The 72,089-nt window shown below is 49.2% G+C and overlaps 1 protein-coding gene across 1 annotated transcript; it reads right to left on the minus strand.

The window, feature by feature from the left end:
• Nucleotides 1-15,588: 15,588 nt before the first annotated feature.
• UTP23 (UTP23 small subunit processome component) lies at nt 15,589-45,640 on the minus strand. The gene is made up of 3 exons (XM_075316213.1): nt 45,335-45,640; nt 39,271-39,445; nt 15,589-16,101 (listed from the first exon to the last, which is right to left on the minus strand). Exons 1-3 carry the CDS (start codon nt 45,520-45,522, stop codon nt 15,733-15,735), a joined length of 732 nt encoding a protein of 243 aa, XP_075172328.1. The 5' UTR covers nt 45,523-45,640; the 3' UTR covers nt 15,589-15,732.
• Between the last annotated feature and the right edge of the window lie 26,449 nt (nt 45,641-72,089).

Raw genomic sequence — 72,089 nt, forward strand, 5'->3', positions numbered from 1 at the left:
CAAGGTCCTGCAAATCTCTTTGCTCAACCCTAGTAAAAGGGTTTCCATTATTTATTTTACAATTTGGAATAATATCAAAGAAAGAACAATGCATGCATACCGGCGTCCCCACACTTTACTGTCTCCCTCCCCCGGCGGGGATGTCGGTTTCCTCACCTGCCCAGGCATCCTGCAACAGCTATTCTGTCCCTGTCCCTCCCGGAGCTTCTGTGCACCTTGTAGGCTTCCAGCATCTAAGAGAAAGGGTGCGCGCACAGCAAAACCCTTTTTCTTAAAGGGCCAGTGTCTCTTCACCCGGAAGTGCCTCACAAGTCGTCTGGGAGGCTGCAGGTATTTAAGGCACTTTCTCCCTTTAGGAAGTGCCTGGGCAATGTGTTAGTGATATTGTGCTGTTGCTGACCTGTACCTCTGTTACAGTGTGCCCCTATCTTCTGCTGCTGTGACCATCTACGTCGACTATCTACTACCATACAAGCTGTCACAAGTATCCATGCCGGTCGCTGCTGCCACATCCATCCATCCAGGACGGATTCACTACCCTGCCTGCTGATGCTGCCATTTCTACCAGAGACAGTCTCTCCTGAACCCCTTAAGCAAGACATCACAGTATCAGTCTTCCCGAGTGGCACCCGGACTCACACCTGCAGCGTAACACCCTCACCATTAGAGGCTCTGGTGAAAACAAAGTGTGGGCCTGTAGTCAAGCCCCTCTGGGTTTTCTCTGTGCTGTGGCCGAGTGGGTCAGCTATATCCCCTGCTCGCCCAGCGAGCATAACAGCATGACTTACTGCCACTCAAATGCTAGCACTGCCACTCTCCCCAATACTGACAATCACATACATTAGTCATCTGATGACTACGGCCGATCGCCGGCCTCAGCGCTGATGTCCTTATGTATGCATCTAACTGGAGAAGCCAGTAATTGACTATTGTCATCACTTCTTTTACCATCAAGGACCACGGGAGAGATGATGCTTGTAATGTGGGCCATTCGCTGAGTAAGGCCAAACTAATACGGACGTATTTCACATTCCTTATATCTAGTTATATAGGTTGAAAAAAGACCTAGGTCCATCTAGTTCAACCTTCCTCCACACATACAAAACGCAATGCTTGGATGACACTGGGGTCTTTCGATTCGAAGTTACAGCCTCATACTCTCTATGCCTATGAGGCGTCAAATTTGGATCACAAGCTGTGCATCAGACCTGAGACTGTGAAAAATATCCATCTGAGCCCGGCATAAGTAATGCCTCTTCTTTATTTTCGATCACTCCCGACTTCCAAAGAATAGGTGGTAACATTGGGATTGGTGGGAGTCCTCCATAGATTCCAAAAATGGGACTCTGAAATGCCTCATCAGACTGGAGACTGACGCAGCTTATTTTTGCTCCATGGCACTCCCAGAGCTCACGGAATGCTGATATTAAGCACCCTTAGGCTGGAAACAAAGGCGACTTTGGTGGTGACCCAGGTAGTGTAGCCAAAAATGGCTTTATGAAGCAGGGGTTGCATTGCAAACCACACAGTACGCCCGTGACAAGTCACGATAAGTCAGAATCAGTTTTTGTGACATGCTTGTCTCAAGTTGCAATATGACCCCGTTCATGTACATTAGGCTTTGATGTAGTAGTGGCACAAGCACAGTGAAAGAAGACCATGCATCTGTCTCAAGTACAACCACAGTGAAAGATGACCATACATCTGCCTCATGTACAACCACAGTGAAAGAAGACCATACATCTGCCTCATGTACAACCACAGTGAAAGAAGACCATACATCTGCCTCATGTACTACCACAGTGAAAGAAGACCAGACATCTGCCTCATGTACAACCACAGTGAAAGAAGACCATACATCTGCCTCATGTACAACCACAGTGAAAGAAGGCCATACATCTGCCTCATGTACTACCACAGTGAAAGAAGACCATACATTGGCCTCATGTACAACCACAGTGAAAGAAGACCATACATCTGCCTCATGTACAACCACAGTGAAAGAAGGCCATGCATCTGCTTCACCATCGTTCAATGAATCTTTGAAGAGTGGATCTTTCATGATTCCTCTGATTTGAGGACTGTCAAAAATACCCGCCTTTAGCTTTTCCATAGTCAGGAACTAAACATTTTCTGCATATTTAGCCGAAGCATCTTCCTTCTTTGTCTAGAGTCTTTACAAACTGGTGGCAGAGTACGATCTTTGGCTGTGTAACCTGTGTGACTGATCAAGTCACCATGGAGCACCACCCTTAAATGAGTATTCTCAAATTTCATTGTTATATCCTATTCATGGGATAGGGTATAACTTGCTTATCGCTAGGGGTCCAACCTTCGGTACCCCAACCAACTCGATGATGAAACAAGGGCCCGTGTGAATGGAGCAATGGTCGACTATACTCTCTACAGCTCCATTGATTCTTCGTGGGATTGCCGGAGAATGCCAAAACTCTGCGCTCAACTCCAATTAAGAATGAATGGACCGGATGTACACACAATCGACCATTGCTCCTTTCATACCAGTTCTCTGGATCAGTGAGTCCGACACCCCACGACCAGAAAGTTATTCACTATCCCATGAATATGAGATAATTTCCAAACTTGAGAATACCCCTTTTAATGTTCGGAATAACCCTTTTAAAAGTAAAAAAACAAATCAAAAGATGGGCAGAAAAGTTTACACTTTCTTAATAATCTTGCATTAAACATATAATCAATAACACTTCATCTGTATGATGTAATTTGTGAGCAGGCAGTCTGACGGCGGACTGCCCTAATAGATAATAATTACACACTTTCCAGATTTATAGCGCTCGCCGCCCTCATTTAATCATTGTACTTTTTTAGTTCGGTCACCATCGCTACAAACAAACTTTATTTCACAGCTGATGGCGCCGACATCCAGACTTACTGCGGGTCCTTGAACCGCTGTACTGTGACATTAATCTGGAAGTAGAAAGTTGTTTTCAAGGTTCGGTTCATTATATCGTTTCCTCCACATATCAAGTTTTCACCACCGTACAGAAAATATGCGAAGCTCAGGATCAAGTTCCTGAGAGTACAAAAAAAATAATCTATATAAATACATAACGTTTGTGTCGCATTAATATTGCCCAGAGCAGATCTGATCAGAAAATCAATTTATAAAAATCAGATCAAAAGGAAAGTATCAGCATATTACACATTTAAAAGAATTTTATCTAAACCTTTTCGTAACACATTTTTGCTTTGTATATAGGACTACCTACTTAAGAAAATATAAATATTCCATGTCACACCAATCACTAAAGGAGATGTAATAGAATGATTTTTACTAGGCTTTGCTGTGTAGATTGGGATAGAATGAGCAGAGTCATCTCATTATCATTAGAAAGTGGATAATAATTTAACAGTTTTTGACTCGCACTCATTGCAGCTGACAAAGTGCACACACTGCTCGCTTGCCACTCTCTCATAAACTGCAGACCTCGACCCGCTGAACAGAAACCTAACTGCGACAGACAGAAAGTTATTTGCGTCTAGGCCAGGATCCGAAGACATCACTGGTGAGGTTCCTGGATTGAGGGCACATCACACATGATTGATGAATTGTCTATTAGGGAAATAATAAAATTGGTGCCCGAGATATTTAACCTGTGTTTAAGGTCTCCTTCACACATCCGTGTCTCGGGTACGTGTGACGTCCGTTTTCACACGTACCGGAGACACGGACTCACATAGACCCATTAAAATCAATTGGCTTGATCACACATCCATGTTTTTACAAGGACTGTGTGTCCGTGTGCGCCATAAAGGCGACATGTCCATTTTCTGGTGGCAGCATGGGTGTCACACGGACCGCACACTGATGTAAATTGTGTGACATGTACTGGAGAAAACACAGGTCAGATAAAAATAAAGAATTCTTATACTTACCTGTCTCCGGTGCTGCTGTCTCTGCCTCCGTTGTGGATTCCGGTCCCGCTCATTATGCTCATGCATATTCACTGCACTGACCACGGACCCGGAAGTGACAGCAGTGCCAAGGATAGGTAAGAATACCAACTCATGCTGTCCATGCTATCTGGATCATACAGATAGCACAGGGACAGCACACGGAACACATGCACCTTCATCACGGACTGTGCAAACTTTCGTGTTTTGCACAGACGTGTGGAGGAGGCCCAAGTGAGTTTTTGTTGCGGTTTTCTAAATCTGCCCTTATTTTTCTTCCATCAGCTCTAGTTAATGATATACCATATGTGCATACGAACAATCGAACACTAGGCTGTGGTGATAATGCACCTAGATACTCATTGTACAGCCAAGGAGATAGAAAGAAGATAGCATTCTTTCTACTAATTGAGTATAATCTGCTTTATAGTTCCCAAGCATAGTTTCTACAACCATAGTGAAAGAAGACCATGTACAGTTGTGCTGAAAAGTTTACATGCAGATGTTTTGCTTTCTTGGCCATTTTTCAGAGAATATGAATGATAACACATTCTTTTTTTTCCACTCATGGCTAGTGGTTGGGTGAAGCCATTTATTGCCAAACTACTGTGTTTTATCTTTTTAAATCATAATGACAACCAAAAACATCCAAATGACCCTGATCAAAAGGTCACACACCCCAGTTCTTAATACCATGTATTGTCCCCTCTGACATCAATGACAGCTTCAAGTGTTTGGTGGTAGTTGTGGATGAGGCGCTTTATTTTCTCAGATGGTAAAGCTGCCCATTCTTCTTGGCAAAAAGCCTCCAGTTCCTCTAAATTCTTGGGCATTCTTGCATGAACTGTGCGCTTGAGTTGTCCACAGAGTGGCTCAATGATATTGAGGTCAGGAAACTGAGATGGCCATTTCAGAACCTTCACATTGTTATGCTGTAGACAATGACAGGTCGACTTGGCCTTGTGTTTTAGATCGTTGTCCTGACGGAACATGCAAGTATGTCCCATGAGCAACTCCCAGGCTGATTAATGCAAATTTGCCTCCAGTATTTGCTGATAACGTGCTGCATTCATCTTTCCTTCAACTTTGACCAAGTTTCCTGTGCCTTTGTAGCTCACACATCCCCACATTATCAGTGATCTACCTCCATGCTTTACAGTAGGAATGGTGTTCCTTTCATCATAGGCCTTGTTGATACCTCCCCAAATATAACATTTATGGTTGTGGCCAAAAAGTTCAATTTTCGTCTCATCACCCCAAAATTACTTTGTTCCAGAAGTTTGAGACTGGTCTCTGTGCTGTTTGGCATATTGTAGGTGAGATACTTTGCGGCTATTGCACAGTAATGGCTTTATTCTCGTGACTTCACCATGCAGCCCATTTTCCTTCAAGTGCCTCCTTATTGTGCATCTTGAAACAGCCACACCGCTAGTTTTCAGTCCTGTATTTCAGCTGATATCATTTGTGGGTTTTTTTGTTTTGCATCCCGAACAATTTTCCTGGCAGCTGTGGCCGAATGTTTTGTTGGTCTACCTGATCGTGGTTTGGTTTTTACAGAGCCCCGATTTTCCATTTGTTAATCACAGTTTGAACACTGCTGACTGGCATGATCAATTCCTTGGATATCTTTTTGTATCCCTTTCCTGTTTTATACAGTTCAACTATCTTTTCCAGTAGATCCATTGACAATTCTATTGCTTTCCCCATGACTCACAATCCAGAAAGGTCAGTGGCTGGATGAAAGCAGCAAGAGTCTGTCTGGATCCCAGAAACTCACTCAGCTTTTATGCACACACACCGATTACAAGCAAACAGGTCACAGGTACGTAGGTAACCTTTATTAGCCAAACGCATTTGTGTCAACTTCTGTGCATGTTATCAGGCCAAAATCACCAGGGTATGTGAACTTTTGATCAGGTTTATTTGGATGTTTTTGGTTGTCATTACGATTTAAAAAAAAGAGAAAGTAGTTTGGCAATAAATGACTTCAACTAACCAAGAGTGGAAAAAAAAAAGATTGTATTATCATTAATATTCTATGAAAAAAGGCCAAGAAAGCAAAAAATCTGCCGAGGTATGTAAACTTTTGAGCACAACTGTATCTGCCTCATGTACAGCTAATGTACTACCTCACCATTGTTTAATTAGGCTGTGCTCACGTGTCTTTTTTCTTTTGCATTTTTCCTTGCTTTTTCAAGCAAAGTCTATGAGAATCCTGACTTGCTATGCACACGCTGCTGCTTTATTCTTGTAGATTTTGTTGCTGAAAAATTTTTTGTGTTTATTTCCTGGGTTTCTATAATCCCCTGCAGAGCTTTATCACTACAGGGGATTATAGCACTACACATCACCTCATACACCGTGCATACAGCATGGTGTGAAAAGCTTTCCGTAGCTCAGTAACCCAGGGTTTTCATGTTGATGACCCAGGATTACTACGGCAGTGATCAGTTTCCTGTGATCGCATTCCATGGACCCGATAAGCGATCTCTGGCGATTATCTCAGATCACACTCTGGGGACACTCGGATCAAACTGTGATCAGAGTGTCATTTCCGTAACTGACCCATTGAGAAAATCTACGGCTCTCTGCATGAGACCTGAAAGCGAGTCGGGAGTACGATCTGCAAACATTTGCAGCTCGCTCGAACCCCTTGGTCTGGATTGTGACTACTGCAACGATTTTGGTCTCATTTTGAACTTGCTATCCAGGCGGACACGTGGCCACTAGTAGCCAGGAAAAATAAGAATTATTCTTACCGATAATTCGCTTTCTAGGACCTTCCACGACAGCATAGGAGGTTGTCTCTCCACGCCCTAATTGGGACAGGAAGTTCAAGAGGTTTAAAAGGACCCTCCCACCTCCCATAGCCAGTGTCTTACAAAGAATCCATAGCATATGAGAAGTACTACACATTCAGGAATACATGAATACATAGGGGAGGGAATTACCTGCTGTCGTGGAAGGTCCTAGAAAGCGAATTATCGGTAAGAATAATTCTTATTTCTCTAGTCCCTTCCACGACAGCATAGGAGGAATACCAAAGAATTGATACCTAGGGGGGGACCACAGCCTGCAGGACTTTCCTGCCAAAGGCCAAATCCCTGTTGGAATCCAGATCCAGACGATAATGCTTCGTGAAGGTATGGAGCGAAGACCACGTAGCCGCCTTGCAGATCTGCTCAGGGGAGGCCCCTGCCCGTTCGGCCCAGGAGGCAGAGGTAGCCCTGGTGGAGTGCGCCGTGAATCCAGTAGGCGGAGAGAGATGCTGAGCGAGGTATGCATCTCTAATTGCTCGCACAATCCAGTTGGCGACTGTACTCTTAGCCACCTTCTTGCCCTTATTGCGGCCAAAGGGCTGGATGAACAGGTTAGAATCAAGGCGCCAAGAAGCAGTAACCTCTAGGTAGTGCAACACTATCCGACGGACATCCAAAGAATGAAACACTTCCTCACCCGGAGTCCGAGGATTCTGACAGAATGAAGGCAGGACGATGGACTGCGAACGGTGAAAATCCGAAACCACCTTGGGAAGGAAGGAAGGGTCCAGCTGAAAAACAATGCTGTCATCTCTGATGGTCAGATAAGGTTCCCTAACAGACAAAGCCTGAAGTTCGCCGACTCTGCGAGCAGATGTAATAGCCACAAGAAAAGCAGTCTTGTGAGAAAGGGAACGAATGTTACAAGAGCACAGAGGTTCAAACGGAGATTGAGATAGTCCTGTAAGGACCACATTGAGATCCCAGCGAGGCGTCAGGACCCTCCGACGTGGACAGAGTCTACCAGCGGACACAAAGAACCGACGGATCCAACGATGATCTGCCAGAGCCGTGTCAAAGACTGCACTGAGTGCTGACACCTGAACTTTCAGGGAGCTGGGCCTAAGACCTAAGTCTAAACCACTTTGGAGAAAGTCCAGAATCTGCGCAATATTAGGCCGAAAAGGGTCAGGAGGCCGAGAACCACACCAGGAGGAAAATCTCTTCCAGATTTTGTTGTATATACTATTAGTTACAGGTTTACGGTTCTTCTGCAGCGTAGCCACAACTTTGTCAGAAAGCCCTTGAGCCTTCAGTGCCCGGGCCTCAGAAGCCAGGCAGCCAAGTTGAGTTTCTGAGGAGCCGGATGGAAAATCGGACCCTGTGACAGTAAGCTGGGGTCCGAACCTAAGAGGACTGGGCCGTCGATTCCTAGCGTCATGACCAAGCTGTACCAACTCCTCCGGGGCCACAGAGGGGCTACCAGTATAGTTGGGACCCCCTCGTCTCTGATCTTCCTCATGGCCCGTGCGAGAAGAGGAAGAGGGGGGAACGCGTAAGCGAGGCGAAAGGACCAACTGTGGCAGAAAGCGTCTACCCCTAAAGCCTCGTCCCTTGGGTTCAGGGAGAAATATGTTGCGACCTTGCGATTCTCTGCTGAGGCAAAGAGGTCCACCTCTGGTGCACCCCACCTTGCCACTAGAGAGCAGAACACTGCCTGATCCAGGCTCCATTCCCCTGGATGAACATCCCGACGACTCAGGAAATCCGCCTGAAGATTGAGGGAGCCCTTCAGATGGACCGCAGAAAGGGAGAGCAGAGATTGTTCTGCCCATTGAAAGATTCGGGAGGATACCGACTTCAGGGCGCCTGAGCGTGTACTGCCCTGATGGCGGAGATGTGCCACTGTTGTGACATTGTCTGAATATACCAGGACGTGAGAGTCCCGGACGAGGTCCTGAGCCGCAAGGAGGGCTTCCCTGACTGCCCTGAGCTCCCGGTAGTTGGAGGATTGGGAGCTGACGTAAGGACTCCAGACCCCTTGAAATGGGGAATTTGCCACCATTGCCCCCCATCCACGTAGGCTGGCATCTGTGGTCAGTGTAACCAGGGGTTTCTGAGTCCAGGCAACCCCCACCTGCAGGTTGGCGGGACTCAGCCACCAGAGAAGGGATGAGGAGACGGACTCCGAGAGGCGAAACCTTCTGTTTAGGGATGACGGGAGTCTGTCCCAGTGTGTCAGGATATGATCCTGGAGACACCGAGAATGGGCCTGAGCCCACCTGACCGAGGGGATGCAGGATGTCATGGAACCCAGGGCCGACATAGCCGCTCGAAGCGTTGGGCGAGCCTGCCTGCGGAGCTTCGAGATTTTTGATAACAGAGCTATCCTGTGGCCCTCTGGGAGAAAAGATGCCTGTCTGTCGGAGTCCAGCAGCACTCCGAGAAACTGCCGTGTGGAGGAGGGGGTTAACTGTGATTTTTTGAGATTGGGAATCCATCCCAGAGACCGAAGGATTCCCAAAGACCTCTCCACATGGCTCCGGAGGGTTGGAGCAGACGGAGCCATGAGAAGAAAGTCGTCCAGATACGGAACTAGACAGATACCCTGCAATCTTATGAAGGCGACCACCTCTGCCATGATCTTGGAAAAGATCCTTGGAGCTGAGGAGATCCCGAAGGGAAGTACATTGAATTGGAAATGAAGTACTTCTTCCCCGTGAAGCACCGCAAACCTGAGGTATTGTCTGTGTCCCGGATGGACGGGTACATGGAAGTAGGCATCTTTCAGATCGATAGAGGCCATCTGGTGGTGTAGACCTATCAGGGGAATAGCTGATCTCACCGACTCCATCTTGAACCGCCGGTACCTGACCTGACGGTTTAGACTTTTTAAATTGATAATTATACGGACGTCGCCGGATGGCTTCTTGACCAGGAAGAGACGGGAGTAGTGTCCTATCCCTTCTTCCCGACTCGGGACTGGGGAAACGACCCCCGAGTGCACTAACTCTAAATCTTTGTGTACAACAGAGTCTGTGAACCCGGCGATGCCAGCGCAGTGACTCGGAGACCCGGAAGAGGGGGGGAAAGGAATTCTATGAGAAGACCGTCCGAGATGATCTTCAGAACCCATTGGCAAGAGGTTATGGACTGCCACTGGGTAAGAAACGCTGAGAGTCTTCCTCCCACCCGGGCCGAGTCACTGCTTGTCCTGCTGAGGACGTTGCTGATGTGGAGGGATGAGGATGTTTCTCCCTCTACCTTTGGGATAGCTCCACCTGCCTGCCTTCCCTTTCCCTCTGGGCTGGGAGGCCTGAGGCATCGAGGGACGAAAGGACCGCTTCCTGGTAGGTCTAGGATCGGGCAAGGCCTTACGATCAGTCGCCTTGTCCAGGATATCATCCAGGGCAGGTCCAAACACCAAATCCCCTTTAAAAGGAAGGGAACAAAGCCTCATTTTAGAGGTGGAGTCTCCACTCCAGGCCTTAAGCCAGAGGGCACGTCGGGCAGAGTTAGAAAGCACCGAGGTCCTGGCTGCCAGGCGGACAGATTCCACCGAGGTATCTGCCAGAAAACAGGTAGCCTTCCTAAGCAAGGGAAGGGATTCCAGTAATTCCTCCCTAGGGGTCCCTTGGGAAATATGAGCCTCCAACTGGTCCAACCACCTAATTAGGGACCTGGATACGCAGGTGGAGGCAATGTTGGCTTGAATAGAGGAAGACGATGCCTCCCAGGACCGCTTCATCAGGCCCTCTACCTTCCTATCCATTTGATCCTTCAGCTGGGAAGTATCCTCAAAGGGAAGAGCCGTTTGCTTAGCTACCCTAGCCACCTGAACGTCTACTCTTGGGATCTCCCAATGTAGTCCCGAAGGTTCCAGAGGAAACCGGCGTCTAAGGTCACTCCGTACCCGCCTCTCAGGACATTCCCATTCCTGAGAAACAATATCCAATATATTGGCATGAACTGGGAATCCCAACTGTTTGACTGACTTCAGGCCAGCAAACATTTCGTCCTGGATTGAAGGAAGAGACTGCACTTCCTCTAAACCCATAGTGCTCCGAACTGCCTCAATAAGATCCCCCAACTCTTCTGAGTGAAAAAGAAAGGACTGGTCAGACCCCCCAGATGGAAATCCTTCATCAGGACCCTCAGAGGTGGAATCAGCGTCCTCCTGATCAGAAGGGGTCGACTGGAGTCTCCTCTTTTTTGGAGGAGAGGGTCCAGTAGCAGGGCCAGGAGCAGGGCCAGGAGCAGGGCCAGGAACAGGGCCAGGAACAGGGCCAGGCACAGGGCCAGGAACAGGGCCAGGAACAGGGAGAGAAGCCAGTGAGGCCCTAATCTCCTGTTTCATCATGGACCGCAACTCATCTATCAGAGATGGTTGTTCGGCCCTAATAACCTGGTCCGTACATTGCTGGCAAAGCTTTTTATCCCCTACTGCAGGGAGCTTCTTTATACAGATGGGACATTTTTTAATTTTGTCCACTCTGTCAGGTCTATCAGGCTTATCGGACTTGTCAGTTTTTTCTGACTTCTCAGGCTTCTCTGATTTCTCATTTCTGTCAGTTTTCTTGGTGGCCTTGTCCTCCTAGAAAACACAGAGCAGAGAGCCATAATCACTGATGAGACCTATGTCCGAGGGACCAGTCCCCTCCATACTCACAGTAGCAGGGGGCACACTGGGTTCTGCAGAGGCAGCTGCAGCGGAAGACATGACAGGGAGCACGGTCTTACCATGATCTGATGTCTTCGTGGCAGCCCTTATGGACAAGGGCCTGCCTCCCCAGTGACGGTGCACGTTTCCCCGCCTCCCGCATCCGGTCCTGGGCAGGTCGAGTCGCAGTCGGCGTGCCTCCACGCTGCCTCCGCAAACCGGAAGCGCTCGACCGGAAGTCCGCAAGACCAGAAGTCCCGCCTCCGGGAGCACTTCCGGATCGCTCCGGCAGCGTGCATGCGGGAGGCGGCCGGCGGCTCAGGGAGGACGCCGGCCGGGGAGCTCAACAGCCTGCATCACCCCTCAGGAGGATCCGGAAGGCTGGAGCAGCGGTCCCCCACAGCGTGAGGGAACAGCAAGGGAGGAGCGGTGAAGGCCCGACCGATGCCGTCCGGCTGAAGGTAATAGGGGGGAAAAAAAAAAAAAAAAAAAAAAAAAAAATATACTGCAGTTCGCCGGCCACCACAGCATAGGAGAAAAAACAAACCTCTCCATGCCCCATGGGGACAGGAAAGACACTGGCTATGGGAGGTGGGAGGGTCCTTTTAAACCTCTTGAACTTCCTGTCCCAATTAGGGCGTGGAGAGACAACCTCCTATGCTGTCGTGGAAGGGACTAGAGAAATCTCATACAACATTGGCTACCGACAAACCACATGCGGTATACATGGGAGCCAATTGCACCCGGGTATGTATTACTCTGGCACGCTGCAGACGCTGGGACTCTTCCTGCCCCATTGCACTAGACTGACCGGTAGAGTGCTTCTTCCAAGTGCACTGTCCCGCCCCTGTTGAACCTCCTGCCTGATTTGTATATGGCTTAGGTTTCTCATAACTGGCTCAATAGAGGTATATGTGAACTCTTCACTGCAGGACTATTATTGTGAGAGCAGTCGAGACAATCCTCTGTGAGCTTAACACATCACAAGTCTCGGTCCAGTCCAGATAGTTTGCTACAATGTATCAGTGTAGGAAATATTATGCATCACCCTAAAGTCCAATTAATCTAGTTCTTAGGGTAAGTGCACACAAGAAGGGAATTTTGTTACTTACCGTAAATTCCTTTTCTTCTAGCTCTTATTGGGAGACCCAGACGATTGGGGTATAGCTACTGCCCTCCGGAGGCCACACAAAGCACTACACTAAAAAGTGCAAGGCCCCTCCCCCTCTGGCTATACCCCCCCGTGGTATCACGGGTTCTCCAGTTTTAGTGCCAAAGCAAGAAGGAGGAAGCCAATAACTGGTTTAAACAAATTAACTCCGAATAACGTCGGAGAACTGAAAAACCGTTCAACATGAACAACATGTGTACCCGCAAACAACAAAGAAATCCCGAAGGACAACAGGGCGGGTGCTGGGTCTCCCAATAAGAGCTAGAAGAAAAGGAATTTACGGTAAGTAACAAAATTCCCTTCTTCTTCAGCGCTCTATTGGGAGACCCAGACGATTGGGACGTCCAAAAGCTGTCCCTGGGTGGGTAAAGAGATACCTCATGTTAGAGCTGCAAAACAGCCCTCCCCTACGGGGATGTCACTGCCGCCTGCAGGACTCTTCTACCTAAGCTGGCATCCGCCGAAGCATAGGTATGCACCTGATAATGTTTGGTGAAAGTGTGCAGACTCGACCAGGTAGCTGCCTGGCACACCTGTTGAGCCGAAGCCTGGTGTCGTAGCGCCCAGGACGCACTCACGGCTCTGGTTGAATGGGCTTTCAGCCCTGAAAGAACCGGAAGCCCTGCAAAACGGTAGGCTTCCAGAATTGGTTCTTTGATCCATCGAGCCAGGGTGGCTTTAGAAGCCTGCAACCTCTTGCGCGTACCAGCGACAAGGGCATCGGAACGGCGTACGGGCGCCGTGCGTGAAATGTAGATTCTGAGTGCTCTCACCAGATCTAGCAAACGTAAATCATTCTCATACCGGTGAACCGGATGAGTGCAAAAGGACGGTAAGGAGATATCCTGATTAAGATGAAACGAGGATACTACCTTAGGGAGAAACTCCGGAATGATGCGCAGCACTGCCTTGTCCTGGTGAAACACCAGGAAGGGAGCCTTGGATGACAGAGCTGCCAGCTCAGACACTCGCCGAAGCGATGTGATCGCAACGAGAAACGCCACCTTCTGTGACAGGCGAGAAAAGGAAACTTCCTTCAGAGGCTCGAAAGGCGGCTTCTGGAGAGCAACTAGAACCCTGTTCAGATCCCATGGATCCAACGGCCGCTTGTACGGGGGTACGATATGACAAACCCCCTGCGGGAACTGTGTGTACGGGGACACAGAGTACCTGTAATGGTGCAGGGCCATGTCCCTGAACGGTACTCCAGCTCCGTATCCAGCAGGTTCAAATGGGTCTGTGGATGGAGCCCGGCGTCAGAGCTTTGAGGCCGGCAGGATCCCACTTCCTCAGAGCCCCTCAGGGGGATGTGGAAGGAAAGCAGCATGTGGGCTCCAGCCGCCGTACCAGCAATAGGTACCTCAACCTTACAACACCATCCAGGGGTGAGAAGGGAGCATGCTGGGGACACTATATGTGTCCTCTTTTCTTCCATCCGAAATAGTCAGCAGCTACTGCTGACTAAAATCTGTGGAGCTATGCGTGGATGTCTGACCTCCTTCGCACACAAAGCTAAAACTGGAGAACCCGTGATACCACGGGGGGGTATAGCCAGAGGGGGAGGGGCCTTGCACTTTTTAGTGTAGTGCTTTGTGTGGCCTCCGGAGGGCAGTAGCTATACCCCAATCGTCTGGGTCTCCCAATAGAGCGCTGAAGAAAGGTGTTTTTTGGAGGTTTTGGTGCAATAACTCCCCAAATCCTCTTGCAGTGTGTGATGTGTTTCACAGAAAACTCTGCATAAAGACTGTGTACAAACCCTTAAAAAGGGAACCTGTCACCAGGTTTTTCCCCTATAAGCTGTGGCCACCGCCAGTGAGCCCTTATATACAGGATTCTAGAATACTATATAAGAGCCCAGGCAGATCTGTAGAATGGAAAAATCACTTTTATAATACTCACATAGGGGGCGATCAGGTCTGATGGGCGTCGCTGCTCTCGGTTTGGCACGTTCTCCATCTTGTGTGACTGCCATCGTTCTCCTTCCCAGCTCCATGTGGATGATGCGTCCCATGTCATCCACACTGATGCCTCCATTGCGCTCCTGAGCACTTTTCTCTGCCCAGCTGAAGGCAGATCAAAGTACTGTAGTGCACAGGCGTGTGTGGTCTTTGACCTTTCCTCACACCTGCGCACTACAGTACTTTGCTTGGCCCTCAGCCGGACAGATCAAAGTGCACATGCGCTGGAGCACAATGGAGGCCTCTCTGTGAATGACATAGGACGAGTCATCCACACGGGGCTGAGCAGGAAGACGGCGACTGCTCAAGATGGAGGAGGTGCCGGACTGAGAGCAACGACACCCACCGGTCCAGACAGCCCCCTGAGTATAATAAAGGTGTTTTTTACATTATACAGAGCGGCCTGGGGTCTTTTATACAGTATTCTGGAATACTGTATATAAGGGATCACTGTTGGTGGTCGCAACTTATAGGGATAAATCTGATGAGGGTGTATATTTCTAGACTTGTAGTCTCAAATATGTGACCAGCTAATCTAACAGAAATCCCAAGACGCTCTGATGACTTACCGGAGAGTCCAGCTTACAATGGAGACCACTGGTCTAAAGGTACTGTCAGACATAACGAGATCGCTAGCGAGATTTCTGTGACGCAGTTGCGATCCCGGTAGCGATCTCGTTATGTGTGACATCTACCAGCGATCAGGCCCCTGCTGTGAGATCTCTAGTTGTTGCAGAACGATCCAGGCCATTTTCTTCAAAGGCGATGTCTTGCTGGGCAGGACACATCGCTGTGTTTGACACTGTGTGACAGGGTCACAGTGACTGCGGAGATCGTTATACAGGTCGCTACTGCGACCTGTATCGTTCCTGCACCGCTGGTAAGATCTGACTGTGTGACATCTCCCCAGCGACCTCCCAGCGACTTACCAGCGATCCCTATCAGGTCGCATCGTTTTCGGGATCGCTGGTAAGTCGTTGTGTGTGACTGGGCTTTAAAGCTGAGGAGACAACAAAGAGTACCAGTAAAGTAATAATGATGTGCACAGGTAAAGAAAAAACACTATCATTTGCTGAAAATAAATATAATTTATTAAAAATTTACCAGCAGTGGCTGCAATAGCAGACACAGCCCATCAGACAAGTGTGGAGCCATTTCTGGAAGGAAGCAGCCAGGGTGTACTAATTTCTTAATCCTTTTGGTTATAAAAATGTCAAATCTGCAGTATTCAGTTTGGGGGTCTCGGCTCCGTTACGCAGTCTCTGGAGTGGGCTTTACCAAGGGCTTGTTCCTCTTTCTTTTCCTTTTCTTCTTTGTTTGCTCAGGGGCAGGTGTCGTTGTGGGATTTTTCTTCTTTTTCTTAAGGCAGCTTAAAGGGTTAGGACCCGCGACGCGTTTCCTCTTCCTCCCTCTGTGTTCTGTGACCCGCACAATACCCTGCTCGCTTTTCAGATTTGCAATGTTGTGTTTCTGATGCTCGGGAAACAGTTGGCTGCTCTGCAGAGCCTTGACGTGGGCCAGAGACTTGGGGGACGGCTTGTCGAGAACAATCGTGTTCTGAATGATGAACATCAGGGGGATGCCAGCGAATTTTTTCACTGCGCTGGAAAGCTCTTGGTCCTAGGGAAAGGGGAGAAGTTAACAAGGGGTTAAAAAAAATACAGGCTTTAAAAAAAAAAAAAAAAAAGTAAAAATGAAAGGAAGAACCAACCCACGAACGACCCAACCAACCCACAACGACCCAACCAACGAACGAACCAACCAACCAAGAACGAACGAACCAAGAACAAACGAACCAAGAACAAACGAACCAAGAACAAACGAACCAAGAACAAACGAACCAAGAACGAACGAACCAAGAACGAACGAACCAAGAACGAACGAACCAAGAACGAACGAACCAAGAACGAACGAACCAAGAACGAACGAACCAAGAACGAACCAAGAACGAACGAACCAAGAACGAACGAACCAAGAACGAACGAACCAAGAACGAACGAACCAAGAACGAACGAACGAACCAAGAACGAACGAACGAACCAAGAACGAACGAACGAACCAAGAACGAACGAACGAACCAAGAACGAACGAACGAACCAAGAACGAACGAACGAACCAAGAACGAACGAACGAACCAAGAACGAACGAACGAACCAAGAACGAACGAACGAACCAAGAACGAACGAACGAACCAAGAACGAACGAACGAACCAAGAACGAACGAACGAACCAAGAACGAACGAACGAACCAAGAACGAACGAACGAACCAAGAACGAACGAACGAACGAACCAAGAACGAACGAACGAACCAAGAACGAACGAACGAACCAAGAACGAACGAACGAACCAAGAACGAACGAACGAACCAAGAACGAACGAACGAACGAACCAAGAACGAACGAACGAACCAAGAACGAACGAACCAAGAACGAACCAAAAATAAACGAACCAAAAACGAACCAAGAACGAACGAACCAAGAACGAGCGAACGAACCAAGAACGAACGAACGAACGAACCAACCAAGAACGAACGAACGAACGAACCAAGAACGAACCAAGAACGAACGAACCAAGAAAGGAGCAAAAATAGAAGATGTACGACTGGTAGCACAACCAGGATGTCATCTCATATAATCTGATGGGGATCATTTTTTTCTTTTTCCCTTTTGCAACCAATCCCTTCCATCTTGTGACTTTTACAGAACAGGGTAAAGCTGCCATTACAGTTATTGCAGTTTTAGCTAATTAAATAGGTTATTTTACCAAGCCAACCCTCCCTGTAGACCCCCATCAGGACATAAAAATTCAGGACTCCACTCAATATGCCAGGACAGAGCAATTCTGCCAGACCCATGCGTTACACTGGCGACTATTTATTAAGCCAGCTAATACCCTGTGAAGAAAACACCAAAATACAGCGAGTAATGTGATTGGTTGGAGAATCTTCACATCACTAAAGTGGGCTTTACACGCTACATCGCTAGCGATATCGAGTGTGTAAGCACCTGCCCCCGTTGTGTGTGCGATATCGTGTATTCGCTGCCATAACGAACATTATTGCTACGGCAGCGTCACACGCACTTATCTGGTCGGCGGCGTCGCTTTGACTGCCGAACAATCCCTCCTTCAAGGGGGAGGGACGTTCGGCATCACAGCGACGTCACTAAGCGGCCGGCCAATGAAAGTGGAGGGGCGGAGATGAGCGGGACGTAACATCCCGCCCACCTTTCTTCCTTCCGCATTGCGGCCGGCGGCAGGTAAGGAGACGTTCCTCGCTCCTGTGGTGTCACACACAGCGATGTGTGCTGCCGCAGGACCGACGAACAACATCGATAATCAACCATTACCGATTTTTGGTTTTGGGACGACCTCTCCATGGTGAACGATTTTCACCATTTTTGAGGTCGCTGGTGTCACACGGTGCAATATCGTTAATGACGCCAGATGTGCGTCACTAACAACCCCGACGATAAAACATTAACGATATCGTAACGTGTAAAGCCCCCTTAAGTGTGCACAGGATCATAACCCATAATAGGTAGGTATTCTCCTGCAAGAAAATCCATAGAAAATACTAAACCAGATGGTGCCAAGTCTGGTGACGCTTCAAGTGTAATTGTAGAAATGGGAGAATCTGCAGCAGAATGTCTGTCTCCTCCATAGAACTTTATAAGCACCAACTGCCATTTCATAGCTCCATTATGGTAAAAGTCTGTATTCACTGAAGACACCTTTTACCCGTAAATTGAGAGTGAAAGATCAGTTCAGGAGCAGAAAGTGTATTTCTCCGATAAGATTATAAAATTCTTGATTTTCATGTGAACTATTAATATATCCAATAAAATGAAAATAACGGTTACACTTTAGGCAAATTTGCTGCTCCCCTAGAGAAATATGCCGAGATGTAACCAAGCCAGATAACCCTTCTACATACATAGTGGGAAGCAAACACTACCATGCTCAGTACTCTTAGGCTATGTGCGCACTAGAAATGTGAATTTTCTCAAGAAAATTTCTTGAGAAACTTCTGGGAGTGGAAGATTTCCGCACCTGCGGAAAAATCCGCGGCAAAAACGCATGCGGATTTACCGCAGGTTTGTCCCTGCAATAAATAATAAAGATAATCGATAGACAGATAATGGATAGAGGGAAAGATGGATAGATGAATAGATAGATAGATAGATGAATAGATAGATAGATAGAGGGATAGATAGATGAATAGATAGATAGATAGAGGGATAGATAGATGAATAGATAGATAGAGGGATAGATGGATAGATGAATAGATAGATAGAGGGATAGATGGATAGATAGATAGAGGGATAGATGGATAGATAGATAGATAGATAGATAGATAGATGAGAAAAACCTATATAATGTTCCACCTCCCTGCATTTTCTAAGCTGGCACCCTTTAGTGACTTTCATGTGGCACTAAAGGGTGCTTAGCCTTGTATTTAGCCATAAAATAAATAAATAATTAAAAAAAAAACGACGTTTGGTCCCCCCATATTTTGTAGCCAGCTAGGGTAAAGCAGACGGCTGCAGCCTGCAGACCACCGCTGGCAGCCTGCAGACCACCGCTGGCAGCTTCACCTTGGCTGATAATCCAAAACAGTGGGCACCCCACGCTGTTATTTTAAATTATATAAATAATTTAAAACAAAAAACGTGCGGTCCCCCCATATTGGATCACCAGACAAGGTAAAGCGGACAGCTGGGGTCTGATATTCTCAGACTAGGGAGGTCCACTGTTATTGGACACTCCCCAGCCTAAAAATAGCAGGCCGCAGCCGCCCCAGAAGTGGCGCATCCATTAGACGTGCCAATCCTGGCGCTTTGCCCCAGCTCATCCCGCGCCCTGGTGCGTTGGCAAACGGGGTAATATATGGGGTTGATGCCAGATGTGTAATGTCACCTGGCATCAAGCCCTGGGGTTGGTGAGGTCAGGCGTCTATCAGATACCCGACATCACCAACCCAGTCAGTAGTAATTAAAAAATAGACAACAAAGAAGGGAATTTTGTTACTTACCATAAATTCCTTTTCTTCTAGCTCCTATTGGGAGACCCAGACGATTGGGTGTATAGTACTGCCTCCGGAGGCCACACAAAGCATTACACTAAAAAGTGTAAGGCCCCTCCCCTTCTGGCTATACACCCCCAGTGGGATCACTGGCTCACCAGTTTTAGTGCAAAAGCAAGAAGGAGGAAAGCCAATAACTGGTTTAAACAAATTCACTCCGAAGTAACATCGGAGAACTGAAAACCATTCAACATGAACAACATGTGTACCCGAAAAACAACCAAAAATCCCGAAGGACAACAGGGCGGGTGCTGGGTCTCCCAATAGGAGCTAGAAGAAAAGGAATTTACGGTAAGTAACAAAATTCCCTTCTTCTTCGGCGCTCCATTGGGAGACCCAGACGATTGGGACGTCCAAAAGCTGTCCCTGGGTGGGTAAAGAAATACCTCATGTTAGAGCTGCAAAGACAGCCCTCCCCTACGGGGAGGCAACTGCCGCCTGCAGGACTCTTCTACCTAGGCTGGCGTCCGCCGAAGCATAGGTATGCACCTGATAATGTTTGGTGAAAGTGTGCAGACTCGACCAGGTAGCTGCCTGGCACACCTGTTGAGCCGTAGCCTGGTGTCGTAATGCCCAGGACGCACCCACGGCTCTGGTAGAATGGGCCTCCAGCCCTGATGGAACCGGAAGCCCAGCAGAACGGTAGGCTTCAAGAATTGGTTCTTTGATCCATCGAGCCAGGGTGGCTTTGGAAGCCTGCGACCCTTTGCGCTTACCAGCGACAAGGACAAAGAGTGCATCCGAGCGGCGCAGGGGCGCCGTGCGGGAAATGTAGATTCTGAGTGCTCTCACCAGATCCAACAAATGTAAATCCTTTTCATACCGATGAACTGCATGCGGATAAAAGGAAGGCAAGGAGATATCCTGATTAAGATGAAAAGAGGATACCACCTTAGGGAGAAACTCCTGAATGGGGCGCAGCACTACCTTGTCCTGGTGGAACACCAGGAAAGGAGCTTTGGATGACAGCGCTGCTAGTTCAGACACTCTCCGAAGAGACGTGACCGCTACCAGAAAGGCCACTTTCTGTGAGAGTCGAGAAAGTGACACATCCCTCAGAGGCTCGAAGGGCGGCTTCTGGAGAGCAACAAGGACCTTGTTTAGATCCCACGGATCTAACGGCCGCCTGTACGGAGGTACGATATGACAAACCCCCTGCAGGAACGTGCGCACCTGAGAAAGTCGTGCTAGACGCTTCTGAAAAAACACGGATAGTGCCGAGACTTGCCCTTTAAGGGAGCCGAGCGACAAGCCCTTTTCCAACCCAGATTGCAGGAAGGAAAGAAAGACAGGTAACGCGAATGGCCAGGGGGATACTCCTTGTGCAGAGCACCAGGATAAGAAAATCTTCCACGTTCTGTGGTAGATCTTAGCAGAAGTGGACTTCCTAGCCTGTCTCATGGTGGCCACGACCCCTTGGGGTAATCCTGAAGACGCTAGGATCCAGGACTCAATGGCCACACAGTCAGGTTCAGGGCCGCAGAATTCCGATGGAAAAACGGCCCTTGGGACAGTAAGTCTGGACGGTCTGGTAGTGCCCACGGTTGGCCGACCGTGAGATGCCACAGATCCGGGTACCACGACCTCCTCGGCCAGTCTGGGGCGACGAGTATGACGCGGCTGCAATCGGATCTGATCTTGCGTAACACTCTGGGCAAGAGTGCCAGAGGTGGAAACACATAAGGGAGCCGGAACTGCGACCAATCTTGCACTAAGGCGTCTGCCGCCAGAGCTCTTTGATCGCGAGACCGCGCTATGAAGGTCGGGACCTTGTTGTTGTGCCGAGACGCCATTAGGTCGACGTCCGGCACCCCCCAGCGGCGGCAGATTTCCTGAAACACGTCCGGGTGAAGGGACCATTCCCCTGCGTCCATGCCCTGGCGACTGAGGAAGTCTGCTTCCCAGTTTTCTACGCCCGGGATGTGAACTGCTGATATGGTGGATGCTCTTTCCTCCACCCACATCAGAATCCGCCTGACTTCCTGGAAGGCTTGCCGACTGCGTGTCCCTCCTTGGTGGTTGATGTATGCCACCGCTGTGGAGTTGTCCGACTGAATTCGGATCTGCTTTCCTTCCAGCCACTGCTGGAAGGCTAATAGGGCAAGATACACTGCCCTGATTTCCAGAACATTGATCTGAAGGGTGGACTCCTGCTGAGTCCACGTCCCTTGAGCCCTGTGGTGGAGAAAAACTGCTCCCCACCCTGACAGACTCGCGTCTGTCGTGACCACTGCCCAGGATGGGGGCAGGAATGATCTTCCCTGTGATAATGAGGTGGGAAGAAGCCACCATTGCAGAGAGTCCTTGGCCGTCTGAGAAAGGGAGACTTTCCTGTCTAGGGAAGTTGTCTTCCCGTCCCATTGGCGGAGAATGTCCCATTGAAGTGGGCGCAGATGAAACTGCGCGAACGGGACTGCCTCCAATGCTGCCACCATCTTCCCTAGGAAGTGCATGAGGCGCCTTAAGGGGTGCGACTGACCCTGAAGGAGAGACTGCACCCCTGTCTGTAGTGACCGCTGCTTGTCCAGCGGAAGCTTCACTATCGCTGAGAGAGTATGAAACTCCATGCCAAGATACGTTAGTGATTGAGTCGGTGCCAGGTTTGACTTTGAAAAGTTGATGATCCACCCGAAAGTCTGGAGAGTCTCCAGCGCAACATTCAGGCTGTGTTGGCATGCCTCTTGAGAGGGTGCTTTGACAAGTAGATCGTCTAAGTAAGGGATCACCGAATGTCCCTGAGAATGCAAGACTGCTACCACTGCCGCCATGACCTTGGTGAAAACCCGTGGGGCTGTCGCCAGACCAAATGGCAGAGCTACGAACTGGAGATGGTCGTCTCCTATCACGAAACGTAGAAAACGTTGGTGCTCTGTAGCAATCGGCACGTGGAGATAAGCATCTTTGATGTCTATTGATGCAAGGAAATCTCCTTGAGACATTGAGGCAATGACGGAGCGGAGGGATTCCATCCGGAACCGCCTGGCGTTCACATGCTTGTTGAGCAGCTTTAGGTCCAGAACAGGACGAAACGAGCCGTCCTTTTTTGGAACCACAAAGAGATTGGAGTAAAAACCTTGCCCTTGTTCCTGCAGAGGAACAGGGATCACCACTCCTTCTGCTTTTAGTGAGCACACCGCCTGCAGAAGGGCATCTGCTCGGTCGGGATGTGGGGAGGTTCTGAAGAACCGAGGCGGAGGACGAGAACTGAATTCTATCCTGTACCCGTGAGACAAAATGTCTGTTACCCACCGGTCTTTGACCTGTGGCAGCCAAATGTCGCAAAAGCGGGAGAGCCTGCCACCGACCGAGGATGCGGAGGGATGAGGCCGAAAGTCATGAGGCAGCCGCCTTGGAAGCGGTTCCTCCGGTTGCTTTCTTGGGGCGTGAGTGAGCCCGCCAGGAATCTGAGCTCCTTTGCTCCTTCTGAGTCCCTTTGGACGAGGAGAATTGGGTCTTGCCGGAGCCTCGAAAGGACCGAAACCTCGACTGCCACTTCCTCTGTTGAGGTTTGCTTGATCTGGGCTGGGGTAAGGAGGAGTCTTTACCCTTGGATTGCTTAATGATTTCAGCCAATTGTTCACCAAACAGTCTATCTACAGATAGTGGCAAGCTGGTTAAACATTTTTTGGAAGCAGAATCCGCTTTCCATTCCTTTAACCACAAGGCTCTGCGCAAGACCACAGAGTTGGCAGACGCCATTGAGGTACGGCTTGTAGAGTCCAGGACAGCGTTGATAGCGTAAGTCGCAAACGCAGACATTTGCGAGGTTAGGGACGCTACTCGCGGCACTGCTGGACGTATGATAGAGTCCACCTGTGCCAGACCAGCTGCAATAGCTTGGAGTGCCCACACGGCCGCGAATGCTGGAGCAAACGACGCGCCGATAGCTTCATAGACAGATTTCAACCAAAGGTCCATCTGTCTGTCATTGGCATCTTTAAGTGAAGCCCCATCCTCCACTGCAACTATGGATCTAGCCGCAAGCCTGGAGATTGGGGGGTCCACCTTTGGACACTGGGTCCAGCGTTTGACCACGTCAGGGGAAAAGGGATAACGTGTATCCTTAAGACGTTTGGAGAAACGCTTGTCTGGGTAAGCATGGTGTTTCTGGATGGATTCTCTGAAGTCAGCGTGGTCCAGAAAAGTACTCAGTTTACGCTTGGGATACCTGAAATGGAACTTCTCCTGCTGTGCAGCTGCCTCCTCTGCAGAAGGGGCAGGGGGAGAAATTTCCAATAGACTATTGATGGCCCCTATAAGGTCATTTACCATGGCGTCACCATCAGGAGTATCCAGATTGAGAGCGGTTTCAGGATTAGACTCCTGATCACCCTCCTCTGTCTCATCATGTAGAGACTCTTCTCGCTGAGACCCTGATCCGCGTGATGACGGGGAGGGTCTCTCCCAGCGAGCACGCTTAGGCTGCCTGGGACTGTCATCTGAATCAGAGCCGTCAGGCTGAGATGCCTGGGACCCCCTTGAAGCACGGATTAACTCCAACTGAGGGGGACCGGGGAACGTTGCCGCAGCAGTGTCCATGGTCTGAGTAACTGGCCTGGCCTGCAAGGTCTCTAGGATCTTTGTCATAGTGACAGACATCTTGTCAGCAAAAACTGCAAACTCTGTCCCCGTCACCGAGACAGGGTTCACCGGCGACTCTGCCTGGGCCACTACCACCATAGACTCCGGCTGACGAAGTGGCACAGGGACCGAACATTGCACACAATGGGGGTCATTGTAACCTGCCGGTAGATCAGCCCCACAAGCGGCACAAGCAGCGCTTACAGCCTGTGTCTTGGCACCCTTGCGTTTTGCGGATGACATGTTGTCGTCTCCTCAGAGCAAGATAGGGTATACAGCCAAGAAGCGACCTTACAGTGCAATATATATATACATATATATATATATGGTATAGAGAAAAAAGGTACACCAAAATAACACTGTGGCACTAGTGGGGCCAGCACTAAAGTGCTGCTTACCGCCCGCTTAACGCGGGTGTGTGGTCGCCAGAAATCCCTTGTCTGGGTCTCCCAGAGCCTGTGTCCGTTCTCCAGCCAGACTGCATGTAGGAATGGCTGCCGGCGTCCTATGGAGAGGGGCGGGCCCTGGGCGTGTGCAGACAAAGAGCGGGAAACCTGCGTCCCACTGTGCTCAGTGAGAGGGCTGGAGCATGTAAATAAGACTCCAGCCCTCGGCGCTGATTAATCGTACAGCGTCTCTCCCTTGCCCTGATTGACAGGGTGGGGGCGGGAACGAAGCGGAGCTAGGCCGCAGAAGCCGGGGACTAAATTTATAAGCGACGCCGTCGTAAAAGCACGGTCGGCGCTAAGTCCCCGGCGCACTACAAGTCGCAGCCGCGCCGCCGCTCCAGGGGCGGCCGGCGCGGCAGTCCCCAACACATAAAGTCACTCAGAAAAACTGTAGTGACTGTAACCCCAGCGCGCAGCGCTACTGTCCACGGCGCACTAGCACACCCAGCAAGTCTGGAATGTGCGCGGCCTGTTTGGGACACAGAGTACCTGAATGTCGCAGGGCCTTGTCCCTGAACGGTACCCAGCTCCGTATCCAGCAGGTTCCATGGGTCTGTGGATGGAGCCCGGCCTCAGGGCTTGGGGGCCGGTAAGATCCCACTTCCTCAGAGCCCCTCAGGGGGATGGGGAAGGAAAACAGCATGTGGGCTCCAGCCTCCGTACCCACAATGGGTACCTCAACCTTAACAAACACCGCCGACATAAAGTGGGGTGAGAAGGGAGCATGCTGGGGGCCCTAGTATGGGCCCTCTTTTCTTCCATCCGACATAGTCAGCAGCTGCTGCTGACTAAACAGTGGAGCTATGCGTGGATGTCTGACCTCCTTCGCACAAAGCAGAAAACTGGTGAGCCAGTGATCCCACTGGGGGTGTATAGCCAGAAGGGGAGGGGCCTTACACTTTTTAGTGTAATGCTTTGTGTGGCCTCCGGAGGCAGTACTATACACCCAATCAATTGGGTCTCCCAATGGAGCGCCGAAGAAAAAAGTTTTATTTGAAAAAACACTCCCCACATAGCCTCTTTAACCAATTTATTGAAAAGAACAATCAATCCACGTCCGGCGTAATCCAATAGGGGGGGGGGTCCCACGGCGATCCATACCATAGTCGCTGTCCCAGTCAATGAAGAACAGAATGTTCCCCATTGGCTGGGAGAGCTGTGCAGTGACCTGAGCTAACATCAATAGGTCAGCCCAGGTCACTGCAGGGGATGCCGAGCGCTGCCATCAGGAGCATAGATGAGATCATTACCTTCTGTGATCATCTCCTGTACTGCTGACGTCAGCGCTGTCACTGACTGCGTTGTCAGAAGTATCGCGAGAGCCCGTGACGTCACCGCTAGTGACAGTCTCGGGCCGCTCGTGAGACGGGCATAGACAGCGCTGACGTCAGGAGGCAGGAGATCGTCACAGCAGGTAATGATCTCACCTCCTGACAGCAGCGATCGTCATCCCCGCGGCTCCCAACACTGCAGGGTGTCAGTGTCTGCCTGTGTCAGTGTCTGCCTGCGGTGCAGCGTGACAGGCTGCTGACACTGCGGGCAGACACTGACACCCTGCAGTGCAGTGTCAGTGTCTGCCTGTGTCAGTGTCTGCCTGCGCTGCAGCGTGACAAGCTGCTGACACTGCGGGCAGACACTGACACCCTGCAGTGCAGGCAGCCGCGAGGCCGGAGCAGGACACAGACTGGCACCTGGAGGTCGCACGGAAGTGCTTCTGTGCGGCGTCCAGGGAGTGTGACGTCTGTGTTCTCTGCTCCGCTTCCTCTTCCTGACATAATGACATCGCTTCCTGCAAAACCGCAGGCAGCGATGAGCATTCCCGCAGGTAATTCGCGGCTATTCCGGGGGTATACCGCACATCATTGCTACCTGCGGAATACCCCCGGAATACCCCCGGTACCTGCGGAAATTAATGGACATGCACATTTTCTCAAGAAAGTTTCTCGAGAAAATTTTCTCAAGAAATTTTCTTGAGAAAAATCCGCACAGTGCGCACAGCTATTTTTTTTTCTCATTGAATTTCATGGGAAATGTCTGCACAAAGATTGCAGACATTTCTCAAGAAATTTCCGGGGCAAATCCGCGGGTAAATCCGCAGGTAAAAAGCTCTAGTGCGCACATAGCCTTAATGAGCAGTTGGACGCTCAAACAAGCTCAACTCATGCACCAAATATAATAGAAGTCAATGGGGAACGCGAGCATTTTTTCTACAAAAAACAAAAAGGGAAGCTTAAAGGGAACCTGTCATCAGAAATTGAGCTTTAAACCTAAGTTTCCCCCTCTGCAGCTCCTGGGCTGCATTCTAGCAAGGTTCCTGTACTTTTTGTGCCCCCTTTGAAACCAAATTAAACACTTTATAAAGTTGTACCTTTTTGCCTGCAATTCTTGTAAATTATCCATGGGGGCGGGCTCTCTTGCGTCCGTTGCTGTCCCTCCTGCAGATTGACGCCGTCCCCCATTGCTCCATTTCATATCTCAGGACGCCGCCCACTGCGCCCGAGGTGCCGCGCACGTGAGGACCGCTGGTGACGTGGTCGCAGGCACGAGATTATGGGTGGCGCTGTGATTGCATCGCAAGTGCCCACCCATAATCTTGTGACCGCGATCTCCCCTCTGCCTCCAGCGTTCTGCGCAAGCCAAATGACCCGACGTCGCCTCCTTCCCATCCTGCCCTGCAGCAATCTCATTTATATTACAGTACAGTTGGAATAAATCTGTGAATTTGCACTTTTTATATGATGCATGCCTTTTTCAGATCGTGCTGGCTCCCCTCTCTAGCAGGAAATAGATGGGAGGAGCGCAGGATACGAGGAGACGCGGAGAGGATCTGAGCGACGTACACAGTAAAAAAAACATGTAAAATCAAAGACACACATTGTCTTCTGAAAAGTGAAAAGCACTAAACGTTTTTTTTTTTTTGTAACCTGTGCTGTGCTGTTCCGCTCCTCCCATCCATTTCCTGCTGCAGGGCAGGATGGTAAGAAGGTGACGTCGGGTCATCTTCCAGCGCTTGTGCAGAACGCTGGAGGCAGAGGGGAGATCGCGGTCACGAGATTATGGGCAATCACTTGCGATGCAATCACAGCACCGCCCATAATCTTGTGCCTGTGACCACGTCACCAGCGGTCCTGGCGTGCACGGGACCTCGGGCGCAGTGGGCGGCGTCCTGAGATATGAAATGGAGCAATGGGGGACGGCATCAATCTGCAGGAGGGACAGCAACGGACGCAAGAGAGCCCGCCCCATGGAGAATTTACAAGAATTGCAGGCAAAAAAGGTACAACTTTATCAAGTGTTTAATTTGGTTTCAAAGAGGGCACAAAAAGTACAGGAACCTTGCTAGAATGCAGCCCAGGAGCTGCAGAGGGGGAAACTTAGGTTTAAAGCTCAATTCCTGATGACAGGTTCCCTTTAAAAGGGAACCTGTCAGGTGCAATATACACCCAGAATCACGAGCAGTTCTGGGTACATATTTCTAATCCCTGCCTAACAGTCCCAGCATTTACTAGCATACATAGAGAGATCTTTAGAAAAAGTATGTCTAAAGATCCTTTATGATATGCTAATGAGTGCAGGGACTAGTCGCAAGGGCGTTATTTCCCCCGACTAGTCCATCCCGTTAGCATATTAGCGCGCCCACAGGGGCGTAACTGTGTCCATTGTTACCACTGGGTTTAGGCTCAATGTGCTTGATCAGATGTTTTGGTTTTACCGGTCACGTGCACCAGACCTCTCTGAAGCCGGGATGTGAACACTCAACTTCATAGAGCACGACTGGAAGTGCGGAGACTTCTGATCATGCACACCGAGCCTAAACCCAGCGTCTGAAGCAGTGACAATGAACACAGGTACGTGCATCAACACTGATGACACTGGGCAATAGGCATTGAATAGCATGTTAGCACACCCCTATATGCTTGCTAAAATGCTAAGAGGGCGCGGACTAGAAGTGGCCAGTGACGCCCTCGTGACTATTCCCTGCGCTCATTAGCATATAATAAAGGATCTTTAGTAACACTTTCTAAAGAGCTCTTTATCTATGCTACTAGATACAGGGACAGTTAGGCAGGGATTAGCAATATGCACCCAGAACTGCTCGTGGTACTGTGTGCATATTGCACCTGACAGGTTCCCTTTAAGTTCCCTATTGACTTCCAGTATACTCAATTTACTGAGTAACGCCCATCCGAGCATTCAAATACTTGTTACGAGTACTGAGCACCCGAGCATGGTAGTGCCCGCTCATCACTAGTTACCAGTACTGAGCACCCGAGCATGGTAGTGCCCGCTCATCACTAGTTACCAGTACTGAGCACCCGAGCATGGTAGTGCCCGCTCATCACTAGTTACCAGTACTGAGCACCTGAGCATGGTAGCGCCCACTCATCACTAGTACTGAGCACCCAAGCATGGTAGTGCCTGCTCATCACTAGTTACGAGTACTGAGCACTCGAGCATGGTAGTGCTCGCTCATCACTAGTTACAAGTACTGAGCACCCGAGCATGGTAGTGCCCACTCATCACTAGTTACCAGTACTGAGCACTCGAGCATGGTAGTGCCTGCTCATCACTAGTTACGAGTACTGAGCACCCGAGCATGGTAGTGCCCCCTCATCACTAGTTACCAGTACTGAGCACCCGAGCATGATAGTGCCCCCTCATCACTAGTTACCAGTACTGAGCACCCGAGCATGGTAGTGCTCACTCATCACTAGTTACCAGTACTGAGCACCCGAGCATGGTAGTGCCCGCTCATCACTAGTTACCAGTACTGAGCACCTGAGCATGGTAGCGCCCACTCATCACTAGTACTGAGCACCCAAGCATGGTAGTGCCTGCTCCTCACTAGTTACGAGTACTGAGCACTCGAGCATGGTAGTGCCCGCTCATCACTAGTTACCAGTACTGAGCACCCGAGCATGGTAGTGCCTGCTCATCACTAGTTACGAGTACTGAGCACCCGAGCATGGTAGTGCCCGCTCATCACTAGTTACGAGTACTGAGCACCCGAGCATGGTAGTGCCCGCTCATCACTAGTTACGAGTACTGAGCACCCGAGCATGGTAGTGCCCGCTCATCACTAGTTACGAGTAAGAACACATGTTGAGCTTGAAACGCCTTGGGATTCCCCCTTTCCGATATTTTCTGGAGAATGGAATTTTAAAACACTAATCATAAGCCTTATTTTGTACATTTTTAACCCTCATTCGTCTGGTGCTGATTGAGATTTTGTCAGTGTGGACGAGGAACAGTCATGATATACTTGGAGGCAATGCTGGTTGCATCTTTTTTTTGCTGCTTCCATGAAATCCTCTGAGAACTATACAATTGCCCCCATCTTCACTACAAGTCTCAGATGTTGTACTATTACCTGCATCACGTGCCCCTATAAATAAGGCTCCCCGTTCCCATCTCCTCACCCATCGTTGCCCACCATCATCTGACCCTCATTAGCCGATTTTCACAATGCAAAATCAATGCAGCACATTATTTCCAATACGTTATCTTCTACCTTGACATATCGCCAGTTAGCCGGCCCCCTTCTGTCAGGACCCCAAACCTGGAGAAGCCTTGGTATCCCGCTATAATGACCATCTGCGGGCGCAGCTCTGAGAAATGCCGGTCGTTCCTTCCTTCCTGTTGTATTTCTGAGAAACCTTTCTTCTTTATATGTTTTATATTCCCGTTATAAGAAAAATTTAAAGAAAAATGCCTTAAATTTTGCCGTCAGATTAACAGGAAACATTACGTATCTTCAGTCTTTTCTGTACGTAGAGGACAATTAGTAGGAAGAGGGGCAACCACCAAATGCTTCAAAGACCCCAGAATTGGGCTGCACTCGTCTTGTCTTTCCAAATCCGGCAGGTAAATCCTCCAAAGGTAAAACATATCAAAAATGTAATGCAAAGTGAAGCTTAGGCCGGCGCCGTGCCCGGCAGAGTCACCATTGGGAGCCGGAGAACAAATACAGAATCCATCCAATTTAGGTTAGGTTTGCACTAATGCTCCAGGCTTCGGGGTCCTCTTGGCCAGGAAATGTCTGCACGCATCTCAAGTACGACAGATGACGTATGTGCACCGAGCCTCACAGGCCCAATCAGCAGCACTTATATTCCTCATTAACACCAGGGTCATGTCAGATGTGGAGGATTTCTGGATTAAATTGCAGTATAAAATGGGTTTTTGACATAAACAATAAAAAAAAAAAAAAAAAAAAATATGACAGTTCGTGAAGTCCTGAGTCCAACACCAAGACTTTACTTCTGATCTCATTGAACTCAAGTAAGCAAATGACAAAATGTGACAAGAGGTCCAGCATATATCATATACACTATATACGTATGAGGGTCCAGGCGGACGCACCGGGGGAGGCTCCAGGCGGACGCACCGGGGGAGGCTCCAGGCGGACGCACCGGGGGAGGCTCCAGGCGGACGCACCGGGGGAGGCTCCAGGCGGACGCACCGGGGGAGGCTCCAGGCGGACGCACCGGGGGAGGCTCCAGGCGGACGCACCGGGGGAGGCTCCAGGCGGACGCACCGGGGGAGGCTCCAGGCGGACGCACCGGGGGAGGCTCCAGGCGGACGCACCGGGGGAGGCTCCAGGCGGACGCACCGGGAATTGTCACCAGGAGTTTGCACCTAATGTGAAAGACGAAAAAAAGACACAGAAGCCAGCGATGTGCCACTTACTGGGCTGCTTACTGTTTTGATAACATCACTTTTTAATCAGTAATAGATCACTAGAGGACTCTACTAAACCGGAGGCCAGGTAGTCCTGCAGCCCTCTCAGGATATACAACTTTTTTTGCTGTGTTGCTCCGTTGTGTTTATGCAAGTCCCTGAAAATTTATAGTTGTGAGCCGGCTGTTAATACAAAATGAATATTCACCCCTTTCCCCACCCCTCTCTGCCGGCGTCAGTGATTGAGTCAGACTGCTGTATTCCTCACATCGCAGTGCTCCGAATGGCCGGCGGCTCTCCTGACCTGAGCGCAACAACTGCATAGAAATACATGCGGTCACGATTGGGTCCGGAGAGCCGGCAGCCAGTCCGATCATTGCAATGTGATCGTCGGGCGAAGAATACAGCAGTCTGATTAAATCACTGACGCCAGCACAGAAGATTGGGAGGGGGAAGGGGTAAATATTCATTTTGCACTAAGAAGAGGTGAGCACAGCAGTCCGACTGCACCCAATTGCTGAAGCCAGCACAAAAGGGGTGGGCGGGGGAAGGGGTGAATATTCATTTTGTATTAACAGCTGGTGGACTACTAAATTATTCAGGGATTGCAGCAACATAATGGGGGCAACATTCAGCAATAAATATATCATCCTCTGAAAAGGTTATGCATTTTTCGAAGCAAAAAATAATATAAGACCAGGCCTTATTTACGGTATACACGTTCGTAGTAGGGACTCTTAAAACCCCCCTTACGCATTAGTTGGCTGGTGGCCGAATTATGGTTTGGCCGTCTGTTATCTCACTTGCTTCTCCCATACACGGGAGTGTTCCTGCGTCCTCTATGATTGAGTGGCTACTAGACTTTCTTCCTCCCCCTCCCTTGGTTATTACAGAGAGGAAAAAAGGACATGCAGGCAGACAGGGGCAGAAATAGCAAAACCCAACCCACCTATTAAGATATTCCGTTGCACCTATCAATCAAGTAACAGTGATTTTCACAAACTTTACTTGCCTATATTTCAGAAAGTATACATCCGATCTCACAACTAAAGGTATGTATAGAATCAGCATGATAGCGCAGGTATAGCACTGACTTTAGTTTATATAGAAAATCCTGGTGGTTAGTACTCTTTAAGGAACACTGTTCTAAAGGCCTTAAGGAACTGCATTAGGAAACATTTAGCACTTACAGCTAAAGAGTAACAGGAGCATTCCACCTTTTTCCAGTCATCCTCAGTCAGGTCTGGAATATTAGGCCCTGTGCGCACTTACCGGATTTTGCCGCGGTTTTGCTGCATGTTTCGCTGCAGAAAATGTTCATAACATCTCTGCAGTGAATCACCAGCAAAACCTATGGGGAAAAAAAATCCTGTGCGCACTGGGCAAAATTTGACAGCTGCATGTTTTGCTGCGGGATTCCCGCAGCAAAAACAATTGCATGTCAATTCTTTCCGCACGTCGCTGCGGCATTTCACTCCATTGACTCCAATGTAATCGTGAAATCCCGCAGGGAATAACGCAGGCAGCAAATTCTGTGCGGTTCACTGCGTTATTCCCTGCGGTATTTCGCGGTTTACCTCCGGCAATGTACATCGCCTGTCTGCAGTTTTGCAGGGAAGTGATGTCATTACAGGAAGAGGAAGCCGTGCAGAGTAAACACAGATCACACACAGACACAGATCACACACAGACACAGATCACACACAGACACAGATCACACACAGACACAGATCACACACAGACACAGATCACACACAGACACAGATCACACACACAGACACAGATCACACACACAGATCACACACAGAACACACACAGAACACACACAGACACAGAACACACACAGACACAGAACACACACAGACACAGAACACACAGACACAGAACACACACAGACACAGAACACACACAGACACAGAACACACACAGACACAGAACACACACAGACACAGAACACACACAGACAGAACACACACAGACACAGAACACACAGAAAACAAACGGAAATATAGAAAGAAAAAAAAAAACACGTGGGCTCCGCTGTATATTTACCGTCCAGCCGAGGTAAGCACACAGCGGCGGCCCGGTATTCTCAGGCTGGGGAGGGAGAGGGGCAGGGGTAATGTCCCCCGCCTCACTCCCCCTCCCGCAGCCGAGAATATCAGCCGCAGCTGCCCCGGCACTGTCGCATGCATTATGCGGCAGTACCGGCGTGTCCCCGGCTCTTCCTGCAGCCGTGTAGCAGTGGCAGTCAGGGTAATACAAGGAGTTAATGGTGGTGGATCACCGCCATTAACTCCAGGCTTGATCATGGCAGCGTCTATGAGACAGCTGACATGATCAACCCGTAGTAAAGTGAAAAAACACAGAAAAATCCTTTATTTTAAATAAAACACAAACAAGCCTTGTTCACCCTTTTATTAACCCCTCCTGAAACAAAGATCCGGCATAATCCACAGCTCTGGCGTCCTACGAGGCTTGCATCCAGCCGCGACTGACACAGACACAGCGCTGAATGAATGCAGCCTTGCAGCGAGACAGCAGAGGTAATTATCGGTCATTTCCCACGGCCGGTAATGTGAACTCACTGCCGACCGTGGGAAATGCAGCAATCTGTCCTCTATCTATCTATCCCTCCCTCTATTCTTCTGTCTCTTTATCTAAAAGAAGGAAATGATTTTTTTTTTTCAATGTGCTTTATTGCATTGAATGCAATAAAGCACATACCAACCCGCACGCGGCAAAACCGTGGCAATACCGCGAACAATACCGCGGTAAAACCGCAGCAAACCCCGGCAAACCGCATGCGGTTTTCGGGTGCGGTTTGCCGCGTTTTTTTACCGCGGGTGCGGTAATCTTTGAATACCTGCGGAATTTTCTTGAGAAAATTCCATTTTCCAGTGCGCACATAGCCTTAAATGCACAATATCAGAAGAGTTGTCCAAGAGCCAAAAACCAGTGTGGAGAGCTACAGAAAGACCTGGAATCAGCAGGTACAATTGTTTCAAAGAAAATAAGTGCTGCACTCCCCCCTCCATGGCCTGTATGCACGCTCTCCACGCAAGACTCCCCCCTCCATGGCCTGTATGCACGCTCTCCACGCAAGACTCCATTGCTGAACAAAAAGCAGGTTCAAGAGCATTCAAAAAATGCTCAACAACATTTAAACAAGCCTATGAAATGCTGGGTGAATATAGACTGATGAGATGAAATAGAACTAATCAGGTGCCATAATACACACAATGTTTGGAGGCCAAAAGGCAAATCACCCCAAATCACCATAAATAGTGAGGTATGGAGGAGGGAACATCATGCATCAAACCATAAAGGGAGGGTGGTGCAAGAACTAAACCTTTACAATAAACATTTACAAAGGAAGGGAGTGATGACCGACCCCCACATTAATAAGGCCATGAGAATGACAACTAATGCCATCACACAGACCCTGAATTGTTCTGCCAAGTTACATCCTCTCTGTAAGGCCGGAGTTCCACTTACGTATGACTCGTGCGAGTCTCATATCGGTATCACCTGGCACAGCCGCACACTATCCGGACCACGAGCGCCTCAGCTGGATGGAAATACACGCAGCCGACCCGCTGTGTGGCCGTGCCGGGTGATACCGATACGAGACCCGCACGAGTCGTACGCAAATGGAATCGCACCCTTAACGACCGCGGGCAGTAAAATTACGTCCTAAATGACAATGTTACTGCCCGCGGTCCTCCGGCGGCAGCATGCCGCGATCGGCGCACATCTCAGCTGATTTTCACAGCTGAGATGTGTGCCTGCTATGCACGAGCAGAATCGTTATCTGCTCATGCCGATTAACCCCTTAAATGGCGCTGTCAATACGTGACAGCGCCATTATAAGCGCGATCGCGGTAGTTTTACTTACCGCCCGATACCGGAAGTCACGTGACGCGATCACGTGACTCCCGATCGTTGTCATGGTAGCACAGGGTCATGTGATGACTCCTGTACTACACCTGACTTGCTTTCACTTTCGCTGTGCCAGCGGAACAGCAAAAGAGAAAGAGAGCGTATCTGCTGCTTACAGCCTTGTAGCTGTGATCAGCAGATACTGCAGAGCGATCGGATTGCTGATCGCAATAGCCCCCTAGGGGGACTAGTAAAATAAAAAAAAAAAAAAGTTAAAAAAAAAAACAAAAAAACCTAAAAGTTCAAATCACCCCCCATTCGCCCCATTGAAAATTAAAAGGTTAAAAAAATAAAAAAAATATACACACATTTGGTATCGCCGCGTTCAGAAACGCCCGATCAAAATATAAAATCAATTAATCTGGTCAGTATACGGCGTAGCAGCAAAAAAAATTCCAAACGCCAAAACTACGTTTTTTTTGTCGCCACAACTTTTGCGCAAAATGCAATAAGAGGCGATCAAAACGTAGCATCTGCGCAAAAATGGTACCGTAAAAAATGTCAGCTCGAGACGCAAAAAATAAGCCGTCACTGAGCCATAGATCCCGAAAAATGAGAACGCTACGGGTCACGGAATATGGCGTAAAACGTGCGCCACTTTTTTCGGACAAACTTCCGATTTTTTTTAACCCCTTATATAAAAGTAAACCTATACATGTTTGGTGTCTACAAACTCGCACTGACCTGAGGCATCACACGCAGACATCAGTTTTACCATATAGTGAACACAGTAAATAAAATATCTCAAAAACCATAGTGCTATCGCACTTTTTTTGCAATTTTTCTGCATTTGAAATTTTTTTGCCGTTTTCCAGTACAATATATGGTAAACCTTATGGTTTCATTTAAAAGTACAGCTCGTTCCGCAAAAAATGAGCCCTCAGATGACCATATTGACTGAAAAATAAAAAAAGTTACGTCTCAGAAAAAGAATGGCGAAAAAAAAAAACGGAAAGCGAAAAATCGGCCGGTCGTGAAGGGGTTAAGGGTGCTTTACACGAGACGAACCATTGTGCGATAGATCGTCGGGGGTCACAGTTTTCGTGATGCACATCCGGCATCGTTCACGACGTCGTGTCGTGTGACACCCACGAGCGACGCAGAATCTCTCACAAATCGTGAGTCGTGTACTCATCATTTACTTTCAAAATATCGTTTATTTTTAATGGCGCTGGTTGTTCATCGTTTCCGTGGCAGCACACGTCGCTCCGTGTGACACCACGGGAACAATGAACACAGCTTACCTGCGCCCCGCGGCAGCCGCCGGCTATGTAGAAATAAGGAGGTGGGCGGGATGTTAACGAGCCGCTCATCTCTGCCCCTCCGCTTCTACTGACCGTCTGTCGTGTGACGTCGCTGTGACGCCAAACGTCCCTCCCACTTCAGGAAGTGGACGTTCGTCGCCCACAGCGAGGTCGTCCGGAAGGTAAGTGCATGTGACGGGGGTTAAACGAGTTTGTGCGCCACGCGCAGCGATTTGACCGTGACGCAAAAATGACGGGGGCGGGTACGATCGCTCGTGCTATCGCACGATAGATTGACTCGTGTAAAACAGGCATTAGACTTGTTTATGAAGGTTATGTCTGCTTTCAAGGGGTTACAGAAAAAAAAAAAAAATATATAGCTGCACTCTGAAATGCTAAAGCATGCAAAGCATGAATGTAAGAATATAGACATGCATTACAGCTTAAGCGAATCTAGGAAAAATTGAGATATTTAGCATACAAAAATGGCCATTTCTATATCTGCCCATTTGCCACATCAAGGCATATCTCGTATACTGGGCATCTACTGTAGGGCCCTGTGCGCACACTGCGTTTTTACCCACTTTTTGCTGCAGAAATTTCTTGAGAAAATGGTTGTAACCTTTCTGCAGACATTCCCCAGCAAATCCTATGGAAAAAAAAATAAATAAATAAAAAAATAGCTGTGCGCACACTGGTTTTTTCTCAAGAACATTCTTTCTGCAGAATTTCTTGAGAAAAAGAATGTGCATGTCACTTTTTCGGTAGGTACCTGCGTTTGCCATAATCGTAAAAAAACGCAGGGAGCGACCTGCGGGAAAAACGCACCAAGACCGCACCAAAAACACGGTAAAATTGCATGCGGTTTTCGGTGCGTTTTTTGACAGCAAGTGCGCTAATCTTTCAGATTCAAGAAATTTGAGAAAAATCTTTTTTTTTTTGTGTGAACAGAGCCTAATGCATCTCTCTGTGTTAAAAAGCTCCATGTGTATGGGCGAGTAGAAACCTGCTATCTAATATATAAAGCTGAGTGTGTGTGTGTGTGTGTGTGTGTGTGTGTGTGTGTGTGTGTGTGTGTGTGTGTGTGTGTGTGTGTGTGTGTGTGTGTGTGTGTATTCATATTTACAATCACGAAATTTTGCACAGACACCCCATGTGACTCAAGGAATATCATGGACTATGTTTGGACAGAAAAATTTAACCCTGCGTTACAGTTAAGGCGGCGTTACACAGGATGATATATCGTGCAATCGCACCCGCCCCATAGTTTGTGAGTCACGGGCAATTTGTTGCCCGTGGCGCACAATGTCGTTAACCCCGGTCACACGTACTTACCTCCCTCACGACGTCACTGTGGGCGGCGAACATAATCTTCCTGAAGGGGGAGGGACGTTCAGCGTCACAGCGGCTGCCCAATAGCAGAGGAGGGGCGGAGATGAGCGGGACGTAACATCCCGCCCACCTCCTAACTTCCTCATTGCCGGCGGGTCACAGGTAAGCCGTGTTAATCGTTCCTGGGGTGTCACATGTAGCTATGTGTGCTGACACGGGAACGACGAACAACCGGTGCACAGAAGGAGGACCAACATTATGAAAATGAACGACGTGCCAACGAGCAACGTTAAGGGAGTATTTTTGCTCGTTAACAGTCATTCGGAGGTGTCACACGGTACGACATCTCTAACGATGCCGGATGTACGACACAAATTCTGTGACCACCGACGACATATCGCACGATATATCGTACCGTGTAACGCCGCCTTTACTCTCCAAAAATCCTGCCTTCATTAAAGTCAATGGAGCTGCGAGCTATTAGGTTATTAATAGGAGCTGTGAGTGGTTGCTATAGGAACAAAATAAATTGTTAGTATAAGAAGCTTATGAGTGAGGTAATAAGATGTCGGTGGAGAGATGGGGAAAGAAAGACAGCCAGACAGACAGAGAGAGAGACAGAGAGAGCGTGAGACAGACAGACAGTTACTATCCCGGGCAACGCCGGGCACTACAGCTAGTAGAGAATAAAATCACAGTCAGGGAGCATGACCCCATACTCTAGACAAGTCCTGTGTGGGGGCTCGCATTGATTTGAGTGGTGAGCTCTAGTTATTACTGATGGCATTTTTATGGCATCTAATTTTTTATTTTAGGGTCACGTGTTTACTGGAAAAAAACTGGAAACTTTGGTATTGCAATTCTTTACGACGTTTAACTTATTGGTTAAATAATGTTATATTTTTCATGGATTATATTTGGAAACACCAACTATATAATTTTTTATTAGTTTTGTTAGTTTTTAGCTTTTTACTATATACTAAAACACTCCAGATCTACAGTAAATAGGAATTAATGTACTTCATGGAGGTAAAAAGATGGCGGCCACAGGGGCTTTGACAGTGGGCCCCGCAATCCTTTCGATAATTCAATATTAGATTTGGTGAGGGGTCCGACACCCGGCAGTGGTGGGTATTCTGGGGTTGTCAGACCCCCACCGGTTTGATATGGAGAGCTCCATTAACATACAGTATGTGTGTGAAATCTGGGCACCACCCACTATGGCCGCCATTACTTGCTATTGAGCAGTTTGATGACTTCCCTGTATCACTCCCTTTTCCCAGAATTGGAGCTTCGGCCATGTTGTATTCCTTCCCCAGTTCTCCTCAGCAGGTGCTCGGCTCCCAGCCCCCGCACACCATTATAATTGACTCCCGGCCTGCTCGCCATGTCTCCCCATTCTCCATAGCAACTGAACTCCCATCAGGTAACCAGGCAGCGAGCCATCCTTGCAATAAATTGTTTTCTCACAGATACCTGGGTGGCGATGAAATAATGGTGAGAGTTGTCATCTGCAACCATGGATAACAGGCACGCCGAGCCGCTGACAGCACTCTGGAAATGAGCGCAGCTCCGCACTTGAAATCTTTGGGCGATTAATTTAGCTCCGTACAGCTCCTTCCCCAAGGACTCCAGCTCCTTAATAACACAGCTAAGAAAGAGAAACATCATTAAGTGCACGTCATATAATACCTAAGACTAAGCTTTACCTCATTAGAGATAACTAAATCATATGGCCGCCATATTCACAGCTAAGTATGGAAAATGCATTACTTCTCCTGTACTGACCCCGAGATACATCCTGTATTATACTCCAGAGCTGCACTCACTATTCTGCTGGTGCAGTCACTATGTACATACATTACTGATCCTGTACTGGCCCAGAGTAACATCCTGTATTATACTCCAGAGCTGCACTCACTATTCTGCTGGTGTAGTTACTATGTACATACATTACATTACTGATCCTGAGTTACATCCTGTATTATACTCCAGAGCTGCACTCACTATTCTGCTGGTGCAGTCACTGTGTACATACATTACCGTACTTATCCTGTACTGATCCGGAGTTATATCCTGTATTATACTCCAGAGCTGCACTCACTATTCTGCTGGTGCAGTCACTGTGTACATACATTACCGTACTTATCCTGTACTGATCCTGAGTTACATCCTGTATTATACTCCAGAGCTGCACTCACTATTCTGCTGGTGCAGTCACTGTGTACATACATTACCGTACTTATCCTGTACTGATCCTGAGTTATATCCTGTATTATACTCCAGAGCTGCACTCACTATTCTGCTGGTAGTGTTATTGTGTACATACATTACTTATCCGGAGTTACATCCTGTATTATACTCCAGAGCTGCACTCACTATTCTGCTGGTGCAGTCACTGTGTACATACATTACTTATCCTATACTGATACTGAGTTACAGCCTGTATTATATTCCAGAGCTGCACTCACTATTCTGCTGGAGCAGTGACTGTGTACACACATTACTTAGGCTAGTTTCACACTTGCGTTGGACGGCTTCCGTAGCATTGCGTTGTGTGACGGATGCAACGGATGCGTTGCATATAGTGGCACAACGCAATGCTACGGATCGTACAAAATAACGGAAAGCATTTATTTATTTTTTTTCTTCTTTACAGTACCGGCAGCCGACTATTGTGAACGATCAGCTGATCGCTCTTAATAGCCGGCGGCCGAGCGCTCAGCTGAACGTTCGGCCACCGAGAACTAAAATAAAGTTTGTGATAAAAAAAAAAAAAAAACGCATGCGCAGTGAAAAATAAAGGTTTCCGCTGTTCAAAAATAACGTTACATGCTGCGTTCCATCCGCCCGGCAGCGCGTCAAAATAACGACGCTGCGTCGTCCAGTGGATGCAACGCTGACACTTGCTTTACAGTGCGTCGTCCATACAAGTCTATGGAGAATAGCGCAGTGCGTTAACGGACTGCGCTATTCTCCATCGTGACGGACTGCGCTGAACGCAAGTGTGAAAGTAGCCTAAGCCTATACTGATCCTGAGTTACATCCTGTATTATATTCCAGAGCTGCGCTCACTATTCTGCTGGTGCAGTCACTGTGTACATACATTACTTATCCTATACTGATCCTGAGTTACAGCCTGTATTATATTCCAGAGCTGCGCTCACTATTCTGCTGGTGCAGTCACTGTGTACATACATTACATTACTTATCCTATACTGATCCTGAGTTACATCCTGTATTATATTCCAGAGCTGCGCTCACTATTCTGCTGGTGCAGTCACTGTGTACATACATTACATTACTTATCCTATACTGATCCTGAGTTACATCCTGTATTATATTCCAGAGCTGCGCTCACTATTCTGCTGGTGGAGTCACTGTGTACATACATTCAGGATCAGTACAGGATAAGTAGTTATATCCTGTATTATACTCCAGAGCTGCACTCACTATTCTGCTGGAGCAGTGACTGTGTACAAACAATTGCTATCATATGTATTCCCTCTCCATTATAAATGAGGTTTATTAGGAAAATTATCGAACTTTCTACTGTTTGTAATAAACCAACAAAACAAGCTGACAGCAGGGACTGGCAGCGTTAGAGGGGAACGTCAGCCCAGTGGCCTCTAGGTCACTAATAGTCTTGTGAGGTTGAGAGTGCTGCAAAGTGTTAAAGGGAGTGTCACCCCAAAAATGCCTTTTTTAGACTAACTATACAGTGATATGGGGGCCTGGTACTGGTTACTGTGCTTTGGAAAATAACTTCATGCATACTCAAATGTTCAATATTACACTATGGAGCAGAGACCACGTTATCTTTATCTTTTAAATTATGTCTGTTTGGCATTTGGGGTGAGGGGGGGGGGGGAATAAAAAAAAAAGTGAATAAAAAAAAAAAAAACCAAAACGCTGCATTGTACGATTGTCAGCGTCTCAAAGATCACATGCCCCCATACAAGTCTATGGTGAGTGCCAAACATCGGACTACACTGATGTCAGACAATGGGGACATTAATCTCTCCGTCTTCTGCGCCCCCGGCCTTACATGGAGACAGTGGAGGAGCTGCAGGGACACGTGATGGGACGAGGGTGACGTTTTATTGTATTTTTAATCTCTTCTCGCCCATATGAATTTAGCAATGTGGCTTCCATCTGGACTGATTCACACAACACGAACGCTCCAAAAACATCTTGGGAAATTGTGAACAAATTCAACTAGTAAAAAACAGTCGCTCGTCCTTTTTTCTCAGAAGATAAACCACCTGAGAGCATCTCCCTGCGACACGGAGAACGCTCGCTCGGGTGAGCACGCATGCAACTACGACAAAACACTATGGGGCCGATCATTAATGCTGCATCTTTTTATTTTTTTGGTAGAAAGTAGTTGTTATAGTGACATTTATTTCTGCTTTACACTCCCTGACAGAGGTTCTGTCGCTTACCCACGTTCTGTAAATAAAAGCTTATAACCTGACTTTAAATTCATCCATTTGTTTTATAAATTTCTCTTTTGAAAGCTGAAACCCTCCCAAATTTGGTTTAGGTTATGAAAATAAAGCTGCTGAAATATTGATCATTTAATGAACACAGAAAGGTAAGATTTTGTCAAGACAAAAGTTTTGTCACCCACAGAAAGTAATGTGAAATTCAAACAAATAATTAACTTGTAATACAAAGATATGTTGCATAACTTTGGTGAATGAAGTTGTGTTGCTATTAGAGCCATATTTAATATTTTGTGTGACTTCCATGAGCTCGAAGGACTGCATCCATGCAGTTCAACAATGATTCATACAATTTATTGATGAAGTCATCAGGAATAGCACAGAATGCAGTCTTACATGCCTCCCAGAGTTCATCTAGATTCTTTGATTTTGTCTTCCAAGCTTCCTCTTTCATCCTACCCAAAACATGCTCAATGATGTTCATGTCTGGTGACTGGGCTGGCCAGTTCTTGAGCCCCTTGATCTTCTTTGCCAGGAGGAACTTTGTTGTAGAGATGGATGTATGAGATGGAGCACCATCCTGCTGCAGAATTTGACCCCTTTTATGATTGGGAATGTAAGAGGTAGCTAATACTTCTTGATATTTTAGGCTATTGATATTGCCTTCCACCTTGCTAATGTTTCGCACACCCCCATACTGAATGTAACCCGAGACCATGATCTTTCCACCACCAAACCTGCTTTCCGGATCCATACGGGCTCCAGTAGGTCTCCTGCAGTATTTGCGGTGGCTGTGGTGTAATTCAACTGAAGATTCATCAGAGAAATCCACCTTCTGCCACTTTTCCATCTGTTTAGCAGGCTGTGGGACTTGGCAAATGCCACACTTTTTTTTTAATTGCCTTTTGTTTAGTGCTGGCTTCTGGCCACTGATACGACCATGGAGGCCATTTCAAGACAGAATCCTACAAACTGTTGCAGTTCACACAGTGACTTGAGGTGACCAGGCCTTTTGGAGCTCTGCTGCAGTGGAAGAGGGGCCGGCTTGGATTTTCTAACCAACAAACGTTCCTCCTGAGCAGTTGTCTTGCGGGGTCTGGGCTTGTCAAAAACATTTCCAGTCTCTTCAAATTTTTTTTTAACTTTTTGTACTTGACGCTGAGACACATTAAAAGGTGCCAGCCACCTCTGCAGTGGATCTGGTCTTCAGCCTCTTGATAATCAAGACTTTGGTTGCAGGGTAGATTTTTGGCATGTTGTCACAGGTCAAGTTGCAGTTCAAGTGAAGGTCTGGGGTGCTGGGTTTCTTTTTATACTCATCTACTAATTAACCGATCATTTAGTGAGCACAGGTAAGGATGTAAACTAGGATTGGGTGCATTATATGACAAGGCGACAAAACGTTTGTCTTGCCAAAATCTGACCTTTCTGTGTTCATTAAATTATCAATATTTCAGCAGCTTTATTTTCATAAGCTAAACCAAATTTAGGAGGGTTTCAGCTTTCAAAAGAGTAATTTTTAAAACCAATGGATGAATTTAAAGTCAGGTTATTAACTTATATTTACATAACATGGATAAGCGACAGAGCTTCTGTCAGGGAGTGTACATCGTTTGCACCAGTTTTCTATTAACTTTACTTGGTGTCATGTTTTGTTTTTTTCCTCTTGCATTATTGTCAGGCGCTCCGCCACGCGCTCCGCTGGCCAGGCGGTCGTCAGGCGCTCCGCTGGCCAGGCGGTCGTCAGGCGCTCCGCTGGCCAGGCGGTCGTCAGGCGCTCCGCTGGCCAGGCGGTCGTCAGGCGCTCCGCTGGCCAGGCGGTCGTCAGGCGCTCCGCTGGCCAGGCGGTCGTCAGGCGCTCCGCTGGCCAGGCGGTCGTCAGGCGCTCCGCTGGCCAGGCGGTCGTCAGGCGCTCCGCTGGCCAGGCGGTCGTCAGGCGCTCCGCTGGCCAGGCGGTCGTCAGGCGCTCCGCTGGCCAGGCGGTCGTCAGGCGCTCCGCTGGCCAGGCGGTCGTCAGGCGCTCCGCCACGGGCTCCGCTGGCCAGGCGGTCGTCAGGCGCTCCGCCACGGGCCCCGCTGGCAAGGCGGTCGTCAGGCGCTCCGCCACGGGCCCCGCTGGCAAGGCGGTCGTCAGGCGCTCCGCCACGGGCCCCGCTGGCCAGGCGGTCGTCAGGCGCTCCGCCACGGGCCCCGCTGGCCAGGCGGTCGTCAGGCGCTTCGCCACGGGCCCCGCTGGGCAGGCCGTTGTCAGGCGCTTCGCCACGGGCCCTGCTGGGCAGGCCGTTGTCAGACACCCCCACGGACCCCCAAGCAGGGCTGTGGAGTCGGAGTCGTGGAGTCGGAGCTCATTTTGGTGGAGTCGGAGTCGGAGTCGGTATAAAATGCACCGACTCCGACTCCTAAAATATATAATAAATTGGGGACAGGAGTGCAATGCAGAATGTGCTGAATATTTTACTAAATAATAACATTTAGTATAATGCTTATATTTAAGTGAAAAATTTATTGTAGTACAATGTGAACATCAGACATTTAATTGTTTTTATGATACAATAATCAAGATATTTGGATAGAACATAAAATATTTATTGGAATACAACTTTAGAACACAAAAAACTAATAAATTGTAAATATGTAATATATATATATATATATATATATATATATATATATACATACATACATACACACACACGGTGTATATACACACACAAGATATATATGTAATCTACTGTATATTACATAGTGTATTACATATTTACAATTTATTACAGTTTTTTGTGTTCTAAAGTTGCATTCCAATAAATATATTTTATGTTCTATCTAAATATCTTGATTATCGTATCATAAAAATTATTAAATGTCTGATGTTCACATACACATATTCATGTACTACAATAAATTTTTCACCTAACTAAGCAATATATGTAGGAGCCGGAGCCGGAGCCGGAGTCGGTGCAAGAGAATTTGAGGAGTCGGAGTCGGAGTCGAAGGTTTGGCTTACCGACTCCACAGCCCTGCCCCCAAGGCAGGCAGACACCATGGAGCTCTCCCATGACTGGTCCCTACAGCCCCCACTGCCGCCCTCTTACCCCGTCGTGCACAGCTGCACCTCCCCCATCAGATACTTGGGCAGCTGCTCCTTGATCTGGATCTTGTTCTTCAGGGCCGCCTGGCAGAAGGTCCCGTCCAGCAGCACCTGGTACGGCTCCCGGAAGCGGAAGTTGTGCTTGTAGAAGTTCACGTTCTTCTTGGCGTGCTTCTGCCGGGTGATCTTCATGGCGCAGGGTTCGGGTCACCCGGTTCCGTCCAGTGACGTCACGCACGCCCGAGAAGCTGCAACACGTGGGTGCTGTGTCCCGGAATTACGTCACGTGGTAACGAAACACGCCCACTAAGGGGGCGGGACCGCACGGTCATGTGACCTGGGATGGAGAAAACCTGGGCGTTCTAGAACGTTGTGCTGCAGATGGGACCACGTGATCCCGGAGAAGTCACAGAACAGACCGGTGTGTGTCCGGCTGCAGCACGGCTCTCAGCATCTCTCAGGGCTGCAGCAAATATACAGAAATACAATGCACAGGAAAGAAATGAGCTCTTACCCCATTGTAGCATCGACTGCTTGTGACAGATCTGAATTCTGTTTATGAAAAAGATCGGCCGATTTAATTGGTAGAATAATTTGATGCAAAAGTGCAATATTGTTGGACAATGTGTGGGGATACTGGTCCAATCAGCCATTAACACTGCAATATCAGTCAATTCCAAGGCAAAAATATTCTGTATGAGCTGCTAACACGTCATCCGGCAGCTTATCTGAGGGAGACCGATGCGACCAACAATCCCAAATGGACAATCAATATCTCCCAACATCAGTCGCCCTGAGGCCATTGGCCAAGTCCGGCGATATCAGTCAGAGGGGGGGGGGGGGGAGGGTTGTGGTCAGCAGTAAGGACACAGTTATCAGTTAAGTGTTCTAAACCTGCCTGTCCACCTTACTGAAAATGCAGCCATCAGAAGAAATTGAACTTTATTTCTCCCTGGAGCTGCTGGCTTTCAGTCATACAGAAGCGGCGGCTTGGCTGGAGTCATCGCTCACTAAACTGTGAGCTCACATGGATTGACTGGTCACTGCACTGATGTGCTGCAGAGCGAGCTGTCAATCACGGTGCCAGGGGTGTAGCTGTAGCTGCAGCTCACAGAATAGTGATCGGTGACTGCAGGCGTGTCAGCACACCTGTATAACAGAAAGTGCACACCTGTATGACCGAAAGCGCACACCTGTACGACCGAAAGCGCACACCTGTATGACCGAAAGCGCACACCTGTATGACTGAAAGTGCACACCTGCATGACTGAAAGCGCACACCTGCATGACCGAAAGCGCACACCTGTATGACTGAAAGTGCACACCTGCATGACTGAAAGCGCACACCTGTATGACCGAAAGCGCACACCTGTATGACTGAAAGCGCACACCTGCATGACTGAAAGCGCACACCTGTACGACCGAAAGCGCACACCTGTATGACCGAAAGCGCACACCTATATGACTGAAAGCGCACACCTGCATGACTGAAAGCGCACACCTGCATGACTGAAAGCGCACACCTGTATGACCAAAAGCGCACAACTGTATGACCGAAAGGGCACACCTGTATGACTGAAAGCGCACATCTGTATGACTGAAAGAACACACCTGTATGACTGAAAGCACACACCTGTATGACAGAAAACGCACACCTGTATGACAAAGCGCACACCTGTATGACTGAAAGCACACACCTGTATGACTGAAAGCCGGCAGCTCCCGGGAGAAATAAAGTTCACTTTCTGCCTGTAGCCGCGCTTTTATTAAGGCAGCCAGACAGCATTGTAACTCTTTACCCTCAAATTAAGACTATGTTGCGTTTTTTTTTTCCTGTAGCCAAAACCTGCTCTTTTAAAAAAGCTGCTTCTAAAAAGCAGATTTTTCAGGTTTTTTTTGCAGTTTTACTGTCATTTGTTTACAGTGCATGTTTAATAAAGTTAGTTTTATTCACAACAAAAGCAGCAAAATTGCTGCAAAAACACAGCAAAAAAGCAGTGGTTGCCTTTTTGCACTTTGTCATTGCTTTCCATGGTGAAAAATGCTGTACAAATGCTGAAAGCTATATTCACACAGTGCGTTTTTGTTGTGCTCTTTTGCAAATCCATGCTATTAAAATCTAGTTTTTACACTACCAACAAAACCTATGAGAGTCCAGAAATCAGCCCACACATTTGCTTTTTTTCCTGATGGAAATGGAAAATTGCTGCATTTTTGCTGCTTTAGTGTTTCAGTATTTTTGCCACATTTTTCACCATTGAAAGAAATGCGAATGAAAAAACACAAATGCATTTTTTTTGCTGCATTTTTGCTGCTTTTTTGGTGAATGAAACTAACTTTATTTAAACATGTACTGTAGACAAATGACACCAAAAAAGTCGCAAAAAATATAGCCAAAAACAGAAAAAAAATCTGCAAAAACGCAGCTTTTTTGATGCCAAGAAATCAGGTTTTGATGGAGAAACAAAAGCACCAAAAATTCACTGTGTGCACATAGCCTAAAAGCAGCTTTTTATTTGCATAAAAATCATGAACAAAAAAAAAAGGGGGGGAAAACGCAATGTGTGAACATAGTCTAGCCCTTTATTCATTTGAAGAAATGACAAGATAATAATAATATTTATTCATTTGTATAGCGCTATTAATTCCACAGCGCTTTACATATGTGCCGCCCCTGCAGGAGTCGAACTGCTCGGATCCGGGGTTTCTGTGGCTCGAGGGTCTCTGGACCCGGGGGCTTGCGGCCACTTCAAATGTAAAGGGGGTATTTACAGGGGATAAAAGTTCGTGACACCACCTGCGGGTTGCGGTAAGGGGAGTACCGCCGCTGCCGAAGGGAGTACCCCGGGGAAGATGGTGTGGGGGCAGCAAAGTGTCAGTCCCTCCACAGGTAGGGAAGGCCCCGGACAGTGGGGGGAATACAGTGAACGGGTGGCTTGGCCTTGGGAAGCAGGGTGCAGGGGTCAGGTTACTCACTGCGGTAGTCTTGGTGCTGGATCAGGTGGAATAATCAGACACTCACACAGATGGTAAACCAAAGTCTCTAGGCACCGCAGTCTCTGCGCAGGAGCCCATCCAGGTCCCGCTCCCACCAGTGTCACTTGGTAAGTCCGGAGCCCTGCCTACATGCACAAGTTGATTGACCGTTGTGGCCCCTCGACTTGAATCTTTCGGGGCCCCGCTACTTGTGTGTATGGCAGCTGTGCTCTTGATGGCTGGCACTTGGGATTTTAGTGGGTTGTGTACTTTGGAGAACCCTATCCCCCGCGTTGTGCTGATGCCTCCAATCTCTGAGCTCCTAGGGAAAGTTCATAAAGAGACTATCCTCAACAGGTTAATTACCAGGGCAGATAAACCTGCTCCTGACCTAGGGTCCTGTACCCCGTCGTGCTCGGTACCGATACGGTAATTGGGTCTTCTGGTGCTGACTGTCCTCCTACACTTAGGCGGGCTTTGCACGTTGCGACATCGCAAGCCGATGCTGCGATGTCGCACGCGATAGTCCCCGCCCCCGTCGTAGGTACGATATCGTGTGATAGCTGGCGTGGCGAAAATTATCGCTACGCCAGCTTCACATGCACTCACCTGCCCTGCGACCGTTGCTCTGGCCGGCGACCCGCCTCCTTCCTAAGGGGGCGGGTCGTGCGGCGTCATAGCGACGTCACACGGCAGGTGGCCAATAGCGGCGGAGGGGTGGAGATGAGCAGGATGTAAACATCCCGCCCACCTCTGTCCTTCCGCATAGCCGCCGGCAGCAGGTAAGGAGATGTTCCTTGCTCCTGCGGCTTCATACACAGCGATGTGCACTGCCGCAGGAACGAGGAACAACATCGTACCTGTCGCGGCACTGGCATTATGGAAAAGTCGGTGAATGCAACGATGATACGATAATGACGTTTTTGCGCTCGTTCATCGTATCAGCTAGCATTTACACAGTACGATGTCGAAAGTGACGCCGGATGTGCGTCACTTTCGATTTGACCCCACTGACATCGCACGTGCGATGTCGCAACGTGCAAAGCCGTCCTTACACCCTTGTCCAATGTCCCTGCTACCGATCCCCGACTCCTGTGGTTCCGGACCACCGTCTGCGACCCAACCTGACACCTCCCTGGGAGCTACAACTCCCCAGCTCCTCACTCCTTGAGGGCTACTACTCAACTGACTCTAAGTTCTGCTCTCCACTTCCTCCCTCCCACCAGTCTGCCTGACCCCTAGGTGGGTGGCCCTGCTCCAACCTTACCAACCCACTAGTGTGTCTGACAGGTCATGGTGTGAGGTGTGGTTGGGATTTGTAGTGCGGATGTTAGTAAAACCGTTGTTGGGAACCTGGAAACCATGAGGGGTAGGCCCTGCACCCTGAGGGACAGGATGCAGTTCCCTGTAGCACCCTCATGTATTCAGGGGCACTACACATACATTGGCAACACTGTCCCCATTGGGGCTCACAATCTAGAGTCCCTATCTGTATGTCTTTGGAGTGTGGGAGAAAACCGGAGAACCCAGAGGAAACCCACGCAAACACGGGGAGAACATACAAACTCCTTGCAGATGTTGTCCTTGGTGGGATTTGATCCCAGGACCCCAGCGCTACAAGACTACAGTGCTAACCACTGAGCCACCGTGCTGCCCCTATCCATTTAAATATTTATCCCAAGTCTATGATAATCTGATAATTCCATGTGACGGGATTTACGTGCTGAGCTTTTATATGTTCGTGGTACTACAGCCGTGGCCACATTCTGGTTGCCCTCTGTCCCCACAATTAGAAAATCGAGATGTTCTCCATACATTGAATTCTGCATACACCGTGCAGTCGTCAGTAAACCTCCCCTCCCCCATCTCTCTGTTCTCTGTAGTAAGTGCTTCTGCAGTGGCCGCCTGTCCGCCATCACAGCCGATTATATTCTACCTTCCATAGGAACAGCAGGAGGGGACATTTGGGAAATGTGTTTTCCTGGGGAGCAGAATTCTTCACTTACTCTCATCAGAACATCCTATAATTATCTCTGCACCGCGCCGATGCTCCTAAATCGCCCTATATAAATGGTGCATCACTTATATCCAGGCTTAGGATGCATTTATGTGCTGCTACATATAGCGATGTTCCTTGGGGTTAGGAATATGAAGTGACCTTGGTCGCACAACACGAAGAGTCCAAGGTGACAACGTACAATGACCTGGAGATATTGATCACAACATTGATTTTTATTTTTAGCTGTGATTTGTGTGAGATTTAGGATTAGCGCCATCCACTGGACACTGTTGCAGATGAGTCTACATTGTGCACGTTTTATGTCTTTCGACCATGTAATAAGAAGGTGGCTTGAGACTAAAAAGTCGATTAGAGTTGTTCATAATAACATTATTACTAGTGATGAGCGGGCACTACCATGCTCGGGTGCTCTGTACTCGTAACTAGTGATGAGCGGGCACTACCATGCTCAGGTTCTCTGTACTCGTAACTAGTGATGAGCGGGCAATACCATGCTCGGGTGCTCTGTACTCGTAACTAGTGATGAGCGGGCACTACCATGCTCAGGTGCTCTGTACTCGTAACTAGTGATGAGCGGGCACTACCATGCTCGGGTGCTCGGTACTCGTAACTAATGATGAGCGGGCACTACCATGCTTGGGTGCTCAGTATTCATAACAAATAGTGATGGGTGAGCACTGCCATGCTCAGGTGCTCGGTACTTATAACGAGTAGTGAAGAGCAAGCACTACTATGCTTGCTCCTTGTCTGCGGTCTCCAGGACCTCTGCCTCCTGTCTGCGGTCTCCAGGACCTCTGCCTCCTGTCTGCGGTCTCCAGGACCTCTGCCTCCTGTCTGCGGTCTCCAGGACCTCTGTCTCCTGTCTTCAGTCTCCAGGACCTCTTCCTCCTGTCTGCAGTCTCCAGGACCTCTGTCTCCTGTCTTCAGTCTCCAGGACCTCTTCCTCCTGTCTGCAGTCTCCAGGACCTCTGTCTCCTGTCTTCAGTCTCCAGGACCTCTGTCTCCTGTCTTCAGTCTCCAGGACCTCTGTCTCCTGTCTTCAGTCTCCAGGACCTCTGCCTCCTGTCTGCAGTCTCCAGGACCTCTGTCTCCTGTCTTCAGTCTCCAGGACCTCTTCCTCCTGTCTGCAGTCTCCAGGACCTCTGCCTCCTGTCTGCAGTCTCCAGGACCTCTGCCTCCTGTCTGCAGTCTCCAGGACCTCTGCCTCCTGTCTGCAGTCTCCAGGACCTCTGCCTCCTGTCTGCAGTCTCCAGGACCTCTGCCTCCTGTCTGCAGTCTCCAGGACCTCTGCCTCCTGTCTGCAGTCTCCAGGACCTCTGCCTCCTGTCTGCAGTCTCCAGGACCTCTGCCTCCTGTCTGCAGTCTCCAGGACCTCTGCCTCCTGTCTGCAGTCTCCAGGACCTCTGCCTCCTGTCTGCAGTCTCCAGGACCTCTGCCTCCTGTCTGCAGTCTCCAGGACCTCTGCCTCCTGTCTGCAGTCTCCAGGACCTCTGCCTCCTGTCTGCAGTCTCCAGGACCTCTGCCTCCTGTCTGCAGTCTCCAGGACCTCTGCCTCCTGTCTGCAGTCTCCAGGACCTCTGCCTCCTGTCTGCAGTCTCCAGGACCTCTGCCTCCTGTCTGCAGTCTCCAGGACCTCTGCCTCCTGTCTGCAGTCTCCAGGACCTCTGCCTCCTGTCTGCAGTCTCCAGGACCTCTGCCTCCTGTCTGCAGTCTCCAGGACCTCTGCCTCCTGTCTGCAGTCTCCAGGACCTCTGCCTCCTGTCTGCAGTCTCCAGGACCTCTGCCTCCTGTCTGCAGTCTCCAGGACCTCTGCCTCCTGTCTGCAGTCTCCAGGACCTCTGCCTCCTGTCTGCAGTCTCCAGGACCTCTGCCTCCTGTCTGCAGTCTCCAGGACCTCTGCCTCCTGTCTGCAGTCTCCAGGACCTTTGCCTCCTGTCTGCAGTCTCCAGGACCTCTGCCTCCTGTCTGCAGTCTCCAGGACCTCTGCCTCCTGTCTGCAGTCTCCCGGACCTCTGCCTCCTGTGTTCAGTCTCCAGGACCTCTTCTTCCTGTGTTCAGTCTCCAGGACCTCTGCCTCCTGTGTTCAGTCTCCAGGACCTCTGTCTCCCGTGTTCAGTCTCCAGGACCTCTGCCTCCTGTCTGCGGTCTCCAGGACCTCTGCCTCCTGTGTTCAGTCTCCAGGACCTCTGTCTCCCGTGTTCAGTCTCCAGGACCTCTTCCTCCTGTCTGCGGTCTCCAGGACCTCTTCCTCCTGTGTTCAGTCTCCAGGACCTCTGTCTCCTGTGTTCAGTCTCCAGGACCTCTTCCTCCTGTGTTCAGTCTCCAGGACCTCTGTCTCCCGTGTTCAGTCTCCAGGACCTCTGTCTCCCGTGTTCAGTCTCCAGGACCTCTTCCTCCTGTCTTCAGTCTCCAGGACCTCTGCCTCCTGTCTGCAGTCTCCAGGACCTCTGCCTCCTGTCTGCAGTCTCCAGGACCTCTGCCTCCTGTCTGCAGTCTCCAGGACCTCTGCCTCCTGTCTGCAGTCTCCAGGACCTCTGCCTCCTGTCTGCAGTCTCCAGGACCTCTGCCTCCTGTCTGCAGTCTCCAGGACCTCTGCCTCCTGTCTGCAGTCTCCAGGACCTCTGCCTCCTGTCTGCAGTCTCCAGGACCTCTGCCTCCTGTCTGCAGTCTCCAGGACCTCTGCCTCCTGTCTGCAGTCTCCAGGACCTCTGCCTCCTGTCTGCAGTCTCCAGGACCTCTGCCTCCTGTCTGCAGTCTCCAGGACCTCTGCCTCCTGTCTGCAGTCTCCAGGACCTCTGCCTCCTGTCTGCAGTCTCCAGGACCTCTGCCTCCTGTCTGCAGTCTCCAGGACCTCTGCCTCCTGTCTGCAGTCTCCAGGACCTCTGCCTCCTGTCTGCAGTCTCCCGGACCTCTGCCTCCTGTGTTCAGTCTCCAGGACCTCTTCTTCCTGTGTTCAGTCTCCAGGACCTCTGCCTCCTGTGTTCAGTCTCCAGGACCTCTGCCTCCTGTCTGCAGTCTCCAGGACCTCTGCCTCCTGTCTGCGGTCTCCAGGACCTCTTCCTCCTGTGTTCAGTCTCCAGGACCTCTGTCTCCTGTGTTCAGTCTCCAGGACCTCTGTCTCCTGTGTTCAGTCTCCAGGACCTCTTCCTCCTGTGTTCAGTCTCCAGGACCTCTGTCTCCTGTGTTCAGTCTCCAGGACCTCTTCCTCCTGTCTTCAGTCTCCAGGACCTCTGCCTCCTGTCTGCAGTCTCCAGGACCTCTGTCTCCTGTCTTCAGTCTCCAGGACCTCTGCCTCCTGTCTGCAGTCTCCAGGACCTCTGCCTCCTGTCTGCAGTCTCCAGGACCTCTGCCTCCTGTCTGCAGTCTCCAGGACCTCTGTCTCCTGTCTTCAGTCTCCAGGACCTCTTCCTCCTGTCTGCAGTCTCCAGGACCTCTGTCTCCTGTCTGCAGTCTCCAGGACCTCTTCCTCCTGTCTGCGGTCTCCAGGACCTCTTCCTCCTGTGTTCAGTCTTCAGGACCTCTGCCTCCTGTCTGCAGTCTCCAGGACCTCTGCCTCCTGTCTGCAGTCTCCAGGGCCTCTGCCTCCTGTCTGCAGTCTCCAGGACCTCTGCCTCCTGTCTGCAGTCTCCAGGACCTCTGCCTCCTGTCTGCAGTCTCCAGGACCTCTGCCTCCTGTCTGCAGTCTCCAGGACCTCTGCCTCCTGTCTGCAGTCTCCAGGACCTCTGCCTCCTGTCTGCAGTCTCCAGGACCTCTGCCTCCTGTCTGCAGTCTCCAGGACCTCTTCCTCCTGTCTGCAGTCTCCAGGACCTCTTCCTCCTGTCTGCAGTCTCCAGGACCTCTTCCTCCTGTGTTCAGTCTCCAGGACCTCTTCCTCCTGTGTTCAGTCTCCAGGACCTCTGCCTCCTGTGTTCAGTCTCCAGGACCTCTTCTTACTGTGTTCAGTCTCCAGGACCTCTGCCTCCTGTGTTCAGTCTCCAGGACCTCTGTCTCCCGTGTTCAGTCTCCAGGACCTCTTCCTCCTGTCTGCGGTCTCCAGGACCTCTTCCTCCTGTGTTCAGTCTCCAGGACCTCTGCCTCCTGTGTTCAGTCTCCAGGACCTCTGCCTCCTGTCTGCAGTCTCCAGGACCTCTGCCTCCTGTCTGCAGTCTCCAGGACCTCTGCCTTGTGTGCCCACCTGGTCCTCGGGTTTTGAGGATCCACCTCATATAATGAGACTGAAGGCCGCTTTACACGATATGCGGTGATCGCTGGCGTAGCGAACATTATCGCTACGGCAGCGTCACACGCACATACCTGCTCTGCGACGTCGCTGTGACTGGCGAACCGCCTCCTTTCTAAGGGGGCGGTTTGTTCAGCGTCACAGCGACGTCACTAAGTGGCCGCCCAATCAAAGCGGAGTGGCGGAGATGAGCGGGACGAACATCCCGCCCACTTCCTTCCTTCCTCATTGCTGGCGGCTGCAGGTAAGGTGAGGTTCTTCGTTCCTGCGGTGTCACACGGAGCGATGTGTGCTGCCTCGGGAACGAGGAACAACATCGTACCTGCAGCAGCAACAATACTTGGGAAGAGGGGGGCATGTCACCGATTAGCGATTATGAACGTCTTTGTGACGATTCAAAATCGCTCATATGTGTCACACCAACGACATCGCTAAAGCGGCCGGATGTGCGTCACAAAATCTGTGACCCCTCGTAGCGTGTAAAGCCACCTTTACGCTCCTCTCAGATTAAATAACAAAACCAGATTTCCTTTATGGAAAGTAGTAAAAGGCAATAAAAAAAGGAATAAACAACTGTAAGAATTTTCAGCCATTGGTGCTTTAAGTTCAGTAGCTGTCGACTTGTTGGATTGCCTTCTGACCCTCTCCATACACATGCACACTCAGATCAGCTGAGCATACATGTTCTCAGTGGGGAGCAGTGAATAAGCAGCTACAGGACCCCCTCACAGTGGCTTTTCTACTTTGAAAAATAATTAATGTTGATGCTGGACTCCAGTTGCCCGGTCCTGCGGGTCCTTGGTCCAATGTGTACTACAACTCCCAATAGTCCTTCTCGTATTCAGGCTGGAAGCCGCAGCTCATTACACATACGCTCCGGGTCGCAGAGCATTGCATTAGTATTTTCTAGCTTTGAATTATATTAAGGCTGAACATCAATATGACTCACGTTGTAGATCTTTAATAGCTTCAACCTGAAGGAAAGGCTCTAACAAGTCGATATCCAGCAGTATTCCCACTAATGGCCGTCTTGTTATTGCAGCGGGGCTTGTATGCTACAGCCGTGATCATTGCTCAATATTGCTGCGGGTCAATCTGTCTGACCCATCTGTGGCTTCACAGAAATTGTGATGGCTTATTATGGGGACAGAAATGCAGAGTTCCCTCCACTAATATCTATAACCAACGCTATCTGTACTGGTGTGTATAAACTGGTGCAGGTGTCTATATACTGGTGTGGGTGTGTACAGTATATACTGGTGCTGGTGTGTATACAGTGGTGCGAGTGTGTATATATAGTGGTGCATGTGTGTATATACTGGAGTGGGTGTGTATATACTTGAGCTGGTGTGTATATACTGGTGCGGGTGTGTATATACTGGTACAGGTGTGTATATACTGGTGCGGGTGTGTATATACTGGTGCGGGTGTGTATATACTGGTACAGGTGTGTATATACTGGTGCGGGTGTGTATATACTGATGCTGGTGTTTATATACTGGTGCGGGTGTTTATATACTGGTGCGGGTGTGTATATACTGGTGCAGGTGTGTATATACTGGTGCGGGTGTTTATATACTGGTGCTGGTGTTTATATACTGGTGCAGGTGTGTATATACTGGTGCGGGTGTGTATATACTGGTACAGGTGTGTATATACTGGTGCGGGTGTGTATATACTGGTGCGGGTGTGTATATACTGGTACGGGTGTGTATATACTGGTGCGGGTGTGTATATACTGATGCTGGTGTTTATATACTGGTGCGGGTGTTTATATACTGGTGCGGGTGTGTATATACTGGTGCAGGTGTGTATATACTGGTGCGGGTGTGTATATACTGGTGCGGGTGTTTATATACTGGTGCTGGTGTTTATATACTGGTGCGTGTGTGTATATACTGGTGCTGATGTTTATATACTGGTGCTGGTGTTTATATACTGGTGCGGGTGTCTTTATACTGGTACAGGTGTGTATATACTGGTGCGGGTGTGTATATACTGGTGCGGGTGTGTATATACAGGTACGGGTGTGTATATACTGGTGCGGGTGTGTATATACTGATGCTGGTGTTTATATACTGGTGCGGGTGTTTATATACTGGTGCGGGTGTGTATATACTGGTGCGGGTGTGTATATACTGGTGCGGGTGTGTATATACTGGTGCGGGTGTTTATATACTGGTGCTGGTGTTTATATACTGGTGCGTGTGTGTATATACTGGTGCGTGTGTGTATATACTGGTGCTGATGTTTATATACTGGTGCTGGTGTTTATATACTGGTGCGGGTGTCTATATACTGGTGCGGGTGTCTATATACTGGTGCGGGTGTCTATATACTGGTGCGGGTGTTTATATACTGGTGCTGGTGTTTATATACTGGTACGTGTGTGTATATACTGGTGCAGGTGTCTATATACTGGTGCTTATATACTGGTGCGGGTGTTTATATACTGGTGCGGGTGTGTATATACTGGTGCGGGTGTGTTTATACTGGTGCGGGTGTGTATATACTGGTGCGGGTGTGTATATACTGGTGCTGGTGTGTATATACTGGTGCTGGTGTGTATATACTGGTGCTGGTGTGTATATACTGGTGCTGGTGTGAATATACTTGTGCGGGTGTGTATATACTGGTGCTGGTGTGTATATACTGGTGCGGGTGTGTTTATATACTGGTGCTGGTGTGTATATACTGGTGCGGGTGTGTATATACTGGTGCTGGTGTGTATATACTGGTGCTGGTGTGTATATACTGGTGCGGGTGTGTATATACTGGTGCGGGTGTGTTTATACTGGTGCGGGTGTGTATATACTGGTGCGGGTGTTTATATACTGGTGCGGGTGTGTATATACTGGTGCGGGTGTGTATATACTGGTGCGGGTGTGTATATACTGGTGCGGGTGTGTATATACTGGTGCGGGTGTGTATATACTGGTGCTGGTGTTTATATACTGGTGCGGGTGTGTATATACTGGTGCGGGTGTGTGTATACTGGTGCGGGTGTTTATATACTGGTGCGGGTGTGTATATACTGGTGCGGGTGTGTATATACTGGTGCTGGTGTGTATATACTGGTGCGGGTGTATATATACTGGTGCGGGTGTGTTTATACTGGTGCGGGTGTGTGTATATACTGGTGCAGGTGTGTATATACTGGTGCGGGTGTGTATATACTGGTGCTGGTGTTTATATACTGGTGCGGGTGTGTATATACTGGTGCGGGTGTGTATATACTGGTGCTGGTGTGTATATACTGGTGCGGGTGTATATATACTGGTGCGGGTGTGTTTATACTGGTGCGGGTGTGTGTATATACTGGTGCGGGTGTGTGTATATACTGGTGCAGGTGTGTATATACTGGTGCGGGTGTGTTTATACTGGTGCGGGTGTGTGTATATACTGGTGCGGGTGTGTGTATATACTGGTGCAGGTGTGTATATACTGGTGCGGGTGTGTGTATATACTGGTGCGGGTGTGTGTATATACTGGTGCGGGTGTGTGTATATACTGGTGCAGGTGTGTATATACTGGTGCGGGTGTGTTTATACTGGTGCGGGTGTGTGTATACTGGAGCGGTGTCACAATGACTCTGGGATAGCGGGGAACCGGGGCCTCTAAGCTGTCCCTCAAGCTAGGGGGCCTATCTTTAACCTCAGGGAAACCTCTAAGGCTATGTGCGTAAATACATGCAGTTACGCTGCGCTTTGTAGCGCAGCGTAACTGCATGCGTCCTGCGTCCCCTGCACAGTCTATGGAGATTGTGCAGGGGCCGTGCGCACGTGGCGTTTTAGAGCGCAGCGCTTCGGCTACTGCCGAAGCGCTGCGTAAAAAGAAGTGACATGTCACTTCTTCCGTGCGCTTTGCCGGCAGCTCCTGCTCTGTCTATGGCAGGAGCTGCAGGCAGAGCGCATGGAATCGGCTTCACTACGGACATTTCTGCAGCGATTTAAAGCGCACATGTGCTCTTCAGATCGCTGCAGAAATTTCTGCAGTGACTGTACGCAACGTGCGCACATAGCCTAATGGTGGGGTTGTCTGAGTCTCCTTCATAGCCCTGCTCATGACTAGTCCTGATCTGATTCTCCATCCTCCTCCTCCCAGACAGGGACAGAAGTGTAATGAAAGTCACAGTTAAAAACAATCAAAGGAAAACCAAAACTGTCACACAGCACACACACAAAGGTAAAAACAAAGAGATTCCCGAACTGCCCAATCAGTGACTTCCATTGGGGTTCAGATCAAGTTCGGGTCCCAAACCGATCGAGGTTTATCAAGTCCTGAATGAAGTCGCTGATCTAAGCTTCAACAGGTCTGCTCATGTCTACATGTGATCAAAGGAACCTAACAAGCAGACTGGCTTAGATTAACTCCCGCTAGCCTGCCTATCATTTAGCACACAGCAGGACGACGCCCGCGTCTAAGTTGATCCCACATCCCAGAGAAACCATCAGACGTAGTGTCAATATCTCTAATGTGAACACAGACCGACAACGCCATACCAGTCAGTGAAGTTTATGCTATACTCCGTGACAAGCGGATGTGTATATACTGGTGCCCGCTGTACGGTTGTCGAGGGATAATACAGGTTTGTTACTAGGCATTGGCTTTGGTCCCTTAGTTGTAGTGAAGGGAATCTTTCAGCACAAGACATTGTGGACAATTGTATTTTCTAGGTTTGTGGGAACAGTTTGGGGAAGGCCCTTTTCTGTTCCCCATGACTGTGCACAAGCTGCATAATGACATGGTTGACGTCAGGGTTACCAACTTGACTTTTTATTTTTTCTGGATAGCTTACTAAAAAAAAACAAATCAGACAGCATATTTTACTGACATATTTGAAAACCATAAGCAAATAAGCAATCATTATGATTATAGGTGATGAGAGACACTGTGCCCGTACTGTTTCAGCCATTTCCTCAGTCACCACAGCTTACTGTTAGGTCCAACGTGAAATTATTCAGGTTTCCCACAGACTTACATTGGGCGTCGAATATTCGCTCATCCCTAATGGTCAAAATAATCTGTATAAGTTTCTTCAGCTTTAAAAAAAATTACCTTTTTTTTTTTTTTTTTACGGACAGGGCAAAAAGTGCCCCATTGTACAGATTGTGCTAGAATATCTGGATGGTTGAAAACTCTGGTTGGTAAAAGAACATAACTGGTCAGAAAGGGTCCTGACCTCAGCCCCGTCCAACACCTTTGGGATGAACTAGAATGAAGATTGTGAGCCCGGCCTCTCCCCAACATCTGTGACTACCGATGTTCCGGCAGGTGTAAGGGAACTTCTGGTGAGCAGGACATCCGGATACAAGGGTGGGCCCTGGTGCTAGGGAGAGGGGAAGAGGGTCACCTCCTGACACTCACCTCAGACTGATCCCTGCACTCTCAAACGTACCTAGCCAGGTCCTTCCCACCGTGCACCGATCACATGCCTAGGCCCTTTGCTGTCCCTGAACTTCACCTTGACTACTGTAGGCTACTGACATAAGACAACGTGAGGAAGGTAAAACAGACAAGGGAGAAAGACACAACAACATGTGGCTGGGGCCACATGAGCGTATGGCATCCAATGTGAGTACTCTCGGCACCCGCTGTGCTGAGAGTGTAAGCAGAGTGTCATGCCATTGTGATGCAATCCTGCAATCGGATCGCAGCTGCAGAGGAGAGGGAGAGATTAATCTTCCTCCATTGCCAATTGATGCAATTTTTGCAGTGCACTCTGGTGTCATCTGAGTGCAATGCGATGTTTCACTCGCACCCATAAACTTGTATGGGTGCGAGTGAAAATGGACCGGATTCCGCCCGCAGCATGCTGCAACAGATTTCTCTGTCCCATTAGGGCTGAGAAATAATCACAGATGGGAATGGCCCCATAAGGCTACGTTCACACATCAGTTTTTTCCATCAGGCACAATCCGGAAAAAAACGGATAAAACTGGATACGGCACCGGATCCGTTTTATCCCCATTGATTTGTATTAGCGCCGGATTGTGCCTGATGGCCTTGCGTTGCATCCGGCTTTTGACAGATCCGGCGTAATTACTCAATGCGGCGGCTGGATGGAATGTCTCATTGAACGTTTTTTGTCTCTGAAAAAAAAACAAAAAAAACTTATCGCGATCGGATCCGGCGCGATACGGCGTGACTTACAATGGAAGCCTATGGACGCCGGATCCGACGTGATGCAGCAAAAAACGGATGCGGTCGCCAAATCCGTTTTTTTAAACTGAGCATGCTCTTTATTAAAAAAAAAAAACGGATCCAGCAAAAAAAAACAAAAAACGGACAAAACGGATGCGCCAGGTCCATTTTTTGACAGATCAGGTATACCGGATCCATAAAAAAAAAAAGGATCAGGCACATCCGTTTTTGCATATTCTGCACCGGATCATCAGGCACACGCCGGATTATGCCTGATGACGAAAAACTGATGTGTGAACGTAGCCTAACGTAACATGGGTCTGGGTGGAATGCATTTTTTTTTTCATCCATTTTACTCGGCGTGTGTCCTAGCCCTTAAACTCTAGCCGGAACTTCTCAGTTTCAGCTAACACCTCAGCTTCATCCAGAGACTGGTTCCTTGAAAAGTGGACAGCATAGGTATGAGCTATAGCCGGCGTAGGGAAGAGTGAGGAGCGGATGACTATATTAGAAGGGAGTGGCTGCAGCTGAGGTTACAACTACCTGTTAGATCACAGCAGGATAGAAATGAACCTTAACCCCTTTAGTGCCAGATGGAATTAAATATGTCTCAACTAAATGATGAGCGGATATGTGATCCACAATCCTTCTGATCCCAGATCCCTCCCAGATCACATCAGGCCCTGACAACATGAGGATCTGACCTTACAAATGCTCTTCTGGGTGAATAGGAAAAAAAAATCCTACAGACATCTGCAAAATCTTGTAGAAAACCTTCTCAGAAGATCTACAGGGGGATCAACTCCATATTAATGTCTGTGGGGTGAAGAATGGGAGGTCAGAAAAGATCCTATAGGTGTAACGTGCAGGTGTCCTAATACTTTTGTCCATATCGTATATATCTATTATTGCGCGCAGATCAACAATCCCTCCCTCTATGTGACTCATATACATTTCACAGAAAGCAAGCGGGAGTGAAGCAAGCGGGAAATCAGGACGGCTATGTCTATTTTGCATTAGAGACCAGGAGAGGAGAATGTAATTTATTTTCCTAGGTGTCAATGGGCCATGACATTATGGGAGTCTGTCTCTTTGTAGCTATGATTGGTATGGTGCTGTGTAGTTTATCATTATGGATTGGTTATACAGTCGAGCTGGCGCAGCGAGAAATATAATTTGTCTAGCTTCAAATAATAAAATATGGAAGCTGGCACGGCGCTGCGCTGTCAATACTAAGGAGAAAATGTATTGAGGGCTGTAAAGATTATTCTCAGGATTCTTCTAATGTGCACACAAGTAATAATACTAATGATGGCTGCCGGATCCGGGGGGAGACGTGCCCTGACCCTGGAATTGGCAGGCCTGGATCGATACGCTGCCTTGTAATGAGACAGGTTCGGGAGTTTGGGGGTTAACCGTATATGGTTAATGCAACACATAAGCTTCACGGATCACGCTGATCCCTACTTCACATATCCGTCTAAATCCGTGTGATGCCGGAAGCTTATGGATGTTCCCCACCTCATCCTGACATCCCGGCAGTATATCTGTGCTGTGATTTCATTTCTTGTAAATCCCCCCGAGTATTATATGGAGCACTATAATCTATAGAGCGATATATCTGACGGAGAACAAGACATCCCCGCACTTTACAACGGTAGCTGCCATGATGTATTGTATCAGGATACGTTACCTTGGCCGGGGGGTTTGGGAATTTATTCTGCTTTGTTCTGTTTCAGGAGGAATTAATGGTTATCTCGCGGGCGGAGGAGGGGACGCTGCGCTCTCCCACTGCTCGGGTCCGGCTGCTGCTGCTACTGCTGCTCGGTGGTGGCTCGAGCGGTGGGCCGGATCCCGGGGACTCAAGCGGCGTTCCTCGCTCGTGAGTGAAAGAGGGGTGGTTTGGGTTTAGGGATATTGTCCGTGACGCCACCCACGGTTGTGGTGAGATTGGTGACACCACCGCTGCTCTGGACGGGGATCCCGGGAGCGATGACGGGGAGCAGCTTGGATGTTGGTTCTCCCCTCCGTGGGTAGGGGGGTTGGTTGGCACGGTAGTACTCACTCAGCCAATCACGAAGACACAGTCCTTGGTAAAACACACGGCTGGATGGACGGGGCCCACTGACGGCTGCGGTGGTTTCTGCTCCCGGTAGGTTGATGGTGACTGCCTTTCCCTGCACCTGTGTAGTGTGTACGGTTCCAATGGGTTCCCACTGGTAACCCGCTCCCCAGCTTTGATGGGTGATGAAGGAGCCCCTTTTGCCCGCAGGCTCTGGCCCTGGGAACTTTAGCCTTGGCGGTGACTGTGTTTCCCTTCACGGTTTGAGCTGTCGTCTCCTGTCGGGACTTGACTGCTGGGAAACCCAGGAGGTTCCCTTTGCTAACGGATTTGACAAATTCAACGGCGACTCCTAGCCTTGTCGGGGTCCGTAAGCCCTGCCGGATGGTGCTGGCTTCTCTTTGTTCACCGGTCCGGTACCGCCGGGCCACCGACCGTCCACGGTCCTTACGGCTCACTCTAATCAGCCTCTCCTGCAGACGGTCACCACCGTCTGCCAACCTTGCTGTACCGTCCGGGCCACACACCCGGACGCCGTCAGACAGTTGCTCTCTTGCCACTTCACTCCTCCCACTTCCACTTCAAACTCTAAACTGCCTCCTTTTCCCGCCTCCTGGACTGTGAACTCCTCGGTGGGCGGGACCAACCGCCTGGTCCACCCCCTGGTGTGGACATCAGCCCCTGGAGGAAGGCAACAAGGATTTTGTGTTTGGCTTTGGTGTGCCTAACCGGGGTGTGGGGTGTGTTGGTGTTGTTCTGTGACGACCTGGCTTGTCCCGGGCGCCACAGTTACAGGAAATAATCCATTGTGCGGAGACGGAAAACGGATCTGATCAAAATGATGGTCAAGATATACGAGCACACAAAAAGCCTTATGTCACACGGAGTATTGCTCAAAAGTCTCCGGCGGCTTCAGACACTGTTCACACTACAGATTCTAACACTCCACACAGGCAGGCTCGGGCATCGACCAGCTGTATGCTCATTATTAGTCAGCATAGGAAGAGTTAACTTCTGCTAGCCTGCTTATTACCTCCAGGGTCACATATTGTTAGAAACCTATCACATTTACTCCCCTCCTTTTTAAGATGGTGGAATCTGTTTACCTAAGCCGACTATAGTTTATTGCTGTGTTGATCTGTGTGTTGTTGTGTCCCAGTCCTGCTGAGATTAGATTGCACTAGGACCAATGTCGTCATCTCGTTGTTTCCTCCCTGCTCTTATTTTCCTCCTTAGCTCTTATTGTCTTATACCTCTATGTGAGCATGTTATGAGATAGAGCTTTGGTTTCCCTGTTTGTTTGTCTGTTTGTGTGCTGTTGTGTCCCAGTCCTGCTAGTGATTATATTGCATGGTGTATGTAGTTGTTGTGGAGTTATCCCTTCGTCTTGTCGTTTCCTCCCTGCTCTTAATTTCCTCCTTACATCTTATTGTGTTATACCTTTGTGTGAGCGTGCTGTGAGGTAGAGTTTTCGCTTCCCATGTTTGTCTATCTTTGTTGGTTTTATCACACTCCTGTCCCAGCCTTCCCCTGGGAAAGTGGGTAAAAGATCAGGACTGGTCAGGAGCAGGGTCAGGCAGGCGGCCCAGACATCCTCACCTTCAGAGGTAACGCTGAGATAAGGGATAGCTAGGGTCTCTCTGTATGCTAAAACTCACGGAAAAATAAAAAAAGTTATGGCTCTCGGAAGAAGGGGAGAAAAAAAAACAAAACCGAAAAAACAGAAAATCTCACAGGGTAAAGGGGTTAATAGTCAGACTAGCAAGAGATCACTTCTGCTAGCTTGCTGGTTACCTCTGGGATCACATGTTAATGGAAATCTATCACATTTACTCCCCTCCTTTTTAAGATGGTGGAATCTGTCTTCCCATGCCGACTATAGTTTATTGCTGTGTTGATCTGTGTGCTGTTGTGTCCCAGTCCTGCCGGTGATTATATTGCATGGTGATTGGAGTTGTTGTGCAGTTCTCCCTTTGTTTTGTTGTTTCCTCCCTGCTCTTATTTTCCTCCTTACCTCTTATACCTTTGTGTGAGCATGCTGTGAGATAGAACTTTGGTTTCCCCTGTTTGTCTGTCTCTGTTGGTTTTATCACATTCGTGTCCTGGTCCTCCCCTGGGGAAGGAGAAAAGGGAGTATAAGATTAGGAGCAGGGAGGTGGCTCAGACATCCTCACCTTCAGAGGTAACTCTGAGATAAGGGATAGCTAGGGTCCGCATAGCCTGAGGTCCAGTCTAGGAGTCCAAGTCCCCTCTCCTTGATTATCGTGACACCTTAAAAACCTTAAAAACCATGATAACTTATAAACTGTGAAGCTATGACCTGTCATCAAATCAAAAGTAGCCAGGTTTCTTGCTTATTTTTGCTTTGGCTGCTCCCGTGAGTATTTTTACTTTTGTTTTTTTTTTCTAAATCTGGTATGAAATATGGACTTATTTATTATTACTGCCTATTATTATTGGATTTACCAAGGGGCTGTGGCTTCGAGGATCCTCGGGGGCGTGTCTTTAGGCTGCTTTGTATAATTACCCTGTGAGAATCGCCCCCTTGGAAAAGGGTATAAAAACTGGCACTAAATAAAAAGGCCTGTATCTATGAAACAGTGGAAATGGCGGATTTAAATAAATAAATAAATAAATAAATAAATAAAGTAAAAATCAATGGGACCAGGGGAATACAATAAGAGAAAAAAATTGGACACTTTAAATGGGGAGTTTTACTTAAAGGGAGTTTCTTGAAAAGGGCTAAAATAATAAATTATTATTTTCCTATTTATTAGCCTGCAGCTCTAATGGTCATCACATCCATCATTCATGTGACCACTGCAGCCAATCATTGGTCTTCACAGCTTGAAGCCGTACTTTCCAGTCATTACTACAGAGACCAGTGATTGGCTGCAGTGGTCACATGAATGATGAATGTGACATCATCATTGAAGGACCAGTCTAAAGCTCCTCTGTTTGCTGTCATTGGAAGGAAACATTAATTATTTGTGTAGCGCCTCTGAGACACTCAGGGCACTACAAGGGCATCCTCTTGGGGATTCAGGACCTACCCCTTGGGACCTGGAGTACCAGTGCCGATACCACCAAAGCACAACTAAAATCCTAGTTCTCCACTCCACACCGGGCATAGAGGGTTAACCATGAACCATGTAAGGGGATGGTCGCCATGGAAATGAACGAGTCCCTGGGATTAGCCAGCCTGGTGGGAGGGGTCAGCAGTCAGTAAAGAGTAGAGAGAAGTGTGGCACACAGGAGAGGTGTGCGGACGTTCCTGAGCTGGGTCCGTGCAGCGGTGACCCCGGGGAACAGGAGAGAGGTCGCCAGGTCGGGTACTGGAGATACCGCTGGGACCGAAGCACGCACGGGGCACAGGGCCCTAGATCAGGCGCCAGTTCTACACGGCTTGATAAATACCTGCCCGCTGAGGACACCTTCATGGACTTCACCGAACCAAATAATCCGGGGGCATCACTAGTAAACTAGGATACTTACCTCCCCACAGGGTCCGCACTGCCCGCCATACGGAGTAGGAGACTGTGCCCCAAAATGGACAGTCGTGCCCCAAACGCTCCACGCTATGGGGACCCAACCAACAGAGAGTGCCGGGGACAGAGTAACCTGGGTCACTACATTGGCACTCATACTCCAAGGGACCTGAACCAGCAACTCCTGGGTCCAAGTGAGTAGAGACTGTTAAAGACAACCTGGCGTGGTCTCCGTTAATATCCCTCATTATCCCCCAGGCACAGCCCTACCTGCAGAGGGCCTAACACCATTGCTGCAATCATCACCAGCTCTGGGAGTACCCACATTTAGCAGTGGCGGTTCTCTATCCTTAACCACAACCCGTAGGTGGCGTCACATGACATTAACTCTATTCACCCCTGTAAATATTCCCCCTAACAAAAAGGGGCCCAGGGTACGGAACCGGGCAACGGCCACCAAAGTGACGTTTCCAGTCGTTACCGCCTGGTACTGAGCACCCCCTTCCCTGGTAGACACATTTGTGTCTCAGACATTTCAAGAACATTTTCAGTTTTGGAAGCAGTACTTTTCTTACAAAATAGCTGAATAAGTGCGTATGTCTGAGCTAGGGCTTTCCCTTTAATCTTTCCTTCATTTTCTGCATTGAAGGTCACTCCATAAAATCAGATCCCTATCAAACTGTTAAGGCCCTGTCACACACAGAGATAAATCTGTGGTAAATCTGTGGTAAATCTGTGGTAGATCTGTGGTAGATCTGTGGTAGATCTGTGGTAGATCTGTGGTAGATCTGTGGTAGATCTGTGGTAGATCTGTGGTAGATCTGTGGTAGATCTGTGGTAGATCTGTGGTAGATCTGTGGTAGATCTGTGGTAGATCTGTGGTAGCAGTGAAATTGTGGACAATCAGTGCCAGGTTTGTGGCTGTATACCAATGGAACAATATGTCCATGATTTCACTGCAACCACAGATCTGCCAAAGATTTATCTCTGTGTGTGACGGGGCCTTTACAGTGATGGCCGCCGGTGATGGTTCATCCATTGGATTGTCTGGCAGCCATCGCGCCTGACTTTCCAATATACAGGAGCACTCCTGTGTTCTCTATGTGAGAGCCATCACCAGCCATGTAAGGGGACGGGAAGGCAATAGGATTAGCAGTCCGAAATCAGACATGCCAAATCGATATCTTCCCCGTCATTAAATTGTCCGGAGCTCCCATACACCATAGACCAGGGTTCCCCAACTCCAGTCCTCGAGGGCCACCAACAGTGCATGTTTTCAGGATTTCCTTAGCATTGCATGGGTGTTGGAATCATCAACTGTGCAGGTGATAAAATTATCACATGTGCAATACTAATGAAATCCTGAAAACATGCACTGTTGGCGGCCCTGGAGGACTGGAATTGGGGACCCATGCCATAGACTGTCGGCCAAACCCAATCATATTGGTGGGTTTGGCCAACATTAGTGTAAAGTGCATGTTTTTTTTTTAGTTTTTAAAATGGGTTTTTCTTAGGGGGGAGATAACCCCTCTGTGATGGGGTTACTCACGTTGCTTGCTTCTTAAGCAGGTTTTACACGCTACGAGATCACTACAGTGATCTCGTTGGGGGTCACGGATTTTGTGACGCACATCCGGTCGCTTTAGCGGTGCCGTTGCGTGTGACACCTATGAGCGATTTTGCATCGTCGCAAAAACGTGCAAAATCGTTCATCGGCGACATGGGGGTCCATTCTCAAATATCGTTACTGCAGCAGTAGCGAAGTAGTTCGTCGCTCCTGCGGCAGCACACATCGCTCCGTGTGACACCGCAGGAACGAGGAAGCTCTCCTTACCTGCCTCCCGGCCACAATGCGCAAGGAAGGAGGTGGGCAGGATGTTCGTCCCGCTCATCTCCGCCCCTCCGCTTCTATTGGGCGGCGGCTCAGTGACGCAGCTGTGACGCTGAACGAACCGCCCCCTTAGAAAGGAGGCGGTTCGGCGGTCACAGCGACGTCACAGGAAAAGTAAGTAGTGTGACAGGTCCGGGAGATGTTGTGCGACACGGGCAGCGATTTGCCCGTGTCGCACAACAGATGGGGGCGAGTACGCACGATGGCGATATCGGTACCGATATCGCAGTGTGTGAAGCGACCTTTAGAGGTAACGACAGGACCACTTTCTTTAAAAAAAAAAACAAAACAAAAAACTCCTGCAGATTTATGTCACATCACAAAACTCTCTTTCCACCATCATGACATAAAGCCTCTTCTGGCTTAAAGGAACATGCATACGGATTTCAAGTCCATTTTTCTTGTGGTATACCTGTTCAGGTTCGGATCAGCTTCTCCAGTATCCCAGTGGAGTTATGTGCACCTCCACTCACTGACCCCAGCCAATATACACATCCCTCTCCAGCGTTACTTTTTGGAGGTATAATGTGGCGCCCTGGACTAGCCAGGTCGTCACAGGTACTACAACATACACCCCACCCTGAGACAGGCACATCAGCCAGACACAAAATCCTTGTTGCCTCCCTCCAGGGGCTGATGTCCACACCAGGTGGGGTGGAACCAGGCGGTTGGCCCCACCCACCGAGGAGTTCACAGTCCTGGAGGCGGGGAGAAGGAAGTCAGTCAGTGCAGAGTTCAGTTAGGAAAGTGAAGCAGTGAGGAGCAAACTGACCGTGTCCGGGTGTGTGGCCCGGGCACCAAGAGCAAGGTTGGCAGACGATGGTGGCCGTCTGCAGGAGAGGCAGATCAACGCGGAACCGTAGGACCGTGGACGGGTGGTGGCCCGCCGGTACCGAACCGGGGAGCGAAGTGAAGCCAGCACACACAGGCAGGGCCTACAGACCCCGACCAGGCTTGGAGTCGCCATTAGAGTTTAAATCAGTCAGTGACCGGAACCCCAGGGGTTTCCTAACAGCCAAGACCCGATTGAAGGCAACCGTCCAACCAACAGAAGGAAATACAGCTACCGCCACAGCTAGAGTTCCAAGGGCCAGAGCCTGCAGGCAAAAGGGCTCCTCCGGCACACACACACGCTGGGGAGCGGGTTACCGGTAGGAATCCATCGGGACCGAACATACACAAAGGTGCAGGGAAAGGCAGCCACCACTAACCGTCCAGGAGAAGCCACAGCAGCCGGCTGCAGGACCCGTCCATCTAGCCGTTTGGTTTACCAGAGACTTTGTGTACCTTTGTGGCTGAGTGAGTACTACCGTGCCGTCCGGCACCGCGCTGCACAGTCCAAGCGACCCTGCACCCATCCAACCCTGCCTCCCTGTCATCTCACCGGGCCCCGGGACCACCAACCCCTACCCACGGAGGGGGAAAACAACATCCCAGCTGCTCCCTGCCATCGCTCCCGGGATCCCCGTCACCAGTAGCAGTGGTGCCCAACCTCACCACAACCCGTGGGTGGCGTCATGGACCAAATCCCCAAACCAAACTACCCCCTTTCACTCACAGGCGAGGAGCGCCGCTCGAGTCCCCGGATCCGGCCCACCGCTCGAGCCACCGAACAGCCATCACAGCAGCACCGGACCCGAGCGTTAGCAAGCGCAGCGGCGTCCCTCCCCGCCCGCGACAATAGCAAACCTCCATACATTTACCCCGGTCAGATGAAATGAACCCCCTCTTCCTTTAGAGGATCCCTTCGAGAGGCCTCATAACCTCTATTCACAATCCTGGTCAGGATAAGCGAATCCTCTGCTTCCTCAGAGGATTCCTTGCCTGGAGGCCTCACAGTCACCTCACACTGACCATATGGCAAACAAACAGTCTCCCTCTTAACAGAGGGTCTGAGTCCTTCAAAGATCTGCACAGGGAAAGTCTATTTGTCCACAGAGAACCATAGTCAGGACGGATGTCCGGATCCAGGTTCAGGTGCTGAGAAGGAACAGCCGACGGGGTCCGGATCCAGCGAGAATAGCAGGCTGAGGTTACCAGGTGGAATCGGGGACCGGTGACGGGATCAGGCTGAGGGAAGATGGTGGGATTCACATCAGACAGTCACCGGGACGCTTCCTGGAGGATCAGCAATCTCGACCAGGTCAGGACGGCAGACGGGCTCTACGGAAGAGACAGTGTTATAAGGGAGACAAGGCACAGAAAGCCCTGAACACCTAGCTATGGAAACACGTTGATCAGGCACCGCCCATAGGTAACAGGAAGTCTTTTATACCCTGCACCTGCAATCAGCCACATCCTGTTCCAGGGATGCTGGCCCTATAAGACCAGGTGAGTGAGCGCGCCCTAACGCGCATGCGTGAAGCCCGGGAGCCAGAGGCAAGCACAGAAGGCCGGGGACAGGGCGCAGAGGAATTGGGGACACAGAGACCGGATCAGTGGGTACGGAGAGGTTCCGGGACACAGAGACCGGATCAGTGGGTACGTAGCGGTGCTGGGACACAGAGACCGGATCAGTGAGTATGGAGCGGTGTCGGGACACAGAGACCGGATCAGTGGGTACAGAGCGGTGGCGGGACACAGAGACCGGATCAGTGGGTACGGAGCGGTTCCGGGACACCGGAAGCGTGACAGTTGATACCTAGAACTGTGAGCCGAGTTTCAAGGCATGTATGGGTAACTACCATACGAGCGTCGAAAGGTAAGGGAAGGGGACCTCTGCATCTATGGAAGGGGGAGATGGTGACCCCTGACCAAACCTAGTACTAGTCCCTGGGATCCCTCATCACCCTAGATAGATTCTGCACCTATGTGCCGAGTTGGATACCTGACTCTAGTTATCCCTAGTGCTGGACCCTAAATAGGGAATGGGTGGGATGAGCTCTACATCAACCCCACTAAATGCTAAAGGAAGACACAGGATTGACACATGGACGAAAAAGCATGAACTACTTATCCACAGATGACTCAGGCAGGAGTTCAGCAAAGCTCTGCAACGATGAGTACAAGCCGCCTGCTTGCAACCACGGCTTGAAGGAACTGAATATATCGCCAGCATCAGTCCAGGGAAGATGGGAGTATTTAAGAACATGGAGAATACTGTTAATCAGCAACTGGATGAAAGGAGGGCTTCGCTGGGTCCTAAAGGGGAAGAGATGAAAACCCGGCAGGAAAGCTACCTAGTACAATGATTACTAACAGCAGGAACAATAGAAATTCAGGGAGCATTTTGTGCAGCCAAAACACTGACCTTCTATTGCCAGGAACCACATGACTGTTTGTCACCCGTGAGACACCCGTGACACCGAGACACCACAGCACCGTAGACTATGTAGTGGCTATTCCTGCATGCTGCAGCTCTGCTCCTATTGAACTGAACAGCATTGATCTGAGCTGCAGTACTGGACAACAGCGCCACGGTTCTGGCCCTGTACAATGTGTACATCTTTTGGTACCAGGAATTTGTTGGGTATGCAGAAACATGGGGCTGTGCTGCTGGGATTTCTAGGAACACTAATCACGGTTAGGCTAGATGCAGATGGTCGCATATTCTCTCATCCCAGAGAATTGTGCCGATTATGCAAATCCCACTGAGCAAACTCTGATCACCGCCATGTTAACTGGTCAAAGTCCTGCGGAGAAGGCAGGGGCTCATGCTCTGGCATTTTTACATCTTAGGAGTGTAAATTTTTAGTGCATCAATGTCATGATGATCGGGGAGAGCAGGGGACAGGGGCTCCTAGACTGGCTCTCAGATTAGGGGAACCGTAGCTATCCCTTATCTCAGAGTTACCTCTGAAAGTGAGGATGTCTGAGCCACCTACCTGACCCTGCTCCTGACCAGCCCTGATCTTACACCCCTTCCCCCTTACCCAGGGGACGGTCAGGACAGGAGTTTGATAACACCAACTGAGATGGACAAAAAAGGGAAACCAAAACTAAAAACTAAAACTAAAAG

Source organism: Anomaloglossus baeobatrachus, chromosome 6 (genome assembly GCF_048569485.1).
Source record: "Anomaloglossus baeobatrachus isolate aAnoBae1 chromosome 6, aAnoBae1.hap1, whole genome shotgun sequence".
Classification (NCBI taxonomy): Eukaryota; Metazoa; Chordata; class Amphibia; order Anura; family Aromobatidae; genus Anomaloglossus; species Anomaloglossus baeobatrachus.

Bases quoted from the DNA above. Each gene is read 5' to 3' on its own strand.
- UTP23 (XM_075316213.1), bottom strand. From the start codon at position 45,522: ATGAAGATCACCCGGCAGAAGCACGCCAAGAAGAACGTGAACTTCTAC. The intron at 39,446-45,334 runs GTAAGAGGGCGG...TCTCTTTCTTAG, and splicing joins GTGCAGCTGTGCACGACGGG to CTGTGTTATTAAGGAGCTGG. The intron at 16,102-39,270 runs GTATCTGTGAGA...CCCTTTCCCTAG, and splicing joins ATTATTTCATCGCCACCCAG to GACCAAGAGCTTTCCAGCGC.